The 72089-nt window shown below is 41.6% G+C and overlaps 3 protein-coding genes and 1 long non-coding RNA gene across 4 annotated transcripts; 2 read left to right on the forward strand and 2 right to left on the reverse strand.

Annotated features, from left to right (window-relative positions):
* Positions 1-10482: 10482 nt before the first annotated feature.
* LOC148827838 (uncharacterized) lies at positions 10483-16019 on the reverse strand. Its single transcript, XM_088926185.1, has 2 exons — positions 15411-16019; positions 10483-12550 (listed from the first exon to the last, which is right to left on the reverse strand). The coding sequence occupies exons 1-2, from the start codon at positions 15781-15783 to the stop codon at positions 11055-11057; spliced, it is 1869 nt and encodes a 622-aa protein (XP_088782311.1). The 5' UTR covers positions 15784-16019; the 3' UTR covers positions 10483-11054.
* Positions 16020-21753: 5734 nt separating this feature from the next.
* On the reverse strand, positions 21754-47371 carry LOC148827839 (antigen WC1.1-like). Its single transcript, XM_088926383.1, has 19 exons — positions 47308-47371; positions 40258-40572; positions 37484-37798; positions 36843-37157; positions 31595-31807; positions 31348-31446; positions 28630-28944; positions 27336-27638; positions 27092-27160; positions 26808-26891; positions 26580-26708; positions 25819-25962; positions 25434-25532; positions 24995-25066; positions 24444-24530; positions 23897-23983; positions 23449-23535; positions 23153-23263; positions 21754-21929 (listed from the first exon to the last, which is right to left on the reverse strand). Exons 1-19 carry the CDS (start codon positions 47369-47371, stop codon positions 21754-21756), a joined length of 3084 nt encoding a protein of 1027 aa, XP_088782509.1.
* A 5751-nt stretch (positions 47372-53122) lies between these two features.
* Positions 53123-55100, forward strand: LOC148827840 (uncharacterized). Its single transcript, XM_088926197.1, has 4 exons — positions 53123-53179; positions 53468-53548; positions 54101-54469; positions 54915-55100. The coding sequence occupies exons 1-4, from the start codon at positions 53123-53125 to the stop codon at positions 55098-55100; spliced, it is 693 nt and encodes a 230-aa protein (XP_088782323.1).
* A 12845-nt stretch (positions 55101-67945) lies between these two features.
* LOC148827841 (uncharacterized) lies at positions 67946-71476 on the forward strand. Its single transcript, XR_016091759.1, has 3 exons — positions 67946-68137; positions 70107-70436; positions 70748-71476. It is a non-coding gene; the product is annotated as an uncharacterized LOC148827841 (long non-coding RNA).
* Positions 71477-72089: the final 613 nt, after the last annotated feature.

Here is a 72089-nt window from a genome sequence, read left to right on the forward strand (position 1 = left end):
ATACGTGAAGGAAAATTCAAAAGAGCATGAAAAGTATGGATTGTATAAAATATCCATGGTACAACTTGAGAAAAAACTGAAGGACTAAACAACGACTTTTGATGATTACAAGAGATTGAAGAAACACAACCGTCCGCACATGGGCTTGGATCCTGAACACTTAAGTTAAAAGACAAAGCGAAGGATATGAACTGTAAACTTACTGCTGATAGACGATTTATTGCATTTTAACAAAATCACCATTACAAACATTTTGGGTTTAACTGTTATTCACATACTCTAACGGAGAGAAACGTTTGTGTCTTCAGGTGTGTGAGCCCACCAGTGGAGCCCAAGCCCACCTCCACAAACATTCACACACACTGACAGATATACACCTACACACTCACATACATTTATACTCACACACACTCACAGACACAACACACATTTATACAAACAATCAGACACTCACACACTCACAAACATGCACAGACACACACATAGACACTATATACACACATAGACCCCGCATACACTCTTAGGTACAGATACACTATAACTAACACTAATGCAGATACTGCTAATATTGCAACAGTAACACTATCACCAAAACATACACAATCATTGTTACTAACACTGACACAAACTACTACTAGACTAATAATACTTATAATAACAGTAATACTGTCATGAAAACTAACATGATGATGAGTGTTAATACTCTGACACGAACAGTATAATTATCACTAATATTAACATGAATACTAGCATTAATGCTAAAACTCAGTATCACTATCATCATTAATACTCACATAGACACTACACACACTGACAGACATACCCACACATACACTTACAAATATAGAACTACACACTGATAGACACCAAACACTCACAGACACACACCATACACACACTTTGACAGGCATGCATTCACAGAAACAAAAAGACACTACACATACTCACAGACACACTTATAGACACCACACACTCAGAGACCCCACATGCTTACACACTAACAAACACCACATGCTTATAGACACACATGCACAGACACCACATACACAGGTATCTACAGATACACGATAACTAACATTAACACAAATAACTCCTCATATTACAACAGTAACACTATCACTAAGACACACACTATCATTATCAATAACATTGACACAAACTACTTATAATAACAGTAAAGCTATCATTAAAACAAACACTACTACTACTGTTAATACTCTAACAGTAACACTGTTGTAAGGTATTATATTATATATAATTACATTATGGAATAGGATGGGGACAGGCCCTCAGAACTGGGCAAAATAATTTTTGAACACTTTCGCTTACTTTACTTAATTTAACTTTGCTTTACTTAACTTAGTAACTCTATAATTATAATTAATATGAACATTAAAACTAAAACTATCAGTATCGCTATCATCATTAATACTCACATGAACACTAGCATGAAAACTACCAGTTGTACTCTCTAATATTAACATGAATACACTTGTATTACACTTGTAATACAAACATTGTATTAGTATTTGTTGCTACCCATGATGTCACATCGCTCTTTGTGACGAAGGCGAGACACCTAGACACGCACAGTGACATGCCGCCTGTCGCCGTGGTTACCATACTTATGATTTATAAACACTGGAAAAAATGCATTTAAACTGTTACTTACATACATTTATCAACTTGGAATATAATTTTCTAAGCTCTAGGATACAGTAACCTAAATAATAATATGAATAATCATTGTTTAATTTCAGATTGAACATTATTAACATTAAATGCACTATGGTAACTGAATGATACAGTTTTTATTGACTGTTTTCAAGATATTTAAAACAGGGTCAAGAACGGGAAAAGAATCAGTACTCACCAATCGGTGAAGTTAATCGTTTATTCTACGGTTCTTCAGTTGAATTAATTGGTTGTCGATAGATAAGTGATCAATAACTCTTCTCCGTACGCTCTGCACGCCTCCAGCGGTTTCGCGCACTGATTCCGGGGCTCTGGCTGGTGTCTGTGATGTCACAGCGCTCTTTCTGACAGAGCAGAGCGCATCTCCGTTGGAGGAGACTCCTGTCCAGAGCCCGGGGGGCTTTTCTTACACATATAACACCCCCCCCCCCCAAAAAAAAAAGAATGCACCGGGTTGTGAAGAGAAGCGAATCATAACAGTTGCAAAAGGAGAGCGACAAACAAAGGAATGAAATTCATTAAACAGGAAAAAAAATAGTTTACTTCGCAGATTAATGTGTTACAAAGCGTACCCGTGTGGAGCAGTAGAGAACGAGCACAAGTCCCTGTAATAATTTTTTAATGTTTTAAATGAATCATTAGAGTATAGGAGCCAGGAGGAACAGACTCCTGTTCCTGGAGGTTAAAATGTGTATCCTGGCTTCATTTCCAGCCTGCTCTCAGTTCCACAGGTAGTCTGATGGTTTACATTAACTGTGTAACTGTTACAATAATTAATCTAATTGTAAATTTAGAAGACTGTTAGACACTTGTGAGAGCAGCTGAATCCCAGGGCTGGTGTGGAATCTTCTGTGTGATCTGAGTTCCACTGCTCAGAGCTACAGACTGGTCAACTAGTCACTATTGTAGACATGACCATCGGATCATCAACTACTAATAATCAATATACTGACCAGAGTGTCACTACTGGTGTTTATTACATAAAAACTAAGGTACTTCCACACTCACGTGTGTTATAAAACATTTGTAAAACATGTTTGGAGGCTGATATACAGTAAAGAAAGTACAGTAATACTGAATGCCTTGAGGTCCTGGAAAGGGTTAATAGAATCTTCTTGCTTCTGACCTGGAACAGAGCCCACAGCTACCAGATCAGTGACCCCTGAGCCCAGAGATTAGACCTGAGTCTAGGCTGTTCTGTCTGATATTATTCATGTAGCAGCACTGATTGCCTGAATATACTCTGGTTCTGGGTTGTCAGGATAGAGAACAGTATGGAGATGAACTTCTGTCCAAGTGTGAGTCTGAGCTGTGAATCTGACTGAGAAGAGAATAATATTTTTTATTCTGCCTCTGAGAATTTTTCTTCATTGCCAAGTGGTGTTACATCCCCTTCAGATACTCTGCACAGATTGCCAGAGAGAAGAGGAGAGAGATGGACAGATAAGGGTTAGACAGATAAGAGCACACGCAACGAGAGAGATATAAGTCTTGATTTACTTTGAAACAAGTGTTCATTTCCTTTCTGGAACAAGCTGTTTCCGAACTTCAGGAAATTCATAAAATTTCTACAAGATAAAATACAAATCTTCCTTAGCAGGACAGAAGAAATACTGCAAGTAAATGCCAGTGATTTTTTTTATCCTTTTAACGAAAAGTGGAGAAAAACAACGGCAGTGCATCTCTGTTGGCTTAATTTAGCTTAATACAAGTATTCACTTCCTTTTCTGTAGATTACAGCCTGCGAAAGATGAAATGAAGTTCTTGGTTACACTTGGTCAGTGCAGAAGAAATACTGCCTGCTGGAAGGAAAATGCCAGTATTTTATTTTAACTACAAACATATGAATGGTGAAAAGCAATGGGAGTGTGTCTCTGTGCAGCTGTTAAACAAAGGGCTGGTGGTTCAAGCACACTCAGGAATGTGCTTCAGATTATCTCCGCAAAAAATTGATGGGATTTCTACGCAAAACCTTAACCCTCTTGAACTTTGTTGGAAATGTGCGTGGTTTACTCGTGTGGAACTACAACAAGTAAACGATTAAGTACTTAAGTCAATGTCCAAGAAAACCATTTTCACGTGTGGAATTGTATCTTCAATTGGCACTCCGGAGAATTCATTTATACACCCATTGTATGCACAGCAAAAATATTTTAAAATAAGAACACAGATTTGTTGGAGAACTTGACAATCCTTGACAATACTTATTAAATGAGCATTATACAAATGTGCATTTATATTTTTAATATGTACCTTAATTGTAATATATATAAACATAATTGCTTTGATATGGATGTTCATTTGAAGGATTTGAGGAAACTATCAAGGATCTCAGAACAACCAAAGATACATTTGGGCATCTGCTATTGGTAAAGATTAAAGAGTACCGCAAGTGTGACATCAAGAAATCACACACACGAGAGGAAAAAAACAGTTTAATTATCAATCGTGCGTAAAAATGCACATAGTAGAGGATGGTTTCAATCCATCGACCTCTGGGTTATGGGCCCAGCATGCTTCCGCTGCACCACTCTACTCACAGCTACTGCAGAATGATTCAACACAACTGCTCCATCTTTGCTTTCTAAAAGTGCGCCTGAGATGAAAACTGTAAACGGTAAACGTCACTTTGAGCACTTGGTCTTTTATAGTACAAATCATCACATGCTGCTCTACATGGGCGTGTCTTCAAGATCATTGAGATCCAGAAAGCAATACCTGCTATCCCTTCAATAGCTCAGATGGTAGAGCGGAGGACTGCAGTGGAAATGGGGGAATCCTTAGGTCGTTGGTTTGACTCCGGCTCGAAGGAAGGTGCTTTTTGTGTACTTCAATCAAAGAGTTAAAATAGCCAATCTTTTTCACACAGACTTTGATCAAAAGCTCAATAAACGACGAAGCAGAGGCTCTTGGTCCGAATTCAGCTCATGTCTGATTGTCTTGTTTTGGCCATGATCTGATCTTTGAATTCAGGGACTATTCTGTCTACTTTGTATAGTAATTCAAAAGTAGATACAAATGTCACATTTTTATTGTATATAAAGGTGTTCTCTGTTTTCAAAGGATAGGTACTTAATTGGCTTTATGATTTGGTTTTGATTTTGTATCGTTGTATTATTAAGTTTGTGCTTTTTGTGTTTTTAACGTATTGTGAACTTATTTTATAAACAAATGCTTACAAAGGCAAACAAGGCACACATCTGTTTATAGCAGCGGTGAATTGTACATTTTTTTAAGTACAAGCTACTGTTCAATTTTGGGAAAATAACAGGTTCGATATGAAGTGGCAAAAATATAAAAGGGGAAAATACCCCAGGCTGCGTGTAAAGGCCTCGTTGTGACTGTTGTTTTCTTGTTAAATATGGCGTATTGTGCACGAAATGTTACAGAAACACAATCTGATATTTTAATAATTTGATAAGTTTGGGGCTCCAGATCCAAATATTAAGTTCTGATTTTTTCTAAGGTGATATCTTCCCTTCCTCTAGTAGAAATCACACGATGTGAGCAGTTGTTTTTGTTCTTTTGTTCACGTTGGAATCCAAAGAGCCTTAGACGCATAGTCTGACAGTAAACAAACCAGAATGGATTCTGTTGGGAGCTGGATTGAGCTCATTATCACTCCCACTGACCCTCACGTACATCCTGCTGGAGTCGCACCACACAGCCACTCCTCGGGTGCCCCCGATGGCCTGGTGAGCCGGCTGCCGCCCTCGCTGGGGAGGGAACAGGACGCTCTTGACGTAGGCGGGTAAGGGCCGGCTGCCGGCTTCGGGGTTCATCTTCTCCTTGTTGAAGAAGGCGAGTGCGCGTCTCTGGACACGGGAAGGCAGCGGTGGTCGGGAGCCGAGGACTGCGAGTTGTTCTCGCTTGCAGACAGGTCTTCGGAGGGCGCATCTGCCAGGCTCAAGTCCTCCGACTGGGCTGCGTCTTCGAGAGCCGGGAAGTTGGCCTGGAGCGCTAATTCCCGAGAGTCCCAGCCAGCCGGCCCGGCAGAGATCAGTGCGGGCACAGCACAAAGAAAATGAGCGCATCGCCAAATTGACGTCCCGGCAAACTGCTACAGGAGTAAGACAAGTAAACCACCAAACTGTGTTGAAGCAAGAGAGCATAAAGTATGAAAGCGGTGACTAGGTTTTTACACTGGCAGGACCTGCTACCATAAACCTGGTCACACTACCGCTCAATCAACACAATCAATTACACACAGAGACCCGGATTGTTCTCAGCGTCTAATTAGAACCTGCTTCCAGTATGAGGCAGGTCTCCGTGAAGCCGCCTGAACACCGTGTGTATCTGACCTCAGTGGAGGAGTTCCACGCAATTTAGACAGAATAAAATCACCCACACAAGTAGATTTGGCTCAGATTAATTTATTGTTCGTTTCTAATTTCCGAGGACAGTGTGTTAAACTCGCTGTCAGATAGAGTACGGAAAATGTGACACATCCGTCCACACTTTCCTTTATCGAGGGGGCTGTTCTATCAACATGTAACGCAATTAAAATAATTTTACTATTTTTCATTTTTGCATGTCATATTAAAATGTGTAATACAAGCATTTCTTTGCTTCCCAGTAAAGAAATACTGATCAGCTTTTGACATGATCTGATAATAATTTGTCTGATTTTTCAGATTGCTTTTGCTTCGCAGCACTGAGAACCTATGGAAGCCCGTTTCCACCAGGGAGTAAAAAAAAAAAACTATGGTATCTCAGAATTGCAACTTAGAAACTTAGAATTCCGAATTTATATCTCGTAATTGCGACTTAAACACTCAGAATTCTGACTTTATATCTCACATTTGCGACTTCGAAATAGCCCATATTTCATTGTCTGTTCTTTTGTTATTGTAATGAATTCAGGTTCATGTGCCCTCGCCGCTTCTGTATCTTATTTCATATTCTGTGTCCGTTTTTGTATTTTTGGTGTTTAAATATTTTTTTTAAAAGCCGCTATTCCATCCGGGTACTATGGAAGCCTCACGGCAGAAATGGGATTCCATAACAATTAGTGTAATTAATTTGATTTTTATCAAGTCTTCAGGCCTATAGATCCTATGATCGTTGTGTTTTCTTTCTTTTTTTTCAGCATGGAATAAACCTATTACTTGTTCCTTTGCAACATACAATTTGTACGATTCATGAATATAGTTTAACGGAACGGCCGACATACAGGTTGTATGATCTGGTTGCAGTGTGGTGATGGCACCGCCCTCCCCTGCGCATAACAGGGATGCTGGCCACCGGGGCTAAAGAAAGTGTTCTTAAGCTCAGCTGGCAAGACCCGGGTTCGAGCTAATGCAGTAAGGCACGAACGAGGGTGGGAGTGGTGAGGGCACAAGCCCTTAGAACCCGAATCCGTTACAAAAGGACAGACAATGAAATATGGGCTATTTCGAAATCGCGAATGTGAGATATAAAGTCAAAATTACGAGATATAAAGTCGCAATTCTGAGTTTTTAATTTGCAATTCTGAGATATAAAGTCGGAATCCTGAGATACCATAGCGCGTTTTTTTTTACTCCCTGGCGGAAACGGGCATCCATACATTTCAATTAGTCTGATCAGTGTAGGACAAGTTAATGTAGAATTATTACTTTGTCTCTTGTTCGTATATAAATGAATGTCTCTGACAACTTAATGTTAGTTTTTAATTTAGTTTTACGATGTAGGTCAAACGTTGACATATGCATGAGTATAGGAAATGTCTCCCTCCTGATTCAGCTCATGCTCCATAGGAGAGAAGTGATTCCTCCTGCTTCTCGTACAACTATATCAGAACAGAAGCCCGTGTCACCCAGCTCTGATTCAAGAGCGACTCATATCTTTAGCCCCTTTTTTTATTCCTGATCCTAATTTTCTTTAGTTATGATCAATATTGAACTTTTTCTAAATAAAACGACAAAATCAAACATGCAGGCAGACTTTTTAAAAAGTATTAGGAGTTGACAGGGTGCCCCTTTGGAATAGTTGTCAGAAAATGTGAGAAAAGGAAAGTTACATTACAAGCTCTCACACACAGCATTAGAGATTGGAATCTGATTGTAAAAAAAAACAAAAAACTACCCGTCTCCCCAGCATTTATCGGTGCTGTTGTTTTTATTTTACATATTGTTAGCATTTTAATGAATTGTTAAAAGATTGATACACAAATCGCTAAATACGAAACATAAAAAACCCAACTGTAAGCAATTGACCATTCATATTCCTGAATTTTAAATCCCTGTGTTTATCTGTGTCCAAGTGCCTGGTGCAGCTATTTTGAAAGAAGAGTCTATGATTTATTGTGGAAGCGTATTGTTGCCACCAAGGAGTTTCTAATTAAGAGTTCTCTTAATTAAGAAATACCAAATTATCTCCTAATTACGAGATAGAAATGATATCATATGTGTGTATGAACAACCTGTTACATTTGCAATGGCAGTACCTACAGGCTATCGATAGGTTTGCTGTCACTGTGGGTTTAGTGTTCCTGACACTGCGCATGCTGAGAAATACACACAGACTGACTTTCTTCTCGGAATGAAAAGGTTACCGTTTGTACCTCATGTAAACACAGTTTTAACCATTAGCACACTCATATATATCCTGAATAAAGAACTAATGTGCCCTGGAATCCATTGTACCACTTCAAACTGAATGTCCGATATTTAGAGTCTCAAAACTACATAACTCAGGATTTTTTTCCTTGATGGCAGCATTGGCTTCCGTAATTTAGATACTCAAACACGGAAAGACATTTGCTTTTAGGTAATGTTCAGATGGACCTTGATTATCGATTTGTGGTAGGTACCAATAAAATGTAAATTGGTCAAGGATGAAGGGGAGCTTTCTTTCACTCAGAAAATACACCTTGCCCAAGGTCAAGCTCCAACCCACGACCCTGAGATTTTTTATCTGGACTAGATACCATCTCCAGATTTATCAGTGCTGCCAGCGGAGCTGCCAGCACACTTACAAGTACCCTTGTGAAGCAGTCAGTGAATATGAGTCTGGTGTTAGCGTACAGGGCCAACTCCTCACTTAACACTCAGTTCAGCAGTCACTGGTGATTAACCTGCTAGCACAACTGGTCTATACTTATATTGTTAATAATATAATCTTAATAATATTATTAACCTTAGCTTCCTTAGGGGTGCCTGTCTGAACTCAGAGGCACAATATCGTCGCTTAGCTCACCTTGTTCCGTTTAGGGACTTTGCTTCACCCCAGGGGGAAAGCTCCCTGGTTTAGAGACCCGCTCAGAGGAACCACGTCTTGTCTTGGTTTCAAAACCAAGCTCAGAGGAATTGTGTCTTGTCTCGGTTAAGGGATTTTTACCCTGAATCTCAGAGGCGTGTCCTTACTCTTTTCCCTATTAATGATTCTTTATATTCTCTGTATGTTTCCGGTCCTTCCTTTTCGGTAACCTAATTGTGTGGTAACATAAAAAATATACTCACCCTGTGTGCTGTCTGGGAATTACCGAAGACTTGGAGAATCCTGTCGACTACGCCAACTGTTGTGGGAAATTCTTCATCAGAGGAGCAGGACACGGTCTTGTGCAGATTCAGTTTTATTGAGCTCAATAAGTCTGACAATGCGTGCTGGGTCTGCCCCACAGAACAGACAAACCGCAAGGGTTTCCCAGTTCTTATATACAGTCAGAAGAAAGTTTGTTTCACCACCTGAGTGCTTGTCCTGTTCTTTGATATGTAATTACTTCTTGTCCTACTCTGTCTTGCTTTAGGTTCTGTCCTTTGATATGCAGCAGACATTGGTCTGGTTTATCCTGTTTGTGGGTGTTGTTCCTGTTTTTTATTATGTAGCATTAAGCCACTGGGGCTGCTAAAGCAGGTCAGCTTTATGGCATCTTAGTTTAACTTTTGTTTGAGGCTAGATTAACAGACCCCATCAACACCTCTCACAGTGTGCTTAAGTGGTGATACTGTGATGCTGGATAAGTGAGATATATACACGTCCCACTTCAGTTACAATGGACTTCACGGGGCTCCTAGGAAGATTCAAAGCTTTGCCAATCTTTTTATAACCTTCTCCAGCTTTTCTCCTCCTAACAACTTTATCTCAAAGCTCCACAGGCAGCTCCTTGGTCCTCATGACAGCAGGACTGATCTGATCTGCTGTTTTAGTTGTGAGACCTCACAGTCAGTGATATTTATTAATTTATCGAGCAAGTGAACACCGGTGAACTTGAAAGGAACACAGGTGTACCTTGTTAACATAATTTAGTGTGACCTCTCAAGATAATTGACGCAAATTAGGTTGTTAAAACAAAGGGAATGAATACTTATCAATTAAGTAATTTTCCATTTTTATTTAAAAGATGACTTCAGAACTATAAATATTTAATTTCATTTTAACATTATAAACAATGGGGCATGAATACTTTCTGAAGGCACTGTATATATTGCTTGTCTTGTTAAAACAATAGTTGCATTGAAAAAAATGACTATTATAGAATTATTGCTAATTCATACGATATCTTGTTCTTTATTATTTACCCTTTATTGTATAAATATTTCTTGTATTTGATATATATCCTCTCTGGGGAAAATACACTTTAGATTGTGCAACAAAGACTTTGAGCTTTTGTTTGTAGAATTTAATCAGATGTGTGACTTTTTTTCCTTAAGAGTGACAGTTAAGGATCTTAATCTGTTTTATACACATTCTGTGTATAACATGGTAAGTTAAAAGCTGTAACACAATTACAAGCTTATCCAATGAGAACAGTCTTAATTGGAAAATTAAACAGGACTAAAATTAACATTCCAAGACTATAAGGAATTCAATTCAATTGACAATGAAATTTATTCAATTTAGACCTCATTCATTTTAAAATTGAATAACACTAAAAACATTTTATTATACACATAAATTAAACTCTGTGACAAGAGCTATTTCTATTTTAGTCAATCGTTAATAAGAGTATAGTCATAATTTAATTGACCAAATGAACTCAAAAGTGGGTGAGTACAAAGTGACTGTGACTAATAGATATTTTAGTAAAGTAAAGGTTTGTTCCATGCTGAAAAGAGAAGAAAATAAATGTTTCGGCTGTGGAGCCTTCTTCGGATGTCACATGCCTACTTGCACTGAAAGACATTTTAGTTTACTTGGCTGATAACTGACCTGGTGACTAGATTGGTGTTTTTAAGTCACCCGACTGGAAAAAAAACCCACTCTTAACTGCAGCGGAATGGTCTCTCTCCTGTGTGAATGCGCTGGTGCATTTTTAAGTCATGTGATTGAATAAAACTCTTCCCACACTGACTGCACCTGAATGGTTACACTCCTATGTGAATGTGCTGGTGAGATTGCAAGTGGCTTATCTGACTAAAACTCTTCCCTCGCTGACTTCAGCTGAATGGTCTCTCTCCTGTGTGAATGCGCTGGTGGGTTTTTAACTGACCTGACCGAATAAAACTCTTCCCACACTGACTGCAGCTGAATGGTCTCTCTCCTGTGTGAATGCGCTGGTGGGCTATTAAGCTACTTGACCGACTAAAACTCTTCCCACACTGACTGCAGCTGAATGGTCTCTCTCCTGTGTGAATGCGCTGGTGGGTTTTTAAGTCACCTGACCGAATAAAACTCTTCCCACACTGACTGCAGCTGAATGGTCTCTCTCCTGTGTGAATGCGCTGGTGGGCTATTAAGCTACTTGACCGACTAAAACTCTTCCCACACTGACTGCAGCTGAAAGGTCTCTCTCCTGTGTGAATGCGCTGATGTCGTTTTAAGTTGTGCAAGTGACTAAAACTCTTCACACACTGACTGCAGCTGAACGGTCTCTCTCCCGTGTGAATGCGCTGGTGGTTTATTAAGTTACGTGACCGACTAAAACTCTTCCCACACTGACTGCAGCTGAAAGGTCTCTCTCCTGTGTGAAGGTGCTGGTAGGGTTTTGAAATGCTAGACTGACAGAAACGCTGCTCCTCCCTGTGCCATAATGGCAGTTTGTCCACTCCATCTGAGCAAGGCCTTGAGTGATTCTTCCTCATCCTTTGATCGTGCTGTGGTCTCTTATTCTGAAAATGCTCCATGGAATGATCTTGCTCTGTGTGCTGAAACTGAGATTTGTTTTCTCCACCTTGTCCCTCAGTGTGCTGCTCAGCAGTGTGAATCATCTGGGGCTCCTTCTCCAGCTCTCTGAGACTAAAACCATCCAGTTCATTCAGTTGTTCCTCTCTTTGCCGAAGAACAGACATACTCTCCAGTTCATTAAAACTTTCAACAATTTTCTCAGTAACCAGATCATTAAACCTGTGTGTAAAGTCATCAGATACTAAGGGATCATATGGTTGTTTGAGACTCTGCAATGACAGTCTCTCCACTTGAACAGAACAAGGCCTAATTATTATCAAGCCCTGTAGGAGCTGCTGTTGCTCCTCCCTGTACTGACTCTTCTCAGTGTGCTGTGACTCAGTATTGTTCTCTTCACCAGGTACATCAGTCTGCTGCTCTGCAGGGTCAATCAACTGGGGATCCATGTCCTGCTCTGTAAGATTAAACTCACCCAGTTCTTCTTTGTGCTCTTGTACAGAGAAACAGCCTAGTTCATTACAAACTTGCGTAATATTGTTTGAGTACAGATTATTCATCTTCTCTGTAAACTCATCACATACTAAGAGTCCAGGTGTCCCACTCTCAGACTCCATCTTCATCATGGGCACAGAGTCCAGAACCTCAACAATCTGTCTGCTCTCTGTGTGCTGCTCACTGAGAGTCTTTTTCCCTTCTGGAGCAACGAGCTCTGTCTCCTGCATCAGACTGGAGCCCCACTCCTCCGCACTATGCTTCTGTTCAAGAGGAGCCCTTTCCCCAGCCTCAGAGAGAGCACTGGCCTCTGAGCCTGTAAACACAGAACAAGATAAAATCTTTATAATAATAATAAAAAACGTTATTTTATATAGCACCTTTAAAGGTGGCTTCTCAAAGCATTTTACAGAATGCCAACAACAAAAAATACACAAAATAAGCACGATGAGAACACACAGTTAGAGGAGACAGTAGATGGTGGTACTAAATACAGTAGGAGCAGAGGGGTAAAGAACAGTTCAATGAAGGGTCTTCTAAAGAAGAAGGTTTTGAATCTGGATTTGAAGGAGTTTAGAGAAGGTGACTCTCTGATATCCTTGGGGAGAGAGTTCCAGAGCTAACAGGAGAAGGCCATGTCACCCATTGATTATAGACGGACTGGGGGACAGATAGGAGAACACAATTAGAAGAGTGAAGGTTGTGACGTGGGGAGTAGGGTGATAAACCAGACAGGTACTGAGGTGCCAAGCCATGGAGAGCCTTATAGGTGAGCAGGAGGATTGTTAAGTCGACATGCAACTTGACAGGAAGCCAGTGCAAGGACTCCAGGATAGGAATAATGTGAACACTTCTTCTAGACCTGGTCAGGATTCTGGCTGCCGAATTATGGACATACTGGAGTTTTTTCAATGTGGATTTAGAATCCCCAGAGAGTACAGCATTACAGTAGTCAATTCAAGATTAGACAACACTTTTCAGCCACAGTTAGTGATAACATAGGACGTAGTGGAGCAATATTTTGCTGCACATATGGGTCAAACGTCAAATAGCATCCCTAAGTTTTTCAATATAGACTGAAGCTCAAGTATAAGATTATCTACAGATAGAGTTACAGCATTGGTTTTACAAAGTTGATGGGTGGTGCCAATAAGCATGACTTCAGTCTTGTCACAGTTAAGATGAAGGACATTTTGAGTCATCCAAGATTTTATATGGGAGATGCAACTAAATAGAATAGAGACAGACACATCAGTGTCAGGTTTGGTATGGATGTATATTTGAGTATCATCAGCAAAGTAGTGATAGCTGAGGCCATGTGATCTAAAAAGCTTTAAACTACACACATGCGTACTAGTACACTGACAATCAATTTGGGTTGTTTAAACATAGCGGAATAAGGGGGTGTTCTGATTTAGCTTTGTCAAAACCCTAACTACCATGTAAAAAGTAAGTCTACTGTAATAATATCACAATCACGTTACATTTACTTTAACAGTGCACTGAGAGAGAGAGGGGTTAATACAGACACATTGACTGGACACTACAGTACATTAACACTGCACTGAGAGAGAAAGGGGTTAATACAGACACACTGAATAACTGGACACTACAGTGCATTAACATTATACTGAGAGAGAGGGGTTAATACAGACACTGACTGGACACTACAGCACATTAACAATGCACTGAGAGAGAGAGGTAAATACAGACAATGATTGGACATAACAGTACATTAACACTGCACTGACAGAGAGGTGTTAATAGATACATACTGACTGGACACTGCAGCATATTAGCACTGCACTGCACTGAAAGGGGTTTATACAGACATGCTGACTGGACACTACAGTACATTAACACTACACTGAGACAGAGGCATTTATACAGACCGTACATTAACAGTGCTCAGAGAGAGGGGGGTAAATGCAGACAGACTGACTGGACACTACAGTACATTAACATTGTACTGAGAGAGATAGAGGGATAAATACAAACACACTGACTGGACACTACAGTACATTAACACTGCATTGAGAAAGAGAGGAATTAATACAGACACACTGACCACACATTACAGTAGTTTAAAACTGCACAGAGAGAGGCAGGTTAATACATACATACAGACTTAACACTACAATGCATTAACACTGCACTGAGAGAGGGGTGAACACAGACACATTGACTGGACACGACAGCATATAAACACTGCAATGAGAGAGAGGGGTGAATACAGACACACTGACTGGAAACTACAGCACATAAACACTGCACTAAGTGAGAGGTTAATACGGACACTTTCTGAGGCAGAGAGAGGCCACCGGTGAGAGAGAGAGGGGTTCATACTGACTGGACACTCCAGGACATGAACACTGCACTGAGAGAGAGAGGGGTTCATACAGACACACTGACTGGACACTCCAGTACATGAACACTGCACTGAGAGAGAGAGGGGTTCATACAGACACACTGACTGGACACTCCAGTACATTAACACTTCACTGAGAGAGAGGGGTTAATACTGACACTGACTGGACACTCCAGTAAATTAACTGCACTGAGAGATAGAGGGGTTGATTCACACACACTTACTGCACAGTACATAAACAATGCACTTAGAGAGAGAGAGAGGCTAATACAGACACACCGGATTAATATTCCAGAGGAGTTAATACAGACACAGACCCTGGAGGACGGTAATATCTAAACCAATCAAAATAATGTTTATTTACAAAATCATTTGTTTAAATAAAAACAATCTAGTCCGATACAACGTGAATACAATATTTATAAATGGTGTTTCCTAATGACGTTGGATTACAAATTGATTCAGTGGAACAATTGTTGAATGTGAACGAGGTGTTTTCAGCATCGTAACCGGACAAAACAGTTCAGTTTCAAATAAAGAATCCCGTTGCTACATCACACAAGTCTTTCCCACGTCACTCTGCATCTCTCCACTATACTCTCACCTCTTTCGGAAAGTTTATTTGATGACAGTTTGATACTTTGTTACTTTGTTAGATACTTTGTTAGAATGCGTACTGATAATGAGAATGAGAATGTTCACTATTGTGAGATGTTTTCTTTAAAATAAAGTTTGTTATTTAAAAAATCTCACCAGTGAGTCAGTTATATACACTGGTTTTTAACACATACAAGTTCACCACACTGACCTGACAACATTTCTTCTTTTATTTCTGCAGTGACTTCACAGAGAAGCGTGTGTCCAACACGATCTGTCTGTCCCTGATCTCCTCTTGCTCCCGAATCCTTCTCCCACAGCTGAAATCTCCACTTCAGGCTCTCGTTTTCCTTCTTCAGCTGCGCCATTTCACTCCCGACACTGTCCTCCACACACTGTGTGATTTTAAATACGGCCCGTCTCACCAGAATCTGGGAGACGCTGCGGAGTTTGTCTTGAAACTCGTCCTCAGAGTCAGAAATCCTGTTTCGGAAAACTTCTGAAACTTCATACACGATCGATTTGAGCAAAACCTGCATGAAAGAGTCAAGCTGGATTTGCAGATTTAACAAGCACTCCGCCATCCTTCTTCAGAGTAGGTCAGAAACAAAGGCTCACTTCCGAAGTTTAAACAGAATAGCTTCTTTATTTTTATTCTTCACAGATCCTGTTCTGTTCAAGCATAAACTCAGCCGACGAGACGTTACATATTCAGAACCTGAAGTCTTTAAAAAATAATAATGAATAATGATAAGAAAAAGATTCAGTCACCCACACGTGTGTGAAATACACGCAGTGTCGCGCAGTATGATGACGTCATTCTTTAGCGCGGATGCGGCTTCAACCGAGAAGCGGAGCTGAGAAAGAGGAGTTTCTGCAGCCGGATATAAACTTCACTGCACCTCCTAGCGCCACCTAGTCAAGAGGAGTGAATCACCTGCGACCTTCGCCGTTCGTAACGGAACAGATACATTTTTTTGCCCTTTCACAACCCTCCTCCCCAATGAAAACGTCTCAATCGGATTTTTGTTCTACATCTCCCTATGCAGGTTTTTGGTTAAAGAAAAAAAATGCTGTCGTTTTCTTGCCAACTGGCAGTATTTCTCCTGCACCGATAAGCAAGATTTCTATTTCATATTTCACAAATTGTTTGAATTTCTTGAAAAACAAGTGGTTCCAAGATAGGAAATAAATACTGTACTTGCATTTAACAAAATCAAGCCCTATGTGATTGTCCTTAATGATACATTCTCTATGACAAGACAGGAAGAAAGGCACCTCAGGATTTTGGACACAGGATCTCATTTACTTTTTAACAGTTTCAATAAGACCGATGAAAATTGTTGCCCTGCTTTTTGTCGTAAATACACAAGCTCTTTACGTCATGGGTCGGAAATAAACTGCATGAAATTAGCTAAAGCAACAAAAAGCAAGCGCCACAAAGAGGACAAACATTTGAGTTTATGGTGCAATATTATCTCGTCTTTAAAATAACTTTAAACGCAGTTTTTTTTTTCCTCTGTGGCTCTAAGGCTTTCTTATTTAGCTGTACTGTTTTATTTTACATATTGTAAAAAAGTCGCTAAATCATACGAACCATAAAAATTCCAATTGTAAACAAATTACAAATTTGAAATTATTCATATTCCTGAATTTTAAACCCATGGAGTATTCATACCTTGTCTTAGTATTTGTGAATTTTACAGAGCTCCTTTTCAAAAACTGTCTGCAGTCTTGTTAACGTGTTTTTTTAAACATTTTGTTACATATTATTAGCATTTTAATGTATTTTTAAATTATTTGTAATCTCTAAACCGCCGTCACCCAGGCGAACTGGGTTCGACTTCGGGTATAGGAGCGCGTCTGTTGCCTTTTGGATTTCAAAGGAGCAGCTCAGCGCAGAAGAGAGCCCTGGAAAACAGCATGCGGAGTGCAAAAACGTGTAATAATAGTCATCGCTTTGGTGTGTTAAGAGAGATACATTGCGGGAGGAGGGGAGGAGTGACTGGCAGAGAGTGCTGACCTTCAAAAAAAGGACTCGTCTCGGTAAATATATTTCCACATTCTGAAGAGGAGGTTATCCCCATTTCTCTAGTCGGAACTCCTCTATTGCTAGAGAGCTGTAGAATGTGGAGTCTCCAATCCTGCTCTGGGAGTAGGATGTACTGTCGTTTCCGTAGCGCGGTGGTTATCACGTTCACCTTGTTTCTTTGGCCTTCTGACAGGCATGTTTTTTTTAAAGAAACTACTGTATAAAAAATAAAGAGGAACTAAGCTACCAATAATGGTTGTGATAATGAACAATGTTTTGCTCAAGCAATTTCATACTATAATGTGGCATGTATTAACTGCGTTTATCTGCCCTAGTGTCTGGTGAAAATACATTGAGAGCAGAGTCCTTGATTCATCTACTAAAGCAAGGAAAGAGATTTGCTTCTTGATAATCTTTAGCTGGATCAAATACATGCATTGCTATTTAGTGCTAGGTAACTTAAGGTGATTAAAGATGAGCGGAACCTTGTGTAAGAAAATGACATACACTGTGTCCAACAGGGGCTGGAAACCACAACGCTGGGATTAAGAGTCTCAGGCTCTACCGATTGAGTTAGTCAGACGCCGACGCCTGATTGGTTCTGCTGTCGTCACTTTGAAGAGGTAGCTGTCTTATAATTATGTGGTGATCAGGATTCTAGTGTCTTTCACGGTGTGGTATGTTGACTATTCAAAACAGAGCAAATGTCAGTAGTCATTGAAATTAATGGTTGTTATCAAAAGCGCTTAATTCTTTCACACAGTAACAGATACGCATATAACGTGGGAAGGTCCTCATTGTGTTTTCTGTGTCCGATACTGGCAAAATACCAAGAGGCAGCAGGCAATACAAGAAATAAATTTCAAATAATAATAAAGTATTACCCGGGTCACCCTGCTGAAATTGAAGAACACTAACCGCTAGACCATACGGGAGCGTGCAGCCTCGTCATTTCGTGCATAACGCAGGCAAAGTGTAATTTCTGTCGCTACAGCACGCTTGTTAGAGAGCTAGGTGGCACCCGGAGCGCTTACTGAGAGTCAGTTGAAGTACAATGTCAGGATTTTCCGGTTTTCTGAGATCACAGCCGTTTCTACGCAGGAATGAGACAGCATGTGTACAGTATGTTGGAAATCTTAGTAACGTGCAAAAATAATAAAACGGTTAATATTTTTGTACAACATACCTTTAAATAGGTGTAACTGAATATCAATGGTGTAGCGAAAGATTTAAAGCACACTTGATAAAAAGTGATATACTAACAGTATGTTAAAAAATCTTAGCATAATTTAATACGGTAAAAAAGTTTAAAATGAATGATCAATTATTAAATTCTTATCATGGGTGTTGTTTGTGTTTTATGCAATTTATATTAAAAACAATCATTTAGAAATACATTCAAAAGACAACAATATTTTTATAAAAATATATATTTTCAAAAGTCAGCAGAATGCACAAAACAATAAAGTGATGTAACAGAAAATGCTCACACAATTTGTTAAAACATTTTTTTAAAAGCTCTAATATTCACAAATACTAATACAAAGTATAAATATTCCGTGGGTTTAAAATTCAGGATTATGAATGCTCAATTGCTTACAATGGGTGTTTGTGTTCTATACCTGAACCGATAGAAACACCTATTTCTCTACAAGACATAGAAATAATGACTTAGTAAAACAGAGCACTTTTGCTGGAACATCATTTAATCATAGGATTTGATTGCTTGAAGATGGGCACACAACTTTTTCCAAGGCTTGTCACACTGTCATTCCATGAACCCATTCCAGCTTCTCATAGCAAAATGTCTACTTTTTACTACTATAAGAACAGTGATGCACAAGAAATATTTAGTTATCTAAAATATTGTAATAACAACAGGGAGCTATTGGCCACTCTGACACAGTGTATCCAGGTGGATGCTGCACATTGGTGGTGGTGGAGGGGATCCCCATTACTTGTAAAGCGCTTTGAGTGGAGTGTCCAGAAAAAGCGCTATATAAGTGTAAGCAATTATTATTATTATTATTATTATAAACAGTACAAACCTTCTGCCATACAGTATGCACTTCTCCAGGACCAATTTCAGCACACGATGATCCTCGGTCAAATGAAAACTTTAATTTATATCACATTGGCTTCTGGAAAAGCAGTTGATCTGACATCACATTTGCCGCAACACACTTCATCCTCACTTTGAGTGTAATCTTGGGATTTGAGCACAGAAGTGAGACACACCCCACCCCATAAAGGACTTGAGACCCAAATTCCTGTCTTAAAAGACTAATAAACTTCCACTCAGACACACTTTTTATATCTAAGTTCTCTGATTGACTATCTTCACCTGGGTATTGAGCCAATCATCTGGTCCTGAGACTTAATAGGCTGGATTTGAGTGTCTTTCCAAAAGATTATTTAAAAGCCTCACTTATGCAAATAGTGACACTCTATCTTTTCTTCACATATGAGATTTTAAATATTTTAGCACTTTCCTCTTCACCTGCAACACACTCATCTATCTATAGTAAGTGGTATCTTTGCATCATATTTCACCATGGAAAGAAAGATCAAAGGGTTTTGGCAGAAGAGAAGGAGCTCTCCTCGCCCGTATAGGAACAAGCAATCTTGGTGTTATTAGCACCACACTCTAACCAACTGAGCTAACTGGCCATACAGAAGAAAGTGCTCTCTGTGCAGCATAAAAATTTAATTTAGAGATTTTTTTTTCCTACTCTGAATTGAAACCCTCCCAATTAAGTGTGTGGGCTCTCTGGAAGTGGACAAAATGGTTTTAGTAATTGATTTTCTATCTATTTTTCTATCCTCCTAGGAAGAGGGCATGATTGCTCACTGTGCGGCATAGAAGGTGTTTTAGAGCTTTTACTAAGAATTGAAACTCTTGCAAATACGTGTCCTTACTTCCTGGAAGCGGATACAAGTGGTCTGAGTTGCTTTATTGTGAAGTGACTGGAACAATAAAAGAAGAAATGGACACAAAACTGGAGATGTCAGGTCAGTGGGGTGACTTGTATGAAGCCAGTCTTTAACTTCCTCACTGGTGAGAATATAGTGGAGAGATGCAGATTGAAGTGGGAAAGACTGAACTGTTATTGTCTGGTTTTGGTGCTAAAAACATCTGTAAATAACAGTAACAGGACTGAAAACACCATTTCAAACACAATTACTGTATCAGTATTATAGAACTCAAATCATTCAATAATATTTTGCATATTTTATTATAGTGTTGATATGTAGAAATACATTCTGTTAATAATTGCTAATTTCATTTAATTTGGAAAATTCCCCAAAACCAGGCAACCTAACATAAAAGGTTTAATACATTGTTAAAGATCCAGAGTGAAAGTATATAGAATATTGTTTTACACAATCTCTTAGTGTTTCACAAATTATATTTATTTTACAGGTGGCACCATGGTTAACATTGCTACCATGCAGTGCTGGAGCTTTGTGTTTCATTCCTGCCCTGTGCGCTATCTGTGTGGAGTTTGTAAGTTGTCCCCCATGTTTGCATAAGTTTCCTCCAGGTGCTCCAGTTTCCTCCTAAACTCCTAAAACATTCTGATATTATTTTAGGAAGTGAGCTTAAAAGGCTCGTTTTTTCATGATCATGAGTTTTGTAATGTCAGTTTGTCACACCTATCAAAGTGTGTATTGTTTGAGCAAACTTTTAAGTCTCCTGTGTTCCTGTCATTTAAATCCAGATGCTTTAGTAGATGTCTGTAGTTATAACATTTCTGAAGTTTTAGATTTTGGGATTCTGTGCCTTCTTGTAGGGAAATTTTAATACCAGGTTGTCTCATGTTGTGTCTGGTTTTGTCTACAGTGTCCTTTGTGTAGATCAATTTATATGACAAAGTTGATAAACATTTACATTTCCTCTTCCTGTGAGGTGGATATTATCATTGTGAGTGGCCAAGGGCTCCTTAATTTTTTATTGATACTTTTAATATCATACATTAGAAATAACACGCAGATAAAAATGGGTTTAAAAAGTTTATTGCAAAACATCTTTTTAATAACATTTATAAAAAAAATGTTACCATCAAAAGTGGTACATTCAGAATTGAACATCAATGAATGGTTTTATTTCTAATTTCTAAAACATCAAAATATAAAAAGAAGAAAGACTGAGCAGAAATGGGATGTTCAAGCCTCCCTTTTCTAAAACACAAGCTGCAGGTGCTGTAGACACAGACACCGAGGACAGTGTGGAAACAGTGGAATGAAGTGGACTCAGGTCACAGTCTGAATGTGGAAACAGTGGAGTGAAGTGAACTCAGGTCACAGACAGTGTCAGTGTGGAAACAGTGGAGTGAAGTGGACTCAGGTCACAGACAGTGTCAGTGTGGAAACAGTGGAGTGAAGTGGACTCAGGTCACAGACAGTGTCAGTGTGGAAACAGTGGAGTGAAGTGGACTCAGGTCACAGACAGTGTCAGACAGTCTCAGTGCTCAGAGCTGCTGTAAGACTGCGTGACTCTGTTGGTGGAGCTCTTCTGTGTCTAGACCTGCAGGAGGAGCTTCTCCCAGACAGCCCTGTCAGTCTCACAGCACCCATCCTCTCCCTGAGACTCGTCCCCAACATCATCGTAGTCAGCCCTGTCAGGGGCAGAGACTCCTTCTTCAGAGGGCAGTGTGGGCAGGACCCTGTCCACTCCAGGGCCAGTGTGGGGGACACCTGAAACAGAGACACAGAGTAAGAGACAGGCAGTGGACAACTGATGGACAGGTAGGACACTCTAAGCTGATATTTTTGGTTTAGCAAGTCATTAAAATTGGACCCATCAATTTTTAATCACGGGTACAGTATGCATTTTTTTTAATTGTATATGTGCGATTTTAAAATCTATAGGAATTAATTGCCTATAAACAATGCTAGAAATAGATAGTATCACAAAATTAATACTTGAAATACGGTTTGTCAAATGAATCAGGTATTGAAATAATATTACAAATTACAAATAGGGGTTATGAAAATGGTGAATATCAGAAATGACAGAGTAGATAAATTAATAATTAAAAAAATCATAGCCCCCACCTTGTAAAAATTGTTAAAATTTTGCTAAGAATATACCCAAGCTTTTGGTATAGTTAAAGGCAGATTAGTTCTTTGTTTTTTGGTACAGCTTTGGGAAAACAAGTAATATTTCAGACACAATGAGTTAAATATTTGTTAACAATGACAATACTCACACTAAACAACACACAGAAGAAATGTACAGCACACATGAATTGTACAAATTTAGGCAACTACTTCCTAACCACCCAGAGAAACTACAAAGTGTCACCAAGTATTTAACTTTTACAGAACACCTACACAGGCCAAAAGAAGAGATATACAGTAGCCGCTTTTTTAAAAATCAGACAGAATACGACCTACAGTTAAATCTCTCTCTTTATGAACCTGGATGCTACAAAATCAATATACAGAACAGTTGTTACAATCATTTAGTCAAAAGCCTTGAATAGGACATTTTTTAAATCAAATTGTATTTTTTAGGATGAGTTGATGGTTCAGTGCAGATTTCACTTATGCTTATGAAGTTCCAGTGCTCTAAAACCACAGTGAAGAAATACTTTGACAGTATTTTCTGGACTCATTCTTTTTGCAGTCAGAGAACAGAATTCCTGGTCTTGGGGAATCCAGAGCTTTGCTCTGCCCAGACCTCACTCTCTCATAATAGATCAGCAGCTGATCAACCTCAAACATCTGATTGGCTGGGTATGTCAGTATTTGGGTTTCAATGAGACTCTGATCTATGAAGTCTAACCTTGTACCAGTACAGTCTCTCAGCCTGTACTGGCGAATATTGATCCCAAAATGCCTGATGCCCCCTTATCTTGAATGAAAGTGGCACTGACATGGATTACTGGGAGTCGCCTTCCCCATTACTGAACCACCTTGCCCACACTGAGCCCCCTGGCTGTAGCCCCCTTTACCTGAAGCGGGGTCTCCCTCACTGTCCCCCACATGACTGTACCCAGATTGTGTATCATCAAAGAGGAGTCTCCCTGTGAACAGAAGAGCAGGTCAGTAATGTCTCTGTCATTCTGACACAGACTGGCCTGTCAGAGATCTCTTCTCTTCCAGTTAGTATTTATTTGCAGATGTGAAATTAGGTCAAGACTAATTTCTAACGACAAAGGTTAATGCAGGCTGGTACAGGGTGTACTCAATCTTATTAATAATAATTCACCTGACACAGTGTCTGGACTCTGGAGCACAGTGATGGCATCATCATAGTACTCTGGAGCCTCTTCTTTCACAGAAGACATTAGCTCCCCTAAAGCACACAGAGCACAATGTCACTATCAGTCATCAAAACACTGTTTCATCTAAAGCGCAGGACTGCTGGAGCTCATCATAACACACTGATTAACTAAACATCATGTTATGACTAAAACACCAGACTCTTAAGTACAGGTGATCAGGGAACCTGATTTCCTCTCCTATTCATTTCTGTCATAAATTTAAAATTAATCCTAGATTTTGTTGTATGAATATATTTGGACAGAGAGCAGTAATGTGAGCCCCAAAATCCAGACTCAGTGTGATGTACTGTGCAGTGCACAGTGAGAGGAGAGAGTCAGACTCACTGGGATTGGTACAGGGTTTCTCTATGGGACTGGACAGAAATAACTCACCTGACAAGGCATCTGGGCTCTGAGGTACAGTTACAGCATCATCATAGTACTCTGGGGCCTCTTCTGTCACAGGGGACATCTTCTCTCCTGAACCACAAAGAGCACAGATTCAGTGACACATATCAGAGCACTGAGCCATCTAGAGCACCGGACTGCTGGAGCTCCTCAGAACACACTGATTAACTGAATATCACAAAGGAACTAAAACTCCAGACAAGTACAGGAGATCAGGGAACCTGATTTCTAATCCTATTCACTTCAGTGATATATTTCAAACAATTCCTAAATGTTAAAATAAGATGTTGAAGGACATCAGGGGAGAGAAAGGTTGGTTGTATTTGGAGAGAGTGGTGATGTGGACACTATGAGCAACTGAAGAGGAGCAGACTGAGTGTGCAGGGCTGAGATCACAGAGAGAGAGTCAGACTCATGTGACTGGTGAAGGATAACACAGACTCCATATTCAGAGGCTGAGATCAAAGAGAGAGTCAGACTCACTGAGATTGGTGCAGAGTTTCCCCCATTTGACTGGACTGAAGTAACCCACCTGACAATGCATCTGGGCTCTGAGCTACAGTTACTGCATCATCATAGTACTCTGGGATCTCTTCTTTCAGAGAGGGTATCGAGTCTCCTGAACCACACAGAGAGACAGAGAATTTACACTTCCGGACTCAGACTTACTTTGACCATAGAGCTGCAAAGTTACTGTAGTGTGATTTTAAATGTTTTGTGGAGTATAGTTAAGCCATAACTCTAGGGTCGCTGATTTATCTGATCTGAAAGGCAGTTTTTACAGCATGCTGTTCCCCAGTCTCCTTTTCTATCAAAACCAATTAGAGCAGCACCTTGTTTACTACCCCAGTATTGACCAGCTATAGTTTTGCTCAGCATCTGTGATCTGCCGAGATAAGGCTAGTGTGAGGCAACACTGAAGAGCTGGCTTTATAAGGTATCAAACACATGTGGTTCTATTTGTATAATTCAGTATTTTCTACATAAGTTCTCTAAATGGCATCCTGGTTTGAGGTGAGAGTGAGTACTGGACTGAAGACCACCCACTCCCACACTGAGCCCCCTGACTCCACCTCCCCTCACCTGGTACTGGGTCTCCCTCACTGTCCTCCACATCATCGTATCCAGAGGGCAGCTCATCAGAGAGGAATCTCCCTGTGAACAGGAGAACAGATCAATATTACCTGCAGTCAGACAGCAACCACACTGTCCTCTACTGGAAGAGAAGCCAGGATGTGAGTTTGTGTCTATAAGGCAGATCCAGAATCGTGCTGTGTTGATTTTCTTCACTTAGTTTGACACCAGTTGAGAAAGTAAACTCTACAGGTTTAAAACTAAAAAATACTTTTTTTTATAAGGCAGCCCAGGGATAGTGATGTGATCATTTTCTTTATCTACCTTAACACACCTCTTGAGAAAACCAGTCAGAAACCAGGATGGTTAGATTTTCTACAATTTTTAAGTCCTCAGATCTTCCTCAGAGGGTGGAGATCAATCACACCTGAAGACTCTCTCCACTCACGTCTCCTGGGGGCACTGTAGGTTCCCTCTCTGGCCAGTTTATACTCTATTTTCTCATAGATGGCATCATGATAAGGGGCGAGTGCTCCCTTAGATAGGGCTGTGTGAGGAAACAGACACTCAGGGTTAACATGCAGGGAGCAGAGTACAAGATCAAACATTGACTACTAAACCTTCTTTGGACATTTGAGCACATAAATGTTATGCTTCTGGATTTGCAAATTTCCTGATATCTCCATCTGTAATTGTTGATAATCTTTTTTAAACTTCAAATGGTTTTCTCTACCAGGTTTATTCCTCACGGTAATTATATAAATATCAGTTCCATGTGAGTGACAGAACTGACCACTAGAGGTCACTATGTGGATGGAGAGTTCCCTCCCTACCTTTCCTCAGCTTCCTGTTCTGGATCAGCTGCCCCACTAACAGAGCCAGCACCACGAAGAGCAGAGCCCCCAGCAGCAGGAGGACCAGGGGCGAGGCAGATAGACCTCCCAGCAGCTGTGTCTGGGGTGTTGTCCTGGTTCTGCCTGAGAAAGGGATGAACAGGGATCAGGAGAGGTGCTCTTGGGCTCATGTACGCTTTGACAGATGGAATGTTCTGTCCTCCCCCATTTCCCATATGGGGCTATGATGGTTCAGGATCAGGTGCGTAGAGGAAAGAGAGGCACTAGATCTACAATGGGAATCTGAAAACACTGATCTTCACCCTGAGAGAGGAGAGGAGACATTACAGCTACACTGGGAATCTGAAGAGACAGAAAGACAGGAGTTATCACTGACAAGGAGGATTTCTGTTCACCTGTAGCTGTTGCTGGACTGGATGTTGGCTCTGACAAACCTGTAAAAGAGATACGAGAACTGTCATTATTTTGTCTTTGGTTTTATAGCAAGCTGAATCCAGAGTGGTCTTAATAAAATAAAAATCTTTACATGTGTTCCTTGAGGTCAAATGTAGGATTGCAGGATGAATGGTGTCTTGCTCAGAATTAAAGTCTAGTGCTGTTCACACACACAGGGCTACACAACATCCCGATCTTGTGACTGATGATCTTAAGATATTAAGCAGTGATAGAATATGTGTAACAGTGTATCTTCTCCATCAATCTCCTACTTTGTTCATGTACAGTTCTAAGACTCTCCTCACCTGTACAGGTAACCCCTGCATCCTCCTTGTGTCGACAGTCACTCTGATTCAGTCCAGAGTGACAGCAGTCCCACAGGTGAACCTCACTGCCCCTGCAGTTCACCTCGTCCAGCCAGATGGAGCCACTCCCTGGTCCGAATGAGGCCTCTACTGCTGCACTCACTGCGTCCCCACAGCCCAGCTGTCTGCAGACCACCTGGGCATCCTGCAGGTCCCAGGAGTCGTCACAGACTGTCCCCGAGGGGCCCTCATACCGCAGCTCCACCCGGCCAGAGCAGTTAGTGCCTCCAGCCAGGCGCAGAGCCAGTGGGACTGAAAGTCAACAGAAGGGTTACTGAGTGTCATCAGATCTGTGACTGTAGATGAGAGCAGAGAGGTTACTGAGTGTATTTAGCTCAGTGACTGTAGTAGAGATCAGTGAGGTACTGAGTGGCTCTAGAAGAGAGCTGTATGGTTACTGTTCCTCAGCTCAGGGCTGCGGTGTCTCTGAGTGTTTTACACACTGAACTCACCTGGGCAGTACAGCTGAGGCTGCTCTTCCTGAGGGGCTGGAGTGCTTCTGTCAGCTTCTTTTCTAGGACCTTCAAAGATTAATAATCATATAAAAACATTATTATTATAAAATAAAAAACAATGACATTGCTTTCATTTTTATACATGTTTGGATATAAATTAATAAGAATTCAGTTTAAAGCTTTTGTCTGTTCTAAATATGGCAGAACACTAATTTACAGAGCATTACTCTTCCCTCTGTACCTGAGCAGGTGATATTAGCCACTTCTCGGTCTGTGCAGTCATTCTGGCCCCAGGGGGAGGAGGGACACTGCCACAGGGTGGAGTCGTGTTTGCGGCAGGAGACAAAGTCCAGCCATTTGGGATCAGGGCTCAGCCTGGAGTTTGTCTCTCTAGTGGTGCCCTTGTCTCCACAGCCCAGCTGTTTACAGATCACTGCAGCTGTAATGTCTGTCATGCTGTTGGCACAGATGCTGCCCCAGGTGCCATTGTAGTAAACCTCTGCCTGTCCTGAACAGCCTGCAGATAGCCTCAGGAGAGTATGATCTATCAAGACAGCAAGGAAAGTCAAAGGAAACAAACCCTGACAAGACAGCATTTCATTCTGAACTGGTAAGAAACTACAAGCAAACAATGTGAACAGCAACCAGTCTCATTTCCCGTACTAATCCAGTTATAACTGACTCACGTAATGAAACAAGGACAGCTGTACAATGACACAGTTGATATGAAGGTGACAGGACTGTGTGGTTCTACAGCATTCCCAGCTGTATCATAACTATATCTTAGTCTCTTTTTACAAAGCTTTGCGGGATCTTGGCCCAAAATATTTGAGTGATCTTTTAGTCCCTTATAATCCCTCTCGTACACTTCACAATCACAAGGAGCAGGTTACCTAGTTGTTCCTGGAATTAAAAAAGTCACAGCTGGCAACAGAGCATTTTCTCATAGAGCTCCCCAATTCTGGAATAGCCTCCCCGCAGATGTGTGGAATTAAGACGCACTCCCAGTGTTCAAATCTGGGTTAAAAACATATTTGTTCAGTCTAGCCTTCGGATAAATATTTAGGAAAAGCAAGCCACGCAACCTACCAATTTCTGTTTTCGTTGTCATTCACTAATACTTTATTTCTTGTCTATTCTGAGGTGGACTGTTAGGAAGCCAGGCCCAGAATCCAGCTCCTTCTACCTGTCGAACTCAACTTCCCAGAGAAATTTCAACCAAAGGAAACTACTGAACATTCCAGACACTGCTGGACCTCACTACACATTACTGAAATAAAAATACTATCTTTTTTCACCATGTCTGTTCATTTTAATTAACAGAGGAGGATAGGCTCCCCCTTTCGAGCCTTGGTTCAGGCCTGGAAATCTGTAAAGCTGCTTTGTGACAATGTCCATTGAAAAAATACAAATAAAACTAAACTGTATTGAATTGAATTTTCCTCAATAGGATATATTTAAGCACTCCAAATGCAAACCATATCCACGTTGTGGAATTCGAGAATATGGATGATTTTTGTTTTTCGTTCATTTACCTGAACACAGGATTCTCACATCCTCCTTGTGTCCACAGTCATGCTGTCCCCACCCTGCTGAAGGACACTCCCACAGAGACGACTCGTTACCCATACAGCCCACCTCGTCCAGCCAGATGCGTCCAGTTCCCTGGCTGAAGGAGGCTGGCACTGGGGCACTGAGGGCCGTCCCACACTGGAGCTGCCCGCACACCACCTGAGAGTCTGCCAGGTCCCAGGAGTCATCGCAGACTGTCCCCCAGGAGCCATTGTGATAAACCTCCAGCCTCCCAGCACAATCGCCTCCTGCTCCAACTAGCCTTAAGGAGCACTGGGCTAGGAGAGAGGCAGGACCAAATGATAAAGACACATTCCTATAAACATAGTAGTTCAGCTGGGTAGCTGTGTCAGCATGCGTAGGCTGCAAAGGAACAAGTAATAGGTTTATTCCATGCTGAAAAAAAGAAGAAAGAAAACACAACGTTTCGGCCGTGGAGCCTTCTTCAGGTGTGAATTTCTATAAACATTGCTGATACAATTACCTCCTACCTCATCTAGCCTGAGGGAGTGCTGGGCTAGGAAAGAGACATATATATCATTATGGCTGGAGTGGTGTCATTCAAGCTAACGTTGACTCTTAAAAAAAAGTTAGGAGTCTCAAAAATATTAGTTTACATATCTGCAGAACTGGTAAGCACAGAGGAACAAAGTGAATCTTTTGGTTTACTCGAATTACCTCCTTATTAGAGTTGTCATCAGACTAAATTCACAGGATAAAATATAAACAAAGAGAAAGAAGAGAGAGGTAACTGAAGGAAGGAAGAGAGAGGAGGCATGTCAGACAAGAAGAAGTGGAGATAAAATTCTAGTTAAATAATGTGAACCTTGTTTAAGAGACCTTGCAGTCTTGTAATTTAAGAACATTAAAACATTTTCAGGTTTCCTTTATTGTGCAATCCTCAGGCTAAAGGCATTCTCTCCTAGTTGGAGGTTTAGAATAGAAAGTAGATTTTCATTCACTTTTCGGCATTATATTAGTGAGAACATATTCTGTTCATTTAGGATGCAGGGTAATTCTCTGGTTAGCCTGTTTATGCATCATAGAGGATTTCAGATTATAGAGTTATAAGGGAAAAATGTTTTATATAACAAGGGGTAAACTATGGATTTTTACCCTGTCTTCAAACTAAGTGTCTGTAGAAAACCAGAATAGAAATAGCTATAAGTCAATGAATTCTGACCATTCGGAGGCTTAGAGAGATATCATTGCTGTTTGGGGCAATGCTGAGCAAAAAACAAGTTTTTGTTTAATCTTCATTGCCTGCATGTCAGTCAAGTGCAGATCAATCAGATTCTAGCAATCAGTTTGTAAGAAGTCTTCTTTTTTACTGCTTAAATCCTATATATAGCCTCCCTAGCACTGCCTATGTCACTAAGACATATGAGAAATGTGATGATTCAGGTTTAATATCCAAGGGATTTGTTAAGATTATGTCACGAACACGGACTGAAATCCGTGTCAGATCTTGTAGAAGACCCTATGCGATGCGGTAAGAGCTGGAGAAAACAGGAGGCGTGGTAAAAGGGAAAACACAGGGGTTTAATAGTGCACAAAATAATAGTGACAGTCCGTGAGACAGTGTACGAGGAAGACAAAACGGCATCCAAATCCAAACGGGTCCAAGGGCAGGTCAAAGCACAGTCCGAAAGTCCATCAACAAGGAATCCATCCTGGGACGCGACAAAGTTAAAATCCCCGGGAGGGGGGAGCACACGGACAAACAAAACATGGAGGTCCAAGGGTGACGGGGCGAGATCCTCCAGACCCCGGGCTCAGGAAACGGGAGGTGTCGGGGATGAGGCCTGTGCCCTCAGGAGACGGACATAGGGTTTCCTGGTGCTAGGCGGGCCTCGCGACATCTTACCCTAATGATGAGCCCCGAGGACTGGAAGAGCTGGTCTTAAATAATAACACTAAAAGGGTACGCCTGGAGAGCTTAATCACACGAACAATAATGGGAGCAGTGAAGCGCCCTCTAGGGAGGGATGTCGGGCGTGACAGGTTCTGAATGTTTTAATGTTTATTTTCTTGTTATATCAATGGAAATCCAGCCCATTCAAGATAAAACATTATATATCATTAATACAACTAAAAGATTGTTTTTATGGACCTAATAAACCAGTACTTTTCAATGCTTATGATGTAGTAAGTGCATCTACATCCATACGTTCTGGTAATGCCCACCAATCATTCTTTCAAAAAAATAAATAGATAAAATGTTTGTTTCCTTAGGCTGTAGAGTTTCATTGTTCTTTATTAATGTATTGACTTGTCATGCAAATATTCTCAGTTTTCATCTCTGTTGCTCACAACTGCAAGAAAGGAGATCTTAATGAATTAGAAGCACAGGCCTCACATCTGTGGTCAGCAGTGCATTAACCTGATGACAAAACACTGCATCTCTACAGAAAGGGATGATTGGATCGAACAATATACAGAGCTTCTTCTACAGACATGCTCAAGTTTCAGGAAACATTTATCCCAGCTCTATTACCAGTCTATATTAATGGACAAAAGACTTAAAATAGGAACAAATATCACTTCATACAATATTTTAACTCTTAACAGGTTGTTAACAGCTGTTATATTTTGTGACAAATCTTTTAGGGTTTGTCTTTTATGTCCTATATATCAATCTGCATATGATAACAGTCAAAAATACTTTGAATGGCTCCTACCTGAGCAGAGCTGGGCAACATCCTGTCCAGTGTTGCAGCTGACTGTATGTGGAGAACTGCAGTTCACCAGGTGAGACTCGTCCCCGGAGCACTGAATACCTGTCAGACACACAGCATTGTCACTGTCCCATACAGAGAGGAGTTATAGACTTGTCCTACAGAGCACTGAATACCTGTCAGACACACAGTACTGTCACTGTCCCATACAGAGAGGAGTTATAGACTTGTACTACAGAGCACTGAATACCTGTTAGACACACAGCACTGTCGCCTGTCTCATACAGAGAGGAGTTGTATATTTGCACCACTGAGCCACAGCCCAGCTGTCTGCAGACCACAGAGGCCTCTCTGTAGCCCCAGGAGTGCTGGAGGAGTGTCCCCCAGGTGCTGTTGTAGTGAACCTCCACCCGGCCATCACAGTGACTCTCTCCTCCTGACAGCCGGACTCCACCATCTAGAGCTGACAAGGATGAATCTAAAAAATAAATGAACATCACGTTTTATTGTCAGTCAGATATCAGTACCATAAAACCAGCCCACGGAGATGGAGAATTTGTTTTGTCCAGGTGAAAGGATGGAAAATTTGTTCATACCTGACTGATTTCATCGTTATCTTTTGGTAAAATTAACATGACACATCCATGTGTTCAACCTCAAGAAGCATTGTTTTTAAATAATAATAATATCACTTTATTAACCCTAAACAATTCCTTGCATTAGGAATGATCTTTTCACATATCCCAGCTTGCTCTCCATGAGACACACACAGACAGGGAGAGAGCATGGGGTCAGAGCACAGGGTGCCATTGTACAGCACCCCTGGAGCAGTTGGGGTTACAGGCCTTGCTCAGGAGCCCAACAGAGTAGGATTCCTCTGCCAGTCACAGGATTTGAACCAGCAACCTTTCAGCCTTAGCCACAGAGCCACCACTCCACCCGATGTTAATTATTAACAGTTTTTCAACAAAATGTTTGGACATCATGTTTCATTTATTGGATGGCATTGTGTTGCAGTAGTTAACATTGCTGCCTCACAGCACTAATGACCTGCATGTTCTTCCCATGTTCACGTGGATTTCCTACCACAGTCCAGAAACATTCTGACAGGTTATTTAGATTTTGGGATAACTGCCCCAGGTATCGGTGTGTGTTTGTGTCTGTGTGTGCACTGTGACGGACTGGTATCTGGGGCACTGAGGGCCGTCCCACACTGGAGCTGCCCGCACACCACCTGAGAGTCTGCCAGGTCCCAGGAGTCATCGCAGACTGTCCCCCAGGAGCCACTGTGATATACCTCCAGCCTCCCAGCACAGTCACTACCTGCCCCAACCAGCCTGAGGGAGCGCTGGGCTAGGAGAGACAATACCCAGTGATATAGAGACATATATCATTATAGTTGGTGTGGTAATTCTCTGGTTAGCCTGTTTACGCATCATAGAGGATTTCAGATTATAGAGTTATAAGGGAAAAAAGTTTTATATTACAAGGGGTAAACTATGGATTTTTAGCCTGTCTTCAAACTAACTGTCTGTAGAAAATCCTAATAGAAATAGCTATAAGTCAATGAATTCTGACCATTCAGAGGTTTAGAGAGATATCATTGCTGTTTGGGGCAATGCTGAGCAAAAACCAAGTTTTTGTTTAATCTTCATTGTCTGCATGTCAATTTAATCAGATTATTATTTGCTAGCAATCAGTTAGTAAGACGTCTTCTTTTTTACTGCTTAAATCCTATATATAGCCACTTTAGCACTGCCTAATTCAGTGCTTTTGATATTTTTTTATTTGTTGGTGAAGATGAAAAAACATTCCATATTTCTTTTGAGTGAGTGCACACAGTAAGACATACGAGAAATTTGATGATTCAGGTTGAATATCCAAGGATTTAGCTTCAATTCAAGCCCTTGTCCAGGCCTCTACTGTCTATACTTCACAAGATATTGCACCCCAAAATGTTTAAGGGCACATCCTTCCAGGCAGAAATTCTGTGACAACCTGAGACTCCATCTCCAATGGATTTGTTAAGATTCTGAATGTTTTAATGTTTATTTTCTTGTTATATCAATGGAAATCCAGCTCATTCATTATAAAACATATATATAATATATATATAATTATATATCATATTTCATATCATTATATATTATATATAATTAATACAACTAAAAAGATTATTTTTATGGACCTAATAAGCCAGTACTTTCAATGCTTATGATGTAGTAAGTGCATCTACATCCATACTTTCCGGTAATGCCCACCAATCATTCTTTTCAAAAAAGAAATAGATAAAAGGTTTCTTTCCTTAGGCTGTAGGCTTTCATCGTTCCCAGCTGTCTTAATCTATTGACTTATCATGCAAATATTCTCATTTTTTTATCTCTGTTGCTTACAACTGCAACAAAGGAGATCTTCATTAATTAGAAGCACAGGCCTCACATCTGTGATCTGCAGTGGATTAACCTGATGACTAAACACTGCATCTCTACAGAATGGGATGACTGGATTGAACAATATATGGAATCTCTTCTACAATCATACTCAAATTTCAAACATTTATCCCTGGTTTATTGCCAGTCCATATTAATGGACTTAAAATAAAAACAAATATCACTTCATACAATATATTAACTGCTGCTGACAGGTCCAGTTGTTATATTTTGTGACAAATATTTTTGGGTTTGTGTTTTATGTCCTACATATCAATGTGCATATAAATAAAAAAATACTTTGAATGGCTCCTACCTGAGCAGAGCAGGGCAGCATCCTGTCCAGTGTTGCAGCTAACTGTCTGTGGAGAACTGCAGTTCACCAGGTGAGACTCATCCCCGGAGCACTGAATACCTGTCAGACACACAGCACTGTCACTGTCCCATACAGAGAGGAGTTATAGACTTGTACTGCAGAGCACTGAATACCTGTCAGACACACAGCACTGTCGCCTGTCTCATACACAGAGGAGTTATAGACTTGTACTGCAGAGCACTGAATACCTGTCAGACACACAGCACTGTCACTGTCCCATACAGAGAGGAGTTATAGACTTGTACTACAGAGCCCTGAATACCTGTCAGACACACAGCACTGTCGCCTGTCTCATACACAGAGGAGTTGGATATTTGCACTAGAGATCCACAGCCCAGCTGTCTGCAGACCACAGAGGCCTCTCTGTAGCCCCAGGAGTGCTGGAGGAGTCTCCCCCAGGTGCTGTTGTAGTGAACCTCCACTTGGCCATCACAGTGACTCTCTCATCCTGACAGCTGGACTCCACCGTCTAGAGCTGACAGGGAGGAACCTGTAAAAATCAATAATCATCAGGTTTCATCATCACACATCAACTCTGTAATCCAAGCTCACAGAGGCATTGCCTCCTGACCGGCATTTAGAATGGGAGGCTTCATCCTCTCCAGGTTACAGTAACATCTGACTGATTTCACTTGTTTTATTTGTCTGTCAAATGCACAATCACAAACTTTGGGTAAATTTCACATGAACTATCCCTGTTTTCTCAGAAACGATTGTTTTTAAATATCCATTATCTCATGTACAACCAAATGTGGTTGGTACATCATGTTATTATTTAGGTGTGTGTTTATTACATTGATTGACTACTGTTACGTCCCAGTGTCTGTTCTGTATGTGATTTTTCTGTTATGTCCACACTGCTGACCCTTGATTGTTCTCCCTTCCCCATTGGCCAACCATCACACCACTGTTTCAATATGATTTCATCATCAATCAGCCCTCAGCCAATCAGAACTCATTTTATTCACTATATAACATGGAGGCTTTCAGGAAGAAAAGGCCTTTCGTTTGACTTCGGTCCCGTTTGGTTTTGGTTATCGCTTCGCTTCGCTTCGCTTCTGGTTATTGCTTCGGCTTCGTTTGTTGGTTTGTTTTGCTTTGTGTGTGTGTGTATTTTTGTATAGCTTCGGCTTTGTTGTTTTGTTGGTTTTACGTTAGTTTCTTTGTACTTTCGTTTGTTTGTGTGTTCATCCTTGTTTTGTCATTACCTTGCCCCAGTGTTACATGTTCAACTTTTGTGTTCTTTTGTACCTTCTCCTGTTGATTACTCTTGTTTTCCCTTATTTGTATTCCTGGTTCACTTGTGTTTTTGTGTGAACTTTTGTATATAAGGTTAGTTTAGGTTGTTGGGTACACTTTACACACTTAGTTGATTTTGTATTAGTACACTAGTTTAGTACGGGTGAGTGCCATTTGTCTTGTATGGTTTTGGGTAGTCAGTGCAGGTTAGCTAGGGTGTTGAAGACACCAAAGACCGTGTGTTTCTGGTTTTCTTTTGTAGTCAGATTAGCTTTCCCTCACTGTCCTAGCCAGCTCAATTTTGTTTGTTATTTTCTTTCCTTTGGCAACACTCTAGTTCCTTACCCTTGTTATCACGCTTCCTAGTCCCTCACCAAACCCACCTGCTTTCAAAAGAATTATCCTAAATGCTACACCCCTTTACCCCTAGACCCTTGGGGATCGTAACAACTACCTTCATGGAAAACTGTGTGTTACCCATCATCACAGACTAATTTTCAATGATAGTCCTGCACACTTGAACATCATAGGTCAACTGAAGGAAAATGGATACAGCTAGTTACTCCAATCAATGTATTTTACTCACGAAAAGTCTGGGTGAAGTCAGCGATTAAGACCAGTCAACCATGTGTGAATGGTTTTAAACATTTTTTTTATAACCCCTTCCAAATTTCATTTAATTCAAAAATACAAATTCATAATTTGAAGGATTTCCCTTCAACCAGCAGATATATCGTCCTGCAACTCACAACTGGTAACCCATTACAGCTAGCAGGTGTGAGCCTGGTCAGTACCTGGATGGGAGACCTCCTGGGAAAAACTAAGCTTGCTGCTGGAAGAGGTGTTAGAGGTGCCAGCAGGGGAGGCACACCCTTCGGCCTGTATGGGTTCTTATGTGCCAGTATAGCAATGGGGACACTATACTGTAAAATGGCGCCGTCGTTCGGATGAGATATAAAACTGAGGTCCTGACTCTCTGGAGTTATTAAATATCCCAGGGTGTTTCTTGAAAAGAGTAGAGGTGTCACCCTGGTGTCCTGGCCAAATTTCCCTCCCTGGCCAATCATGGCCTCCGAATAATCCCCATCTATGAATTGTTCTCCTCTCCACTGAGAGCTTTTGTATGGTGAGTGAACTGGCGCACTCTAGCTGCCGTCACATCATCCAAGTGGGGCTGCACATTGGTGGAAGTGGAAGGGAGTCACCACTGCCTGTAAAGCACTTTCAGATGAGTGTCCAGAAAAGTGCTATATAAGTGTAAGAAGTTAATTCATGAGTTAGGAGACAACCGACTGACTCAAGGTGATTGCACACAAAACATCTAAAGTGTGTCAAGATTGTCTCTCATTTTGCACATAATGAAGGCATGCAAAACTATCTCATGTCTGCCAATAATTGCTTCTTCATAATTACAATGTTTAATATTCAAGATGTAAATATGTGTTGGTTCTCACCAGAGCAGATGACTCCTGCGTCTTGTCCATGAGAGCACCCTGCTCTGCCCCATGAAGAGACAGCGCAGTGTGAGAGACGGCTCTCATTGCCCCGGCACTCAAACACATCAGCCCATACTGGTCCACTGCCCTGTCCAAACCAGGCCTGTCCTGGCACTGCTACAGCCTCCCCGCAGCCCAGCTGCTGGCAGAGAACACTGGCATCTCTCGGGTCCCAGTACTGGTCACATACTGTCCCCCATTTACTGTCGTACTGCAGCTCCACTCGGCCAGAGCAGGAGTCCGAGCCATTCGCCAGCCTGAACCCTGTGTATCCTGCACACAGGACAGGGATTATAGTTAGGAATTGTGCAGTACTTACACACACTCTTCACACTTACACAAACCAATACTGTCCTACAAGTACCTGAACGTGTTACTGTTCAGTCCAATTGAATTTGAATGCTTTATTCATCAGCAAAGGTGGCAATTTAAAGTTTAATTAATTTACTGTTAATAAGAAGATTAGTGTAGTGAATCTTCATGGTTAAACACCAATCCCCAGTGCTGACACAGTTATTGTAGCAATCATCAGTTTCTCTTTTAAACTTCAGTTTTGAGCTCCATTAAAGACAAAATGAAATAAATCATCCTCCTCTTACCAAAACACTGCAGTCCCACATCGTTCTCATGGGTGCAGCTCTGTGTCTTTGTGGAGGACTTTGGACAGAAGGACAGGTGAGATTCACTTCCCTGGCACTGGAGCTCCTCTGTCCAGACCTGTCCCACCCCCTTCCCGAAATGAGCCCCCTTCAGCACCTTTGAGGGAACCCCACAGTCCAGCTCTCGACAGACAACTTCTGCATCCTGCCAGTCAAAGTCAGAGTCACACACTGAGCCCCAGGTCTCTCCGTGCTGCACTTCCAGTCTCCCAGAGCAGAGATCACTGCCTCCAACCACTCTGACCCCTCGATGAGCTGGAATTTCAGAACAATAACAGAGATCACTGTCCGTGACCTTTCTGACAACTCGATGAGGTGGAATATCAGAATAATAACAGAGATCACTGCCCCTGACCAGTCTGACCCTTTGATGAGCTAGAATATCAGAACAATAACAGAGATCACAGTCCCTGACCAGTCGGACCCCTCAATGAGCTGGAATATCAGAACAATAACAGAGATCACTGTCCCTGACCACTCGATATGCTTGAATATAAGAAAAGATAGGAAGAGAGAGCAGTAATAGAGAGTGAGTATTCATTATTTGAACAAAATTGTGAGGAATTCTAAAGAATACTAAAACTATACACTGTTTTGGAATTTTGGGAAATTGCTCAGCCAAAAATTAATCTGTAAATTATCAAGCACACATTCACTGCAGATCAAGTCACTGTCACAGAAACACTGAGAGATCAATGAAAAATAATTAAAATGACCAGAACCTCTGGACACCCCACTGTGTCAGAGGAGCTGACATCCTAGAACTCTGGGCTTCAAAGTGGGAATTTGTTTGTGAAACACAAGTAATTAGTGATGCAGAGGTTATAGAAAACCAAGCCTAACATACCCAGTCCAGCTACTGTTGCAGCTGGACTGCCTGACCTGCCCCCTGACAAAAACTGTGAACAGGACTGTCACAACCTGGCACTACTGGGGCAGGACTGTCTGACCTGGGCACTGGTACACACTCTTGACAAGACCAGGACTGTCACAGCTTGCACTGCTGGAGCAGGACTGTCTGACCTGAGCACTGACACACACTCTGGACAAGACCAGGACTGTCACAGCCTGGCACTGCAGGAGCAGGACTGTCTGACCTGGGCACTGACAGATACTCTGAATAATATGACAACACACACTAGCTGAGGGTAAGACACAGTAAAGAGAAACAGACCCTGAGGAAGTATAGGCTCAATTACCGAAGCTCACTTCTATTAAGATTAATAGAAACAGTATTATTTTTCATGTATTTACAGTATATATTGGCTACAGACGTGTGCATATGTGACCTTATTTCAGGTACAGTGCCTACATATTATTTTCTAATTTGTAAAGGGATGAGCATGTGGAGACAAGACAAGATTGTGATTTCTGTCAAACCAATGAAGATTGATCTGCCATCCTCAGTCACCTGTAAGCTGACATTTAAAAGCAGGAAGCAGTTCACCCTGATGAGATGGGAGCAGAAGGAAGGGACTGATCACTTTTGAGAAAGATATTAAAGAGCTGGTAAGCAGCTTAACTGCCTGTTGTATTCCTTCATGTGAAGATGTTCATTCAAATGTTTAGCTTTAGTTTTTTGTTTTTGGGTTGTTTTTTATTGTTCTGTAAATAATTAAACACTACTTTGGAAATGGAGGCTTTATTTGTGTTCATCCAAATAGCTGCCTGTATACAGCAGCTGGCTTCTGGGTTTGACACTTACAAAGCATTATTATTTTCTGAAACCTCAACCCTGGAAAACATAAAACAGAGGGAGAGGGACATTTTTCCCTAGAGAAACAGAGATGTTATATCAGATTGTTTAGTTATTTTTTAAGAATGTGAATGTATTCATGATGTATTTAAAACATTCCATACTGTATGTACACTGAGAACTGAGGGCACCTTTGCTAAAGGATTGTTGGAATATGGAACAGGTTACCAGATATCCCAGCTTTCTTGAAGAAACAGTGGATGAGACCCTTGGATCAATACTGACTACCAAATGGACCAGGAAGCTGAGAGATCTCCTCTACTTTGTAATAGATTAAATTTTGAGAAGACATATCAGTCATATTGTTTTTATTCTATAGTTTTTATTTCTATAGTTTTTAGATATTGTTGTAACTAATTTGTTTCACTCAATCTCACAGAATGCAGTCATTGTTGTTATGTTTGTAAATATATCAGAGAAAAGCAACTGATGTTCAATGTCAATGCTGTAATTCTTTGATCAATACAGCTCTTTGAATCTGAATTTAAATAGAGAAAAGGGAGAAGTAAGAGAGACACAGCAGAACTGTAAGTGAAATTGATCCTGATGAATTACAAAGAGGACAAACTGGAGTTTTCAAATCAAGACCAAGAATAAATTTGTTTATACAGATCTATCGGTCACATACTGTAACTTTATTTGTAGATTTATAGCCTTATGATCAAACACTGTCCTTTGGCCTCATTATTTGTCAATTGTAAAACCTAACAGGAATCATACAGGTGGGGTTGGGGGTTTCAGACAGTTTTCAATATCTGTTCTACACACTGCAGGAAATACAATCCAGAAGGAGAAAAGACACACAGTGACAGGGAGGAGTGCTGTCACAGCTCTCAGCAGGACAGGAGCAGTAAGAATGGGAGGATGGACAGATGGATTGTGATGATGGACTCTAGATAAATAGAGGAGTTTTAATTCTCCTCAGTGCTGGAGACTGGAGAGAGTCTGTGTCTCTTACCTGAACACCTCACTCCAGCATCATAGTCATGAGGAACGCTATACTGTTTCATTTCTTGTTTTTCACAGTCCCTCAGTGCAGCCTCTGACCCCCTGCAGGAAACAGCACCCAACAGGACTGATCCAGACCCTGGTCCAAAGTGAGCTCCTCCTGGTGCTGAAACAGCAGATCCACAGCCCAGCTGTCTGCACACCACTGCAGAATCATCCAGATCCCAGTCAAACTGAGCTACTGTCCCCCACTCTCCACCATGATACACCTCCACTGTGCCCTCACAGGGACTGGCACCATTCACCAGCCTCACATCAGCACTGTCTGCAGAGAGAGAGAAACAATACCTATCAACACGTCTACAAGATATTTTTATATTAAGATTTTAGAAATAAACCTGGAATTTTTATTTTGTTTTACCTGTTTGATTGGATTGCTAGTCTCTCCCATGGGGAACAAGAGACAGTGGAGTGACAGGAAGTCCACCAGCAGCCATCTTACCTCTCCCTCCACACACCTGTGTCCAGATCCTGTTATATATCTCTCTGTCCATATCACTGTGTGACTGCAGAGGGCTGTTCTGCTGTGGTTACTACAATGGACAGTGGCTGTTAAGACTGTGCTCATGTGTTTCTAAAAGCTGTGGTTAGTACAGTGGACAGTGGCTGTAATGACGGTGTTCCTGTGTTTCTGGAAGCTGTGGTCAGTATAGTGGTCAGTGGCTGTAATGACTGTGTTCCTGTGTTTCTGGGAGCTGTGGTCAGTATAGTGGACAGTGGCTATAATGACTGTGCTCCTGTGTTTCTAGAAGGTGTGGTCAGTACAGTGGTCAGTGGCTGTAAAGACTATGTTCCTCAGTTTCTAGAAGCTGTGGTCAGTAGAGTGGACAGTGGTTGTAATGACTGTGTTCCTGTGTTTCTAGAAAATGTGGTCTGTATAGTGGTCAGTGGCTGTAATGATGGTCTTCCTGTGTTTCTGGAAGCTGTGGTCAGTACAGGGGACAGTGGTTGAAATGACTGTGTTCCTGTGTTTCTGGGAGCTGTGATCAGTACAGTGGTCAGTAGCTGTAATGACGGTGTTCCTGTGTTTCTGGAAAATGTGGTCAGGACAGTGGACAGTGCCTGTAATGAGTGTGTTCCTGTGTTTCTGGGAGTTGTGGTCAGTAGAGTGGACAGTGGCTGTAATGACTGCATTCCTGTGTTTCTGGAAGCTGTGGTCAGTACAGTGGCTGTAATGATTGTGCTCCTGTGTTTCTGGAAGTGGTCAGTTGGCTGTAATGATGATCTTCCTGTGTTTCAGGAAGCTGTGGTCAGTAGAGTGGTCAGTGGTTGCAATGACTGTGTTCCTGTGTTTCTAGAAGCTGTGGTCAGTACAGTGGACAGTGGGTGTAATGAGTGTGTTCCTGTGTTTCTGGGAGCTGTGTTCAGTAAAGTGGTCAGTGACTGTAATGCTGTGTTCTGGGTTTCTGGAAGCTGTGGTCAGTAAAGTGGTCAGTGGCTGTAATGACTGTGTTCCTGTGTTTCTGGGAGCTGTGGTCAGTATAGTGGTCAGTGGCTGTAATGACGGTGTTCTGGGTTTCTGGAAGCTGTGGTCAGTATAGTGGTCAGTGGCTGTAATGACTGTGTTCCTGTGTTTTTGGGAGCTGTGGTCAGTGGCTGTAATGACTGTGTTCCTGTGTTTCTGGGAGCTGTAGTCAGTACAGTGGACAGTGGCTGTAATGATGGTGTTCCTGTGTTTCTGGGAGCTGTGGTCAGTATAGTGGTCAGTGGCCATAATGAATGTGATCCTGTGTTTCTGGGAGCTGTGGTCAGTATAGTGGTCAGTGGCTGTAATGACAGTGTTCTGGGTTTCTGGAAGCTGTGGTCAGTAAAGTGGTCAGTGGGTGTAATGACTGTGTTCCTGTGTTTCTAGGAGCTGTGGTCAGTACAGTGGTCAGTGGCTGTAATGACTGTGTTCCTGGGTTTCTGGAAGCTGTGGTCAGTACAATGGACAGTGGCTGTAATGACTGTGTTCTGGGTTTCTGGAAGCTGTGGTCAGTACAGTGGTCAGTGGCTGTAATGACTGTGTTCCTGGGTTTCTGACAGCTGTGGTCAGTATTGTGGTCAGTAGCTGTAATGACTGTGTTCCTGTGTTTTTGGGAGCTGTGGTCAGTACAGTGGACAGTGGCTGTGGTGTCAGAAGGCTGAATCACTGAAACCAGGTTTGGTGTATCTGGTGTATCTGGGTCTCAGGCCCCACATGTACTTAGCAGTGGGCACTGACCGCATGTCTGTATCAAGTTAGAGATTTAAACACTAATAAGTCTTTTCAACATTCTACTTTGAAAATAAGTTATAAAATCCAAAACAGAATCAATAAAAATATTTCTTAATAGATGGATGCTTCACAACTTGTGCTGCAATATGTGAAGTGTAATGCTGCAGAAAGATGGGAAATCTGCAGCAGAAGATATAATTGAAACCCAGGCGCAGGACTTTGAGCTCTTTCAGAGTTTGAATGATCAGGGAGTAACAGATCGAATGCAGGCTGATGGGCTGAATGAAAAAGGTGAGCAGAAAGAAAAAATAAAGAGGGACACCCGTCTCCCAGCTGAAATAAAGAAAAGAAAGGCTGGAGAGTCAGCGAGGAAAAGGAAAGAATTAAAACACAGAAAATATTTCAGGATCGAAGAGCAGGAGTAGTGAGAAATTAAAATAACTGTGTGATAAACTTGACTATGAAAGGAATGCGAATGCTAGGTTCACAAGGTTTGGCTCTAATGATGGAGATTCGGTGTTCTGAACAGTTTCAAATAAAGAGGTGATTAGTGTGACTGGGAGCCTGAATGAAAGACTGAAGGTTTAATTGAAAGACGTCCTGACCCAGTCTGAATGACAGGGTGAACGCTCGAGGGAATGTTGCTGTTGACGCAAGTCAGTCCCAGCCCAGTCTGTACGTGAAGTGTGTATACTTACTGTCCAGGGCACATTTACAGTAACTAGATTTGTTCTTTTGATTAAATTTTCAATCACCTTCAGTTTGGAGTGTGAAATATTTTTTTCCATTACACACTATATGCTACAATTCATTTAAATACTACTTTTTATTCATATATTTTTTTGCTATGCTTACATGATAAATATGTGAACAATGTGTTTTAGCTTTTACCTCTCAAGATCTTAGTACATAATTCACAGATTGAATTATAGTTGCACTTAATAATGTAATCTAGAATCACAGTGCACAAGTTGTTGTTATTAATCTTTTTTTTTAATTCCATAATGTAAGAAAAATTATCCCTATCATTAGTTATCTAAGATTTACAAACAACAATTCATTTAGCTGTGAAGTATCAGTCAAATGCAGAATAAACATGGAACAAGAATTAAACCTTTATCTCTTCAAAATGAAGGACTTCCGGGTCAAATACACATTTCTTCCAACATAATAGACACATTTCTCAAATAAAACTCCAGTCTGAACAGATCCCAAACTTTTGTTTAAAGTTGAAAAAACTACAAGATTTGCCTCAGGACTCCTGTGTTGTTACTGAAACTGGACATTGTTGTCTAAAAGCACCCAGTATGGATTCAGGTCAGAAAACTACAACACACTGCAGTACAAATACCTACCACCTGAATATGACTTCTATAACAAATAAACACAACTATATGTCTTGTCCTCAATCATGTTACAATGTTAGATCCTTCTGTAATATAATTACCATAGTATCTAAAACTACTGTAATCATTCTCAAAAATAACCATGGATCAAAAATATTTTAATACATTTACCTTCAGTACTCTTATTTGTATTAGCACATTCACCTGCAATAGTTACTAATATTATTTGTTAATCGGAAACGTGCCTTAAATATACTTTTATCTCTGATCACCTGTCTGTAATATTTCTTTGCACTAAAATTGTCACCTTCTCTCAAAATACTCTATTTTTTAATAACATTTCCATAATGTTATAATGTTATTATTAATGTTACTTTAATAATACAGTAAATATAAAATGTGTCAATAGTAATAATACTGGAGTCTCAATAATACTCTAGTATTTAATAACACACTTATCTCAGTTAAAATATTAGTCTAAAAATACTCCAGTGTTTAATAACACATCAGTTAATTACTTTAATAAAACATATTAATTCATCAGTGTGTAAAATAAAATATCAGTCCGATCAATACAACAGTGTTTAAAAACACACTGATCTCTGTTAATACACTAGTCTGTTATTATACCTGTTAGAGAAGGCAGAATTGAGCACAATGAAATAAACAACCCCTGGTAAATATTTTGAAGATGTTGTATTATTGTTAAAACATTTGTATTCCTTTTTGTTTGCAAATGGGAAAACTTCCTTGCAAATGACCCAAATTACAGCCAAAATTTTGTATTTTATTATTATGGTAATAGATAAGGGATTGTCAAGTTGTACAACATTTTTGATAAGGTTGCTAAATATCTACAATATTAATAGTTATAATAATTATATGTTAGTACTTAAAAAACACTATCCTTAGTCTGTGTTGTGTGTAATAGTGTATAACTGCATATAAAACTATTGATACAGCATTAATAGAAAATAGTTTAAAAAACATATAAGCTGAATTAATATTATGATTAATTGTAGAGGTGAAATTCTTGTTAATACTGCAAATTGTTAATTATTTTTCCTTATTTATAGCACCAGAATAAAATCAATTATAATTTTAAGGAATATCCATAAAGCTGAGTTTTAAATTAAACAGAAAAGCGCTTCTGCATGCTGTGGTCACTACGGCGGGCAGTGGCTGTAATGACTGGAGAACTTCAGATGGCTGGTCCTGGGTTCCAGGAGACTGTGGTCACTGTACTGGACACTGTACTAACTCTGTGGCTTCCAAGTCCTGGGACCAGTGTTTCTGTGTTACTGGGACCTCTGGTCACAACAGTGGTCAGAGGCTGACAGGTACTTCACGTTGTGCTGAAATGTGTGTGAGGTGTATATTGCCATTGTCTGTATGTGAATTGTTGACAATGATTTTCTAGCCTTTACCTGCCAACATCTAAACTTAACACATGATCATCAGATTAAATTATATTAAAGAACAACATTTTTCAAAAATTCCAGACAGCCCAGTAAAACTGTACCGGTCGTAATAATATTTAATATTTATTAATTAACCATACTATTTTTAACCATACTATTTTTGCACTTTTCCAAGAATTACCTTGCACTATTTTTGTCCTGTTATATTTTCTCTGTTTGCGGAATTTTGCACAGTTTTGATTACTTGATTACATGTTATTTATGTTATGTTATTACATGTTACTGTTTTTGCTATTGTGTTACTGTCTATTGTCTTATCTGCTGTCCTATTTATATAATGCACCTGAGTGACTAATGAGAAACACTTTTCATTATACTATGCACCTGTTTAATGACATGTAAGTTTAATGACAATACAGTTGAATTTAATTGAATTGAACAGATTTAACAGATAGGCACAGATACATTTATTGTGATGTTGTCCTGAGCAACTGCTCAAAAATCTAAACTTGAGTCCTGTGATTACGAATTAATTTTTAAATATTGCATTTGTATGATAACATATAATTAAATATTTAATTTGTATTACTCATACTTATATAATTGCATTTGATAATAATTTCAGATTTCGAATGTACTCAAAAACAATAAAGCATTCTTATTAAAACTTCACAATTTACAAAAAAACCCTGTCATTAGATAACTAACCTAAAAACACAAATTAAATTATTTAGCTGTTAAATAATAGACAAATCCTGTATAAACACAAAACACAACTACCATTTTTTAATTCTTCCTGTAATTCCACAATGTCTTGTAGTTGTTAAATTATTAATGTTACACCTCAGTTTCTGATGAGACCCCAGTTAATAATAATACACCTACAATACTAAGAATTTCCACAATTTTGTTAATATTTTTCATTTTATAGCTTATAAACCAATAATGAATGTAACTTTTATTAGCCTGTGCTTTTCAATGTGAAAACAAGCAAACCTGGTCTTTATGAACCAGGTTATACATACAGTATACAAATTTTATTTTCACACTATAAAAATACAAGAGCTAATTGTCCTATGACTGAAAATGTTTTACATTTTCAAAATGTAATTGTATGTCTTTAAAACGAAGAATTCACATTCATAACTTCCTATCATATTGGAACACATATTCTTATAACACCTAGAGGAACTACTTGTTTTCACAGCAACTGAACATCACACAGCTTAACGATAGAAACCTGGACTGTCTGAATACACCAAAGATATAATGGCAGCATTAAAACTCCAGTCTTAATTCTCTAGCATAAACACTTTAGGTGGTGACAACACATTTACTGTATATCTATTAATACATCAGTCTGTAATAATTTAATATCAGTCTCAATAATAATTCACTATTTAAAAACACGTGTATCTCTATTAATGCACCAGTCTGTCATAATACAATACTGAGGAGTCAGAATTGATCACAATAAAACAATAAACAACCCAGGGTATTTCTGAATCATCCTGTATAATATGATATTATTCTAGAAACATTCTTTATTGCTCACACTTTTTTTGTTTTCGAGTAAATGAAGACTTTTTCACATGTCACAGCATATCACTCAAATTATCACTTATATATAAAGTTTATTATTACAGTAACGAGTAAGTTAAATAACTTTTTAAAGATTTTATACACTCCATGTTTTCACAAATTATCAATAGAGGGTGATAATGGCCAGCTTCTGCTCTATCCATCTATAACATTATTGTTATATAATGTTTATAAATCTTAAGAATATTTTAAAAAAATCCAATAAAAATTAAAAGCAACTAATTATATTTAGACACAGCTAATTATATTTCCTTACTTACAGACCAAGATAAAATACAGTTATAATATTTTTGATGAATACCCACAAAGCTAAATGTAAAATAAACATTTAAAAATTGTTCAACCCACTTATTGCTCCATTTCCATCAAAACTTTACTTAATTTAATTCCTGTTGTTGTCTGTCTGTCTGGACAGGAGAAGACTGGTCACTTACTGGCTGAGCTGTGCAGCACCAGGACAGCGAGAGAGAAGATGGACAGGCAGCTCTTCACTGTCATCAGGACAGAGCACAGCTCAGACCCCTGTCTTCACCCCTGAGCCCGTAGGGCAACTGAGCTGCTGCTCCGCACCCCGGACCCCCAGTAACAACACAGCCCCCCGCCCCGCCAATCACACACAGCACTGCCTTTTCAGACTGACAGCAGGAACCTCTCACACAGGTAGGACGGCCAATCAGACAGGGCCCTTTCAGTCTTCTCCATATATATCAGAGACACATCACTGTTTCCTCTCCCTGAAGACACTCCCAGCAGTGGCGGAGGAGAGGAGAGACAGGAGCAGCTCTGTGTCTCACTGGAGGAAACACAGATACAGATACAGACAGCAGGGCTGCAGGTGCTGCAGGGGCAGGAAGAGATCAGATATTAAACTAAAAAAATTGTAGACAAGTATTATATTTTTAAATCAGTATCAAGATAATCAATTATGTATATATGGTCTTGTAATTCTTGCTGTCTGTATCAGGAAGTGTCTAGAACGTGGTCCTGTATTTCTGCCTGTGTAAGGCAGTGTCTAGTGACTGGTGTCCTGAATATGGTCCTGTCTTGCTGTCGGTGTCAGGCAGTGTCCAATGACTGGTGTCCTGCAGTGAGTCACAGAGTTGTTGTGTCTCCAGACAGTAATGTCTTCTGGTCATGGTCAAGGGCAGTGTGAGGAGAGCCTGTGCTCAAGGTGGCAGTGAGGTCATTCGGGTCAGCACAGGAATACAGAGACAAGGTGGACTGAATAAGAACTGGGTGTCCTGTGACTGTGATCAATAATTTAAATGAAAAAGAAAGAAAAGCTCAGCAGTGATTGTCCCCTATGTACTGAGCCTGTTGGACAGCAGCTCTTCCAGTTGAGTCCCTCAGACCCTGAGTCTGTCCCTGCGCAGCTCCAGTCCACACAGATGTTCCAACCCCTCCAGCTGTGGCCCCAGTGTCTCTCTGTGTGGAGCCGACTGCATGACTGAGACTTTCTAACACCACAGTGGAGCTGAACTGATACTGATAGACTGATACACCCCCAGTCTGAACAGTGTGAGGGCACAGCTCACATCTTCTTCCTTATTATTATAGGTAGTAGGAGTAGCAGTAGGAGCAGAAGTAAAATATTAGTAGTAGCAGTAGTATCAGTGGCAGCAGCAGTTGTGGTAGCAGTAGTAGTAGTAGCAGTTATGCTGTATTTAAACTCTCCTGTTCAATATAACAGAGTTCTTGTGTTACAGCTTCACCATAATAGCTGCAGCAGCAGGAGCCACAGAGCAGGAGTCAGTTTCAAATTTGAAAAAGCAACAAAATTATGAAAAAAAAAGTTCAGTCCTTGTTAATACAGCGGTGATTTAAGGCAGAGCTTCACTGGAGCTACAGGTCAGGCTCTGCAGTGAGTCTGTGGTTTTTGCTCCTCCGAGCTCTTCCGGCACAGGAGGCCAGGCTGTACTGTGAGGCTGTGGGTGTCAGTGTGATGAGGCAGCTGAGAGCTGAGCTGTACAGGGAGACACACAGGGAGCCCAATATTCAGAGCTCCAGTGCTGCACAGGGAGACACAGGAGAGCCCAGTGTTCAGAGCTCTAGTGCTGCACAGGGAGACACAGGAGAGTCCAGTGTTCAGAGCTCTACAGGGTGACAGGTCCTCTCCCCACACAGCTCTCTCATGGTGACTCTCAGGGCTGAACAGGAGGGGCTGTTCCTGTCAGAATGGAGGCTGACTCTCAGAGCTCCAGTGTCAGTATGAGGAGAAGCTCTCAGACCTGACTCCTGCCAGAGCCTCTGAGCCTGAGTGGCCATGAGCCCTGAGCTCCTCAGCAGCTGAGAAAAGCCTCCTGTCTCCTGTGGTCACAGTGTGGTTAAACACCTGCACTGTCTTCCTGCTCCTTCTCCTCTCTCTCCCCTTTCTGTCTCTCTCTCTGCGTGTGCTCTTATCTGTCCATCTCTCTCTCTCCTCTCCTCTCACTCTGACAGTCTGTGCAGAGTATCTGAAGGGGATGGAACATTGCTTGGCAAAGGAAAAGACTTTTCAGAGGCAGAATAAAACAAAAATATTTTTCTCCTCTCAGTCAGATTCACAGCTCAGACTCACAAACAGAGGTCTGGGTCCCTCAGTACTTTACCCAAATTCCTACCTCCTGAACAGACAGAAGCTCATCTCCATCCTTCTCTTTATCCTGACAATTCAGAACCAGAGGACATTCAGACAATGAATGCTGCTACATGAACAATATCACACAGAACAGCCTGGACTCAGGTCACATCTCCCCCTTTTCTCCTTCCTCACAGCCTCTTAGAGACAGAGAAGAGCTCCTGGTTCTCCTCTCTGTGAACTGGGCTCAGGGGTCACTGATCTGGCAGCTGTGGGCTCTGTTCCAGGTCAGAAGCAAGAAGCTTCTATTAACCCTTTCCAGGACCTCCAGCCCCTCAGTATTACTGCCCTGATTCATTGTCTTTACTGTAAGTCACTCCTCCAACCCTCTGTCAGAAGTGTTTTACTGAAAATTGAGTAATATGTGTTTATCTCTTATTATTATTTTTACTGACTTAATGAACAGCAGTATTGCTACTCTTATCAGTGAAATATGATTATCAGCAGCAGCAGACTGATGGTCTTGTCTACAATAGTGACTAGTTGACCAGTCTGTACCTCTGAGCAGCGGGACTCACAGAAGACCTGTCTGTGTGTTATTCCACACCAGCCCTGGGATACAGCGTCTCCCACACGTCTCTCACGGAGTCTTATAAATATACAGCTAAACAGAGTCTGATAACAGTTATACAGTTAATTAAATCACCAAACTGGCTGAGGAACTGAGAGCTCGAGTGGAAATAAAACCAGGATCAGGAGTGGAGATTCGTGTAAAACGCTTAAAAGCGCTTATTACAGGGACTTGTGCCCCTTCTCTTCTGCTCTACGCGAGTATGCTTTACAACGCATTAGTCTGTGAAGTAAACTATTTTTTTTGTTTAATAAATTGTATTCCTCGGTTTGTCGGTCTCCTTCTCCAGCTGTTATGAATCGCCTCTCTTCACAGCCTGGTGTTTTTTTCTTTTGGAGATGTTACAGTATATCTGTAAGAAAAGCCCCCCAGGCTCCGGACAGAAGTCTCCTACAGCGGAGACGCGCTCTGCTCTGTCAGAAAGAGCGCTGTGGCGTCACAGACACCAGCCAGAGCGCCGGGATCAGAGAGCGAGACCGTGGGAGGAGCACTGAGAGCATGGAGGAGAGATATTGATCACTTATCTATCGACAACCAATTAATTCAACTAAAAAACCTTAGAATCATCAATTAACTTCACCGATTGGTGAGTACTGATTCTTTTCTTTCTTTAAATTATTTAAATATCTAGAAAACAGTCAATACAGCCTGTATCGATCAAATACCATTGTGCGTTTAGTGTTCATAATGTTCAATCCCAAATTAAAGAATGATTATTCAAATGATTGTTTAGAAATTGTATTCTAGAGCTTGAAAATTATATTCCAAGTTGATAAATTTGTGTAGGTAACAGTTTAAATGCATTTTTCCACTGTTTACAAATTATAAGTATGGTAACCACGGCGACACGTGCCACGTCACTGTGCCCAGCTAGGTGTCTCGCCTTCGTCACAAAGAGTGGTTTGACATCACGGACTAATACTAATGCGAGTGTATTCATATTTAATATTAGTGAGAGTACAATCGGTAGCTTTAATATTAATGCTAGTGTTCATGTCAGTTATGAGTGTGTGTGTTTTTTTGTGTGTGTGTTGGTGTGTGTCTATAAGTATTTGTAGTCTATGTGTGTGTCTGTGAATGTGTGCGAGTATGTGTGTGAGTGTCTGATTGTTTGTATAAATGTATGTCGTGTCTGTGAGTGTGTGTTGTGTCTGTGTGTGTGTCTGTGAATGTGTGTCTGTGAGTGTGTGTAGTGTATGTGTGTGTGTCTGTCAGTGTGTGAATGTGTGTCTGTGAGTGTGTGTAATGTCTGTGTGTGAATATGTGTGTGTGGGTGTCTGTCAGTGTGTGATAATGTGTGTGAGTGTGTGGGTGTATATCTGTCAGTGTGTGTGAGTATGTGTGTAGTCTGTGTGTGTCTGTGAATGTGTGCGAGTGTGTGTGTGTCTGATTGTGTGTATAAATGTATGTCGTGTCTGTGAGTGTGTGTTGTGTCTGTGAATGTGTGTCTGTGAGTGTGTGTAATGTCTGTGTGTGAATATGTGTGGGTGAGTGTCATGCAGTGTGTGATAATGTGTGTGATTGTGTGGGTGTATATCTGTCAGTGTGTGTGAGTGTGTGTGTAGGTGGGCTTGGGCTCCACTCGTGTGTCTGACAGAAGTGACCCATCAACAGGTGTTGAGGTCCAGAGCCGCCTGAGAATGGAACCACTTTCTAGATTCCAGACCAATGTCCAGAGAGCTGTGAGTGCTCTGTTTTTATCACTATTACTAGTAATGACAGCAGTAGTAGTATTAATATCAGAATTAGTATTAGAATTTGTAGTCATGGTCATAGTAGTAGCAGCAGAAGTAACAACAGTGGTAGTTGGATTATCCAAGCACTTACTCCAGGAACTACAGTATTGCACATTTATACTCTATTTTCCAGGCATGTTTCGTAAAGTGCTTTGATGTTCTGGATTAAAAGGCAAAATATAAGAAAAAAATTGATTGATTGATTGATTGACTATGAGAGTGAAGTCTGGTCGAACTTGTTTGTCTAACTGAACTATCCTGTCCACAGATGTCAACAGAGGTGAACAGAGAAGATGTCCAAACCCACCAGAGAGTGGAGAAAAGTTTGAGAGTCAGGCCCCAGACCCAGAGAGCTGTGAGTCCACTACTGGTCTTCTTCATATTGTGATTCTTCCTCTTCTTCCTCCTCCTGAAATTAAAGCTCATCGCAGTAGCAGGGCTCTGTTGTCTTCTCTTGAGGAGGAGAAAGACTCTACCTGACAGTGTGTGCATCTGCGTGTGTGTTAGTGTGTGGGAGTGTGTGTCTGTGGGTGTGTGTGCTTGTGAGTCTAGTCCAGCCCGTGTCTGTAACAGAACTGTATCAGAACCTCCTCATATCAGGAAGGAGGTAACAGGATACTCAGCCAACACAGGTTGTGGAGCCAGACCCAAGACCCCAAGAACAGCGAGTCTGCATTATTATTATTATTATTAGTAGTAGTAGTAGTATTAGTAGTAGTAGTAGTAGTAGTGAGAGGGTGAATGTGTGTGAGGTTGTGTGTGAGAGAGGGTGAGCATGTCTCAAACTCCATTCCTAGAGGGTCTGATGAATCATCTGGTTTCCTGCCCAGAGGTCTTGGTTACAAAGTTGATCTAATTTTTTAATTAAACAAAAAATATTCTAATACTGTACCTTTATCCAGACCTTAAATATCCAACTGTGCCTTGAATATTTTGAGTCTTCAACAGTGAGAGACATCAAAATATATTATTAAACACATTATTTCCACATCTTCTTATGAAAATAATTAGATTAATTGTTTAATTGGCTAGCCCCGTTTGGAAAGAAAACCTGGAGATGCACCTGGCTCTCCAGGGATTGTGATTGGGCTTGAGACCCCTGGTCTAGCAGAACTGGCCCCTCAACAGGTCTTGACAGGGATGTTGGGGATCATGAAGTTGGATAGCTGAGGGCTGGACACTGCTTCTGGATTGAGGACGACAGGCCACTGTCATGTAGGGTCATCTTGGCCCATGATGATGATGTGTGTTTGTGTGACTGGCTGGTAACTCTGTTTTCTCCTCCCCAGCACCGCCTGTAGAAACTCGCTCAAGTCGAGAGAGGAATGGCCGAGCAGAGAGAAGGGTGTCACACCGAGACCTGGGGCAGATCCCACAGGAACGTGAGTATTGGCTGCAACAACATGGTTGGATAGCTTGTTCCACACCCCCACCACCCTCTTCATACAGTAGTGCCTCCTGTCCTGACTGTAGGGTCTCATCCAGCTCTCTCTTAAGATAAGCCACCCTATCGGCTTCAACAACATGGCTAGACAGCTTGTTCCACACCCCCACCCTCCTCTATGTAAAGAATACTGTATTAATACTGTTAGACTAAGAATAAACCTGTACTGAGACACAAACTTGGTTGGCTTCTGCTGGTGAGACTTAAGCAGTCAACTTGCTGACAGGTCTTGACAGAGGTGGACGTGACCCTGAAAGGCCGGAGAGGGGCAACCGATACTGAGGCTCTGAGCAAAGATTCGCCCAGTGTAAGACAACCAATGTGTTCTGCTCAGGATGATGATGGTGATGCAGATGGTAGTGTAGATAATGAAGGTGGTTATTATGATGATGTTGATGGAAAGGTGTTGGTGATGATGATGGTGGACATGATGATTGTCATTATGAAGAAGGATATGGTGATGAAGATGGTGGAGATCATTTATTAGAAATGTGATGAAGATGATGGTGACGAAGATAGTGGAGATTATAATGGTGGAGGTGTTGATGATGGTGACACAGTCATGCCTGTGTGTGGCTGTGTGTGAAAGGGAAGGTGGGGTTGGATCAGGTCTGCCGCTGTCATCTGATAGGACTGTCAGAGGAAGAGGGAGCAGACTCCCCCTGCGTCTCACCCCAGGCAGCCGAGAGCTGCAAGTCCGTGAGCCTGATATGTCTGTGACGTCTGTCGAAAGTTTGGTTTCAGCTGCAATGATGGTGATTGCTGGGAGACCAGGGGCAGGGCTTGGTCCTCCTGGAGAAGACCCTCTCAGTTTTCTCTCTGTCCTCCTCATGCCCTCTCTGTGCCCCTGTCCCCCCAGGCCAGCCAGCCAATCACCAGGCAGGAGACCGAGACCCAGCTGTGGAACTACCCTAAGGGCCCGGAGAGGGATCTGCAGAAGGACAGGGCATGGACCTCCTCCTTGGCAGCCCACATACGCCATTGCTCGCCCCCTCACACACCCCCTTACCCACCCCCTGGTACACCCGCTCACCCGGGCATGACCCCGGCGGCCCTGTGGCGGCTCAGGGAGGGCCTGCAGGTCAAGCTGGAGGGGCTGCTCCAGGAGGAGGAGAGCCGGGTGCGGACCTGGGCTCAGAACATGATATCATCTATCCAGCAGGACTGCCTGGCGCTGTACAATGAAGTCCTGCCTGACTTTGAATCAGAGGGTGCATACGCGGGATTGGTAAGTCCCTTAAACCCCTCCCCCTTGCTTGAATCACACTGAGGTACGCAGGGGCTGGGGCGACTCACCTCTCCAAGACACCTGGGTCATCCCACTCCCATTTCACCTCAACATGGTTCTGAGAAAATCTCCCGTCCCCAAGGGGAGAGAGACAGGAGCCGGGCTGGGCCTCCAGCCCTCTGTTTATTCAAGATTATTGCCTCAGGAGGTGGGTGAGGTGGAAGACACACTGTCTACAAATCACCACTAGGGACAGCGTAAAGCAGGGGGTGAGACTCTTGATTATGGATAAGGATAACAGTGGGATGACTCCCCCTCTCTTGACTCACTGCCTACTGATGATGTTATGTCACTCCAGCTCCTCCTCATGGTGGTGTCTGCAGTCAGGCAATTTGGAGAATCGTTGAGGGATGATGATGAATATTCACCTTTCTTGTTCTCCCAGGGCACAGGAATCATGAAGCAGGACAGCTATGAGGAGGTGAAAGAGGCGCTGAAATCCTACTTCGAAAATACAATGGTCAGGTGTGACTTATCTGAGGTGGACAAGTGCTTCCGCCAGGCTGCAGCCGAGCTTGACCTTATCCTGCAGAAGTACCTGGGAGATGTTGTGGCCAAGGTCTGTGAATAGCAGGTTTATTTTGATAAAAGACATTTCTCATCCCCTTCTATTGTTGGTGTCTATTTCATGTAAAGGATTTGACTTGAAAATGAAACGTTTAATCGACTTACAGGGAGTATTCTTTAAGATGTGTATCGGATAGCTCTCCACTGTCACTTTACTGGACTTTTGAAGTAACCAATCTACAATGTAAATATATACTGCACATCTTAAGGAACATGAAGAGAAATCTGTGTGCTGATTGTCACCAAAAATGTCACAAATTAACCGCCAAACTGTTTAACATGTCCAACCACCTCTTCCTATTTTGCAGTGATTACAATTCTTTCAGTTTCCTCTCTTGTATTTTCCTTACTGTTTCACTGTCCCCTTCCCCCATGTGGAGATGGATCCACAGTCCAAACCCTGTTTCACCATTTGTTTGTTCAAAGTCTTTGGACTGACTTGCGACTTGCGAAGCCCCAGTGGCACAATCAGTCAGCGTCCACAGCAGAGTCATGGCGATGTTGTGTGTTCACGCCTCACCTGGAGCAATGGCACCTACAGATCCAGCCATTCAAAATGTGCGGAGTACGTGGCGGTAAAACGCGGTGGGCATGGCGAATCATACCACATTTGAATTGAAATATGATAATAGTATCTGGAAGCACCTTATAAAATCACCAGGTGGAGCCAATAAAGCTTAACCTCTCATGTACAGCATTTGAGCTGTCACCAGAAAACACCTGGTTTCGAATCCTGGTCACTGCTGAGGGACAGTCTTTTTACAATTAAGAATTTAAGTCGCATACTCTTTAGATTTTTAATCATTTGAAACTGTGTATTACAAAATGTCAATCATTAAACATTAAAAAGTAGGTATAATTTATAAAAACAAGATTTCTCATGTGGACAAAAGTACACAACCTTCCACCTTCATCATAAATATTTTTATTATGCAGAAATATTTTACGCAAAGTCAATTACAATTGCCAGTAATCGGAGAACAGCCTATCAACCAGATGGGCAAACGATTTTTAAAATTTTTAAAAAAATTAATAAAAAATTAGATACAATTACATGTCCATGCCTAAAATTGTATGACTTTAAAAGCTGTTAAAAATGGTTTATTTAAAAAACACTTTTTATACGCAAAAAACAGGTGATTTTTCATCCTCGTGATCAGCTTAGAATCTTTGTATTTGCTGTAAGATTTTTACTTTTTAATTAAAGTTTAAAATACTTTAATTTCATAAACGTAACACACGTTTCATACAGAAAAAAATCACATTCTCTTCTCTTCCTGATATGTAGGACAGATCAGCTGGTCTTTTTTTCCCAGTCAGAGACGGGGGAAAGCAGCACAGCCTAAGCTTTCTCAGTGCAAATGGCACCAATCTCGTCTGCATTTAACACTTAGTTTTTAAAATTAAACAACTCGCAAATGCGTGTTTAATTAAATGTCTTTATTGATTCACAATCTGACAAATGCAACATAAATCGTTATCTTTGTCTTTTAAGTTTGTTAATTAACTTTAAGCATAGCTTTCTCATCCTTTAGATTTATTTTTCATACCATCGTTAAACAAAGTAAGAGCCTATTGTACTTCCAAATGGCGTCACACGTGGAAAGATTAGATTGTAATCGTTTTTGTGACATAACAATCAGAAATAAAATAGTCTGTGATATTTGTGTAGATGAAATGTTTCTAAAATTTATTTTTTTTAATTAAAAATGATTAAAATGTATAATCTTTCCATGTGTAATGTCATTAGAAAGTACAATAAGCCCCTGCTTTGTTTAACGATCGTTTCAAATATAAAACTAACTGGTGAGAAAGTTATGTTTAATGATAATTAAAAGATTTCAATTTAAAATAAATTATTTACACTCTATTATTAAGTTTTAAAGGCAGGCGCACTCAGAGCCATAAACACTGCGCTGCAGAATGGTGTCCTTTCGGCACCCTCCTTTTCTCTGACTGAGCTCAGTGGGTGCTACATTTTCTCAATCTCCTGCTAATTCATTTCACACCACAGGAAAACGGTAGAATGTGATTGTTCTGTATCTGTACAAAATGCGTGTTGCGTTTACAAAATTAAAGTGTTTAAAATGTTTTAGTAAAAAGTTCAAAGAAATGTACAGCTTACACAAAGATTCTAATCTGATCACACGGAAGAAAATCATCCATTTTGAATAATTTTAACTAAACCCGTTTTTATGGGTTTTAAAATGCAGTGTCTATTTTAAACACATACTTTATTGTTTCCTATTTTTGATTTTCTTTAAAATGAAAAGAATCGGTTGTCCATTGTGCCACACAATATTATGTTACATTTTTATATTTTTGATAGACTTCAGAAGGCTTCAACTGATGCATAAAAAATATAGCATAATGCCTTCTCGCGTTATCACTTTCTGGGATCCGCTTTATTCAGACTAAGGTTTCTACAACTGCAACAAGGTACTTGATATTGTTTAAATTAATGCTGTGAAATTTTTCACAAATCGCGATCTTTAAACCTGTACTGTAGGTTGCAGGCTCTGTGTCATTTGTTCACAAAGTTATCGACATCTGAAACATTGTGTCTCAAAACTAGATATTTTAATAAGTGAAGCTTATGAAAACCGAAGAAAAAGAATACTGAAAAACATACAAGAGCTTGAAATTATTATTTTTAAATTAATACTGTTAATAATGACCAGACACATTATTTTAGTTTCAGTGGTATTTTTAATACTGCTTTGTTATTCTCGATTCTAATTACAATATATACAACTTTGTTTTAAGGCTTGCGGCATCTGTTAAACTGCCCCACTGAATAAGTGTTTTGAATAAAATAAGTTGAACAGTTGACAGTATTCCCGTTTGCTAATTCATGTTTTTTATTTTATTATTAATATAACTTAACATTGAATATGTTATAATAAATATATATATAAAACATGTTAATATAGTGTACGTAATACTTACTATTTTATTTTTTTAAAGTATGTTAGAAGAAAAACTTGTGCCGTAAGCAGGTATTGAACCTGGATTGTCAAGGGCTGCTCAAAAACACAGCTGAGACGAACCCGTTAGCCTGGATCATGGTCACCGGTGACCACACCTGTCTCCCCAGATTACACTTTTTTTAAGATAAACGCAAGATAAACAACGGTTTTTTCAAACCGCTCCACAAATTTTCTCACATGCACGTATTCTCCAATATCATCACAACAAAACCATAAAGTTTGTTTCCACAGACATGACACTATTATGCAATAAACCAATAAATTAATGAACTAGCAGAATCCCAATAAAAACACACGGCAACCCGGTAAGCACAGCATGTCAATATCATACATTTTTACCAACAAAACCGCAAAAGCAAAAACCAGCAAAATATATATACAGTGGTGTGAAAAAGTGTTTGCCTCCTTCCTGATTTCTTATTTTTTTGCATGTTTGTCACACTGAAATGTTTCAGATCATCAAACAAATTGAAATATTAGACAAAGATAATACAAGTAAACACAAAATGCAGTTTTTAAATGAAGGTTTTTCTTATTAAGGGAAAAAAAATCCAAGCCTATATGGCCCTGTGTGAAAAAGTGATTGCCCCCCCTGTTAAAACATAAATCAACTGTGGTTTATCACATCTTTGGAAAGTTGAGTTCAATTTCTCTAGCCACACCCAGGCCTGATTACTGCCACACCTGTTCTCAATCAAGAAATCACTTAAATAGGACCTGCCTGACAAAGTGAAGTAGACCAAAAGATCCTCAAAAGCTAGACATCATGCTGCGATCCAAACAAATTCAGGAACAAATGAGAAACAGAGTAATTGAGATTTATCAGTCTGGAAAAGGTTATAAAGTCATTTCTAAAGCTTTGGGACTCCAGCGAACCACAGTGAGAGCCATTATCCACAAATGGCGAAAACATGGAACAGTGGTAAACCTTCCCAGGAGTGGCCGGCCAACCAAAATTACCCCAAGAGCGCAGCCACGACTCATCCAAGAGGTCACAAAAAACCCCACAACAACATCCAAAGAACTGCAGGCTTCACTTGCCTCAGTTAAGGTCAGTGTTCATGACTCCACCATAAGAAAGAGACTGGGCAAAAATGGCCTGCATGGCAGAGTTCCAAGACGAAAACCACTGCTGAGCAAAAAGAACACAAAGGCTCGTCTCAGTTTTGCCAGAAAACATCTTAATGATCCCCAAGATTTTGAGAAAATACTCTGTGGACTGACGAGACAAAAGTTGAACTTTTTGGAAGGTGTGTGTCCCATTACATCTGGCGTAAAAGTAACACAGCATTTCAGAAAAGGAACATCATACCAACAGTAAAATATGGTGGTGGTAGTGTGATGGTGTGGGGCTGTTTTGCTGCTTCAGGACCTGGAAAACTTGCTGTGGTAAATGGAACCATGAATTCTGCTGTCTACCAAAAAATCCTGAAGGAGAATGTCCGGCCATCTGTTCGTGACCTCAAGCTGAAGCGCACTTGGGTTCTGCAGCAGGACAATGATCCAAAACATACCAGCAAGTCCACCTCTGAATGGCTTAAGAAAAACAAAATGAAGACTTTGGAGTGGCCTAGTCAAAGTCCTGACCTGAATCCGATTGAGATGTTGTGGCATGACCTTAAAAAAGCGGTTAAGGCTCGAAAACCCTCCAATGTGGCTGAATTACAACAATTCTGCAAAGATGAGTGGGCCAAAATTCCTCCACAGTGCTGTAAAAGACTCATTGCCAGTCATCGCAAACGCTTGATTGCAGTTGTTGCTGCTAAGGGTGGCCCAACCAGTTATTAGGTTTAGGGGGCAATCACTTTTTCACACAGGGCCATGTAGGTTTGGATTTTTTTTCCCTTAATAATAAAAACCTTCATTTAAACACTGCATTTTGTGTTTACTTGTGTTATCTTTGTCTAATATTTCAATTTGTTTGATGATCTGAAACATTTCAGTGTGACAAACATGCAAAAAAATAAGAAATCAGGAAGGGGGCAAACACTTTTTCACACCACTGTATATATCCCATGTTTTTACCTTATTCTGAAGCATGATATATATCCAAAATAGAATAGACCAGACTAGCTTATCTCCAGACCTGGAGACTATTGAACGTTATTGACTTTGTAGTAAATGTTTGAAGAACGCTGCGAGAAATAAGGCGATATGATTGGTAAAAAGCGCTGTCATTCATTGCATTTTCAGCCATTCAGAGCCCTTAGGGGGTAAGACTTCCTCTAAAAGTCTCGAGCTGCCTTTTAGCTGTCAATCATTGACTCAGAAGGGGTAATCAATCAGTTTTTTATCAGTTTCTTATCAGTGCTCCTTTTTTTTCACACCAGAAGGCAACTCTGAGGTTTTTTTTTCATTGCACTACAGCAGATAAAGGCTCTCTAGAAGTGTCTAAAGGTTTTTATAGCAATTGCAATGGTTTTTATTCTTATTATTTTCAATATTTTTATGATTTTTTATTATAGGCGTGAAAATTCATTCCAGGTCCAGTCTTCACAAAACATGATGTAGAATTTATTCTAATTAATCAATTTGTCTCAGATTTTTATCCAAGCTAGTAGTCACCTAGAACAAGGTTTTCAAATCATTCCCAGGCCCTTGACATGCATATAGTTGAAAAATCTGACTTCTGAAGACCAAAAAAACATTTTCGCCTGCTGTTTTTTGGGTTTTTTTTCATATGTTTGTCTGCTGAGTGGACACATTAAGAAATATAAGAAATTTGACTGTTCACACTCAAAGCCAAGGGGGTTAGCTTCAATTTAAGACCTGAACCAGGCTCTTGCTATGTTCTGCTACAGAGATATAACAAATGTTTAAGAGGAGGAAATTCCAGGCAGAAATTGGCTAAATGTGTCAATGGTGAGAACAGGTTAAAAATGTTTCAAAAGTAATCATGCGCGATTGAGTCAAATAAAAAATAAACCAAGTTTACAAAGAAAGTGTATTACAGTTAATTAATATCATTATTAATTTCTTAACATAAGCGATTCCATCTTATATTTCCTATTTTGAGGATTCTAAAAAGTATGAGGTTTTTTACTGCGATAACGAGCCCAAGTTTTCATAGAAAAGGTTAATTACTTAACTCAGTTAACTTTGAATGTGTTGTGATATTTAGAAATACCAACAAATTCAATATAGTGTCAATAATATTTACTATTGTAGTCAAACTGATGCAGATGTTTACAAAGAAAGTCTACTACTTTAATAATTTAAGCTATATGAATATAATTACTGTATATCATTATTAATTTATTTAGATACGCTATTCCATGTTACAGTATATTCCCTATTACTCAAATTATAAAAAGTAAGTGCAATTATTCATAGAAAAGGTTAAAAAATACTTTTTATGAAGTACAGTATATAAACTTAATACAATCAGAAGTATGTAAAAACATTTCCAAAATAACCACAGTACGTAACTGAATGAAAGACTTTGATACTTAAAATGTTTATGAAGACAGTGGAATACTGGTGTGTATTTTTTATTTAAACTACCAATACCAGCCATATACATTTTACATAGTGTGCTTATGTTCCTAAATTAATATCGTTTAGGACCTTCAGATACGTTATGCTCCTCTTCTTTTGTGCTCAGCTACTAAAATTTCCCTTTAGTTGTAAAACTCCATATTAATATTCAATATTAAGCAGATTTAAACATGCACAGTAAAGAGATTAAATGAAGCAATCATTTCACTAACAACCAATACATCACGAGTGCCGCCTGTCGGTCATTTTGACCAGCCAATCACTTACTGCGGTACAACTCGGTGAACTGTAGAAAATTTCCACAGTACGGAGTTGTACTGTGTATTTTCAATGCCTGTATCTGTATATATAAAAATTATAAAAACCAACCACTTTTATCATAATATTCTCGCTGACAATATATAACAACAGACAACAGACACACCGGCCATCACTGATCCCACACCCAATGACTCCTGACCAACAACAACAACAGACACACTGGCCATCACTGATCCCACAGCCACTGACTACTGACAAACAACAACAACAGACACAACGGCCATCACCACTCCCACAGCCACTGACTACTGACCAACAACAACACCAGATACACTGGCCATCACCAATCCCACACAATACTGAACAACAACACCAGACACACTGACCATCACCACTCCCACAGACACTGACTACTGACCAACAACAACAGACACACTGACCATCACCGCTCCCACAGCCACTGACTACTGACCAACAACAACAGACACAATGACCATCACTGCTCCCACAGCCACGACTACTGACCACCAACAACAGACACACTGACCATCACTGCTCCCACAGCCACTGACTACTGACCAACAACAACAGACGCAATGACTATCACTGCTCCCACAGCCACTAACTACTGATCAACAACAACAGACACACTGACCATCACCGCTCCCACAGCCACTGACTACTGACCAACAACAACAGACACACTGGCCATCACCGCTCCCACAGCCACTGACTACTGACCAACAACAACAGACACACTGGCCATCACCGCTCCCACAGCCACTGACTACTGACCAACAACAACAACAGACACACTGACCATCACTGCTCCCTCGGCCACTGACTACTGACCAACAATAACAGACACACTGGCCATCACTGCTCCCACAGCCACGACTACTGACCAACAACACCAGACACACTGGCCATCACCACTACCACAGCCATCGACTACTGACCAACAACAACAGACACAATGACTATCACTGCTCCCACAGCCACGACTACTGACCAACAACAACAGACACAGTGACCATCACTGCTCCCACAGCCACGACTACTGACCAACAGCAACAGACACAATGGCCATCACCACTCCCACAGACACTGACTACTGACCAACAACAACAACAGACAACCTGACCATCACTGCTCCCACAGCCATGACTACTGACCAACAACAACAGACACACTAACCATCACTGATCACACAGCCACTGACTACTGACAAACAACAACAGACACACTGGCCATCACTTCTCCCACAGCCACGACTACTGACCAACAACAACAGACACACTGGCCATCACCGCTCCCACAGCCACTGACTACTGACCAACAACAACAGACACACTGACCATCACCACTCCCACAGCCACGACTACTGACCAACAACAACAGACACACTGACCATCACTGCTCCCACAGCCACTGACTACTGACCAACAACAACAGACAGACTGACCATCACTGATCCCACAGCCACTGACTACTGACCAACAACAACAGACACACTAGCCATCACCGCTCCCACAGCCACTGACTACTGACCAACAACAACAGACACACTGGCCATCACTGCTCCCACAGCAACTGACTACTGACCAACAACAACAGACACAATAACTATCCCTGCTCCCACAGCCACTGACTACTGACCAACAACAACAGACACACTGACCATCACTGCTCCCACAGCCAATACTACTGACCAACAACAACAGACACACTGGCCATCACCACTCCCACAGCCACTGACTACTGACCACCAACAACAGACACACTGACCATCACTGATCCCACAGCCACTGACTACTGACCAACAACAACAGACACACTGGCCATCACCACTCCCACAGCCACGACTACTGACCACCAACAACAGACACACTGACCATCACTGCTCCCACAGCCACTGACTACTGACCAACAACAACAGACGCAATGACTATCACTGCTCCCACAGCCACTAACTACTGATCAACAACAACAGACACACTGACCATCACCGCTCCCACAGCCACTGACTACTGACCAACAACAACAACAGACACACTGACCATCACTGCTCCCTCGGCCACTGACTACTGACCAACAATAACAGACACACTGGCCATCACTGCTCCCACAGCCACGACTACTGACCAACAACACCAGACACACTGGCCATCACCACTACCACAGCCATCGACTACTGACCAACAACAACAGACACAATGACTATCACTGCTCCCACAGCCATCGACTACTGACCAACAACAACAGACACAGTGACCATCACTGCTCCCACAGCCACGACTACTGACCAACAGCAACAGACACAATGGCCATCACCACTCCCACAGACACTGACTACTGACCAACAACAACAACAGACAACCTGACCATCACTGCTCCCACAGCCATGACTACTGACCAACAACAACAGACACACTAACCATCACTGATCACACAGCCACTGACTACTGACAAACAACAACAGACACACTGGCCATCACTTCTCCCACAGCCACGACTACTGACCAACAACAACAGACACACTGGCCATCACCGCTCCCACAGCCACTGACTACTGACCAACAACAACAGACACACTGACCATCACCACTCCCACAGCCACGACTACTGACCAACAACAACAGACACACTGACCATCACTGCTCCCACAGCCACTGACTACTGACCAACAACAACAGACAGACTGACCATCACTGATCCCACAGCCACTGACTACTGACCAACAACAACAGACACACTAGCCATCACCGCTCCCACAGCCACTGACTACTGACCAACAACAACAGACACACTGGCCATCACTGCTCCCACAGCCACTGACTACTGACCAACAACAACAGACACACTGGCCATCACTGATCCCACAGCCACTGACTACTGACCAACAACAACAGACACACTGGCCATCACCACTCCCACAGCCACGACTACTGACCAACAACAACAGACACAATAACTATCACTGCTCCCACAGCCACTGACTTCTGACCAACAACAACAGACACACTGACCATCACCGCTCCCACAGCCACTGACTACTGACCAACAACAACAACAGACACACTGACCATCACTGCTCCCTCAGCCACAACTACTGACCAACAACAACAGACACACTGACCATCACTGCTCCCAAAGCCACGACTACTGACCAACAACAACAGACACACTGACCATCACTGCTCCCAAAGCCACAACTACTGACCAACAACAACAGACACACTGACCATCACCGATCTCACAGACACTGACTACTGACCAACAACAACAGACACAATGACCATCACTGCTCCCACAGCCACGACTACTGACCAACAACAACAGACACACTGACCATCACTGCTCCCACAGACACTGACTACTGACCACCAACAACAGACACACTGACCATCACTGCTCCCACAGCCACGACTACTGACCAACAACAACAGACACACTGGCCATCACTGCTCCCACAGCCACTGACTACTGACCAAGAACAACAAACACACTGGCCATCACTGCTCCCACAGCCACTGACTACTGATCAACATCAACAGACACACCGGCCATCACCACTCCCACAGCCACTGACTACTGACCAACAACAACACCAGACACACTGGCCATCACCAATCCCACACAATACTGAACAACAACACCAGACACACTGACCATCACCACTCCCACAGACACTGACTACTGGCCAGTCTCATGCCTGCTGAGCTTCAGTGGGTTGTTAGTTGTGAGTTGCAGGGTTATATGGCTGCTGGCACATTTATGCACACCTAAGTCCTGGCCCATATTTTTTCACAATTTCCTTTCACACACTCACCTGAGTCATGTCCCCTGACCTTCAGGTAGCTGTCCATGAGCTCGGGACAGATGTATTTCAGATAATCTCTGTTCTCTGTGTTGTAGTCTATGTTGCGGTCCATGTGCATCTTGAGAGACTGGTGGATGGGAGAGAGACCCTCCCACTGGGTGTTGAAGCTGTCGAACTCGACCATCGTACCCGATCCAGTCGAATGATTCCACCCTCCCTTTCTCATCCTTTGAGCAGCCCACAAACCTCTGCAGGACATGAACCCCTGAGAGACGGACAAGAATGAGCTTCACTGTTACCTCTCTTTAACATCTGAGAGACCACCAGAGAAATAACATACACAATTCACAGGCAAATCAACATTATGTGTCAACAAAGAGTTCTATACATGTGAGGACAAAATATCACATATTTGTGACAAAATATTAGGTTTTTCCTCTCACCACCAGTTAGGTTTTTTAGCTCTTTCATCATTTCATAGAAGAAAAGCTCCTCCAGAATGCATTGGTTTGCAGAATCTACTGCGACCTGCTTCAGCCAGTCCTGCGTGAACACGACACACTTCATGCCACTGCTGTACTCCATCAAGGGCTCCCCATCCAGAGAGACTAAGCCATGGAATTTCCCATTGCACCGAACCAATTTCAGTCTCTCTGGAAAAAAAAGAAATTGTATGTTAATACTTACTGCACAGTATGTACACTCCAATACATTAAAACTGCACTGAGAGAGAGAGGGGTTCATACAGACACACTGACTGGACACTCCAGTACATTAACACTGCACTGAGAGAGAGGGGTTCATACAGACACACTGACTGGACACTCCAGTACATGAACACTGCACTGAGAGAGAGGGGTTCATACAGACACGCTGACTGGACACTCCAGTACATTAACACTGCACTGAGAGAGAGAGGGGTTCATACAGACACACTGACTGGACACTCCAGTACATTAACACTGCACTGAGAGAGAGAGGGGTTCATACAGACACACTGACTGGACACTCCAGTACATTAACACTGCACTGAGAGAGAGAGGGGTTCATACAGACACACTGACTGGACACTCCAGTACATTAACACTGCACTGAGAGAGAGGGGTTCATACAGACACACTGACTGGACACTCCAGTACATTAACACTGCACTGAGAGAGAGAGGGGGGTTCATACAGACACACTGACTGGACACTCCAGTACATTAACACTGCACTGAGAGAGAGAGGGGTTAATACACACACACTGACTGGACACTCCAGTACATTAACACTGCACCGAGAGAGAGGGGTTAATACAGACACACTGACTGGACATTACACTGCATTAAGAGAGTTTAATACAGACACACTCAACATTATATTATATTAACAGCGGTCCTGGAGAGATGGTTTGTTTGCATTTTTTTTTTCATTCCAAATCAGCTGATTTAACATAAATCAGTTCATGTGTATAAATACAGCCTTTTTGTCACTGCCTCTCCCAGCTTTTCAGGTCCGTCAATTTTCAGCGCTGTAGACACTTTTGCTCCAAATATGAGCACACTTTCCTTGGACGTTTATGAAATTACCCAGCTAGGTGAGTCTGGCAAGACACCAATTGCTAGAAATCACTCAGTCATGACAACAGGCCTGTTTGTACGTTAAATCTATGGAATTGAGACGTGAAGAGGAAATTATGTTTTTGTTGTGCTTCACGGAAAGCGTATCATAATTATCATAATTAATGACCCCCAAGGCTGTAAACGAAATGGACAGATGCAAACAAAGTGACGACAATAAAATATTGATTAAAGTATAGCTTTAGCCGTACATAAACATAAAAAAGCAGCGAGCCCTTATCCCGAGTTTACTACTCGTGCGTCTGGAAAAGCACCAGCAGGACTCATCTCCAGCGACCCAGCCTGGAAGACCCAAACCCACCAGAACCGCGAACAGCATCATCATGCCCCTGCTCTGTTTGATTCGAGCTCTTAAAAAAGAAAAAGAGCCCTTAAAACACCAAAGCGAAGGTGATTGTGCAGGTGAGGACGCCAGTGTTTCGTAACACTCAAGTACTTTCGGTTTCGGTAACCTGTCAGGCTCGTTTTACACGCGGGCGGTGCTCAGAAAGCCCGTGTATTTGCTTGTGTGTGTCGCAGATACTGTTTTTACTGGTAAAAAATCCGACATAGGGAAATTCTATACAAACTGATGTCATGAGAGGCCCCAGGAAAGATACTGTATAAAATAAAAGTTATTACAGTTTGTTGATAAAGCACTGATACTCCTTGGCAGGGTTATTTCAGACCTGTGCGCGCGGGACAGACAGCTCTGAGTGACAGCAGGCGACACACCTGGGCGCAGGTTCACACAGACGCACCTGTCGCCTGTGAAACAGACAGCCTGAACCATCAGTCTGGGACAGAGCTCACCTAGAGCCAGGTGACCCAGGGACCAGGACTGGGAACCCCGAACTCACTGTGTTTTAGTGAGTAAATCTAATTTACCCGAGTCTCGCGTCGGTTTTAGCATGTTTTACTTATCACGGTTTGTCCAGTCAGTGGCTTTTCCTAATTTTAATTGTGTATTTGTTTTGCGTATTTGTATTCAGAAAAGGGTGGGACGTGTCTAAAATAACTTTATCAAATGAACAAGCTGACGTACAGAAATCCCGGAGCACCGCGAACATGAGACTCGTTTACAGCATGTTGGATCCCGCAAAGGAACGGGAGAGAAAGAGAAACAACATTTCGGCTGTTCAGACATTTTCATGGTCGACACTGCATTGTTTTTATAGCGTTGTTAGTCGAACATTCATCTGATACCGCAGAGCTTTACTGTGTCAATGGATATAATAGTCTCTGGACAGACTCAGTCTTCACAATAGCAAACCACTGCTCTGTTAAAATAGACAAAGACTCTCTGCCTGAATTCCTGTATATTATCATGTCCCAGGTCTGTCAGCCAATTACCAGGCTGTACAGAGCTATTACCACAACAGGTTCTTCTTGACTGCTAACATATCAACTCCGACATCCTACATTATACAGTGGTGTGAAAAAGTTATTAGGTTTAGGGGGCAATCACTGAAGCAGCAAAACAGCCCCAGACCATCACACTACCACCACCATATTTTACTGTTGGTATGATGTTCCTTTTCTGAAATGCTGTGTTACTTTTACACCAGATGTAATGGGACACACACCTTCCAAAAAGTTCAACTTTTGTCTCGTCAGTCCACAGGGTATTTTCCCAAAAGTCTTGGGGATCATCAAGATGTTTTCTGGCAAAACTGAGACGAGCCTTTGTGTTCTTTTTGCTCAGCAGTGGTTTTCGTCTTGGAACTCTGCCATGCAGGCCATTTTTGCCCAGTCTCTTTCTTATGGTGGAGTCATGAACACTGACCTTAACTGAGGCAAGTGAAGCCTGCAGTTCTTTGGATGTTGTTGTGGGGTTTTTTGTGACCTCTTGGATGAGTCGTCGCTGCGCTCTTGGGGTAATTTTGGTCGGCCGGCCACTCCTGGGAAGGTTCACCACTGTTCCATGTTTTCGCCATTTGTGGATAATGGCTCTCACTGTGGTTCGCTGGAGTCCCAAAGCTTTAGAAATGGCTTTATAACCTTTTCCAGACTGATAAATCTCAATTACTCTCTTTCTCATTTGTTCCTGAATTTCTTTGGATCGCAGCATGATGTCTAGCTTTTGAGGATCTTTTGGTCTACTTCACTTTGTCAGGCAGGTCCTATTTAAGTGATTTCTTGATTGAGAACAGGTGTGGCAGTAATCAGGCCTGGGTGTGGCTAGAGAAATTGAACTCAGCTTTCCAAAGATGTGATAAACCACAGTTGATTTATGTTTTAACAGGGGGGGCAATCACTTTTTCACACGGGGCCATGTAGGTTTGGATTTTTTTTCCCTTAATAATAAAAACCTTGTATTATCTTTGTCTAATATTTCAATTTGTTTGATGATCTGAAACATTTCAGTGTGACAAACATGCAAAAAAACAAGAAATCAGGAAGGGGGCAAAAACGTTTTCACACCACTGTAGATACGACTTTATTGATCCCGTAGGGAACTATAGCAGTCCAGCCCAAGACAAGCAAAAACAGACATCAGAATAGTTATAAAAACAAAAGACAACAAAATAAATATAAACTAAATACATAGGTGTGTGCAAAATGTGATGCCCATAGTCACTGTAGAAACAATAAAACATGTGCAGAAGCGGATGAGAGGCGTTGGTCATGATGGCTGTGAGCTTGGTCAGCATTCTCCTCTCAGCCACCACCTCCAGGGGGTCGAGTCTCATCCCCAACACAGAGCCAGCCTTCTGAAGAATGTCTCTGCAATTTCAAATTGAAATTTGAAGCTGCTCTTTGCATGGGTATCACTTCTTTTGAGCAGTACTCTAAGCTCGTGTTAAAGGTTTGGTCCTCTTGTCCTGTGTTTTTCAGGGTCAGAGGTCAGTGCTCTCCCTGACTCTGGGGACAGGGCTCCTCTTGACCAGTAGCACAAATGAGAAGGAGGAGTGGGGCTCCAGTCTGAGGCAGGAGACAGAGCTCACCGCCGCACAAGGGAAAGAGACACTCAGTGAGCAGCACACAGAGAGCAGACAGAGACAGGATCTGGACTCTGTGCCCACGATGAAGACCTAGCCTGAGAGTGAGACACCTGGGCTCTTAATATTTACAGAGAAGATCAATCATCTGCACACCATGCGTATCGCAGAACATTGTATTGAACTGGACAGCGTCTCTATGCACCAGAGCTCAGAGCAGAACTGGGTGAGTTTCATTTTGCAGAGCAGGACATGGGAGCCCCAGTGGACTGACCCTGCAGATACAATAATCCACACATACATCAGCTGGAGTCGTACGTTAACTGAAAGACTTGAGCTTTCTGCGTTTGTGTGCGGCGCATGTACGGTCTTGCAATTTGGTAGATGTTTTATTCATCTCTGTCACAATTCTTCTTTGATCTTCATTGTTGAGGATTATTCAGTTATTGCTACTTTACATTTTGTTTTCTGAGAAGGTTTTGGCCTCTACCCTCAGCCCATGTTAAAGGCCTTGTCCTCTTGTCCTGTGTTTTTCAGGGTCAGAGGTCAGTGCCCTCCCTGACGCTGGGGACAGGGCTCCTCTTGAACAGCAGCACAGTGAGGAGGAGGAGTGGGGCTCCAGTCTGATGCAGGAGAGAGAGCTCACTACCGCACAAGGGAAAGAGAGACTCAGGGAGCAGCACACAGAGAGCAGAGAGAGTGTGGAGGATCTGGACTCTGTGCCCATGATGAAGACCGAGCCTGAGAGCCTCTTAGTAAAGCCCTCAAACGAGATTAATGATCTGGACATTAAGAATATTAGTGAAAGTTGTAAGGAGCAGGACTCTGTCTCTGTACAAGAGCACGATGAAGAACTGGGTGAGTTTCCTCTTACAGAGCAGTACGTGGTGATCCAGCTGATGGACCCTGCAGAGCAGCAGACTGCTGTACCTGGTGAAGAGATCAGTGCTGAGTCACAGCACCCAGAGGAGAGTCAGGACAGGGAGGGGCAAGAGCAGCACCTACAGGGCTCGATAGTACCAACACCTTGTTCTGTGCAAATTCAGAGACTGTCAGCGCCGAGGTGGTTTGACACATCGTCGTGGGCCAGAGGATCAGGAAGCCTTCAACGCCTTGTTCAGATAAAACGGAGGAAGTGACGGTACAGCACAGACAGAAGCAGTGTTTTCAGAGGTCAGGGAAATTAAGTCACAAGGGGCGAGAGAGTATTCAGCTGCAGTCAGTGTGGGAAGAGTTTCAGTCGCTTGGACAGTCTAAAAACCCACCAGTCCGTTCACACAGGAGAGAAGCCTTTCAGCTGCAGTCAGTGTGCGAGGAGTTTCAGCTGGGCTGCTAGCTTACGAAAACACCAGCTGACGCACACGTGAGAGAGACCTTTCAGCTGCGAGCAATGTGGGAAGAGCTTCAGTCAGGAAGGCAGTTGAAAAACCCACCAGCTTCAGCTGCAGGGAGTGCAGGAGGAGTTTCCGGCGGGCGGACAGCTTAAAAGCGCACCACCTTCGTCACGCAGGAGAGGAACGTGGGATAGCAGCCATATCGCCCTCAACTCCCAGCTGACAGCCCGCTGGAGCCCAGCAGGTGTGAGCCTGGCCAGTACCTGGTGGGGAGACTCCTGGGAAAACACTGAGGCTGCTGCTTGGAGAGGTGTGAGTGGGGCCAGCAAGGGGCGCTCTCACCCTGTGGTCTGTGTGGGTCCTGATGCCCCAGTATAGTGATGGGGGACATCTTTTCTGATCGCCCTATCATCTCATATCGCCGATCACCTAATCTGCCTAATCTCCTTGTTCACAGCTCCCTTGACCGCCCTCAACAACCATCCACACCAGGTACTTTCCCTTGCAACAGAGCTCACTGCATCACCTGCAAGTACACATCCAAC

Source organism: Atractosteus spatula, chromosome 10 (genome assembly GCF_055471065.1).
Source record: "Atractosteus spatula isolate fAtrSpa1 chromosome 10, fAtrSpa1.hap1, whole genome shotgun sequence".
Classification (NCBI taxonomy): Eukaryota; Metazoa; Chordata; class Actinopteri; order Semionotiformes; family Lepisosteidae; genus Atractosteus; species Atractosteus spatula.

What these genes read in the sequence shown, in the direction of transcription:
- LOC148827838 (XM_088926185.1), bottom strand. Translation starts at nt 15,783, where the DNA reads ATGGCGGAGTGCTTGTTAAATCTGCAAATCCAGCTTGACTCTTTCATG. An exon ending in AAAAGAAGAAATGTTGTCAG is followed by an intron (nt 12,551 to 15,410) that starts GTCAGTGTGGTG and finishes CTGTGTTTACAG; the next exon opens with GCTCAGAGGCCAGTGCTCTC.
- LOC148827839 (XM_088926383.1), bottom strand. Translation starts at nt 47,371, where the DNA reads ATGACAGTGAAGAGCTGCCTGTCCATCTTCTCTCTCGCTGTCCTGGTG. An exon ending in CTACAGTGCCCCCAGGAGAC is followed by an intron (nt 25,067 to 25,433) that starts GTGAGTGGAGAG and finishes TCCTGTTCACAG; the next exon opens with GGAGATTCCTCTCTGATGAG. An exon ending in GAGTCCAGACACTGTGTCAG is followed by an intron (nt 23,264 to 23,448) that starts GTGAATTATTAT and finishes TTCTGTTCACAG; the next exon opens with GGAGACTCCTCTTTGATGAT.
- LOC148827840 (XM_088926197.1), top strand. Translation starts at nt 53,123, where the DNA reads ATGGCCGAGCAGAGAGAAGGGTGTCACACCGAGACCTGGGGCAGATCC. An exon ending in GGGGCAGATCCCACAGGAAC is followed by an intron (nt 53,180 to 53,467) that starts GTGAGTATTGGC and finishes ACTTGCTGACAG; the next exon opens with GTCTTGACAGAGGTGGACGT. An exon ending in AGGGTGCATACGCGGGATTG is followed by an intron (nt 54,470 to 54,914) that starts GTAAGTCCCTTA and finishes TTGTTCTCCCAG; the next exon opens with GGCACAGGAATCATGAAGCA.